The following is a 64,365-nucleotide window of genomic DNA, read 5'->3' on the forward strand; positions in this document are numbered from 1 at the left end:
TTACACTCTAATAGCTAAAGTATCATTTAATTGCCTTTTAAAAAAAAAAGTTTTTACACTCTCTAATAGCTAAAGTATCAAAGCCATACAATGTGAAAAACTTTCTTATCATGGACTATAGCGATAATAAAATTTAACACTGATACCTGCGAAATTAGAAAAAGGAATAGGGAATATTCATAAGAAATAATGCATGATAATGAGCTTATTGTTGAGTAACCAAGGTCGGCTCAACCATATAGCGAAATATGCGGTTGCTTAGGGGCCCCACTATTGCCCTAGTTTTTCCTCTCTTTGTTGTAACTGTTAGGTAACAATAATACTCTCTCGTCTTCTCCACATTTCTCTCACCTTTCTCTAACAAAAAAAAACTCCTAACCTATCCATAACTAATAAAGGTGTAGAATTCTTCTTCTCTTTATCTAGTTCTATTCTCTGCTAAATAAATCGATTTATTGAAGTTTGTTAGTTTAAGAATACTATTCAAGCAAGAAAAATGAAAATATTGTGATCAGATTTTTACTCTAATTGGTATCTTATAATTTGATATTTCGAACTTTAGTATTAACAGTAGAGAGCCTCTTATTCGAACTTTGCTTAGGGCCCCCAATTGTCTCGAGTTGTCCCTAAAAGTAACTAAGTTAGCAACTTTGCAGCTTTAAAATAACATCAGTGGTCTTAGTTTTAAAAGTGTTAGTAATTTCATAAGCATATTTCTCCAGGCCATATACAATATCTTCACCTGCATTTGATCCGAGTGACTCCCCTGCATATGCTACCACACTATTATGTATATTATATTACACTGACATAAATCATTTTCAGAACTAAGTTGCTACTTCGATTCTAATTAAGAGACATGACCTTGTTTGTTGTTTAAAGTCTTTCATAACCCATAACCTGCCCTGTGCCAATCCACCAAATTTCTTTTCATTTTTTTTTTCTTTTTGTCACACTAAATATTTCTTAGATATCAACACACCATAAGTAGTCTTCCGTTTCAAACTTGTGCATAGGGTTTTTAGTGCATATCTTCTGTTTCTGAATTTGAAACATGACATTGAAAGCCTTGAGCTCTACTTTAAGCATTGAGTTTGGATGTATAACACCTTCAGATTAAGATCATGTTGAGTTTTTTCCTGCCCAGTCGTTGTCCTCAAACCAAACTCATCCCCTACGTATATTATTACTCATTGAATTTCATAGTGAGTAGTAATTAATTCCTCGAACCATACACTCACACTCATATTATTTCTTGCTAATTTTACATATTCTTCTATTATAACATATTCGTTACTGAGTCCTGAGTGCTTCCTAATATTGCTAGATACCGTTCTCCATATGCTCCAAACTTGGTTATGTATTCTCCACTACAAACTTGTTTCGATTTACTGTGTCCTGTCCAAATCACATTCTATACACTGCCAACATTTTTTGCACATACTTGTTACGGATTTCCTTATGCTCAATCATGTAATAGGTGCAACTACACATGACCAACATAAATGTGCTTTGCAACTGGACTCAAATTAACATAAGTGTTTGTGGCTTTGTGCACTTGGCACCTACCTTTTTTTTGGTAAACACTTAGCACCTACCTGATCAAGGAGAAAAAAATTATAAATCCTTATTTGATGTTATTATTTGTATCTGGAAGTTCTAACACCTAGCTTTATCAACGTGTTCATATTCACTCATCTTTAAGGGTGGTTGTCACACCCCAAATTTCTAGAAAATTAAAAATAGGGAATTATCCACACCCTATTCCATCTTCTGAAAACCCAGGATGAAACGAAATCCTAATAACCCATTACTAAACATGACATAGAAAAAAATGAGATCAAATTAAACCAAAAGAACAACTCTTAATTCACAAATAAAAAAAAATACTAACCAACTCTATTACATCTATCTCAAACCGTACACTTCAGAAAACTTAAACCATAAGACTTCAAGAGCAAATCCAAATCACGTGTCCTCATCCACTGCACTCTACCATCTATGTTTCCAAGAACACACCCACGTTGCAAAACAAAGCAAACATGGGCCGGCTAGCAAATTGAATTGAATTTGCTGGTATGAGTAAGACTAAATATAAAAATAATATGTTCAATATTTCAAATAAAGGAATATACTATTACAATCATTTCAACTTGGAAGACAATTTAGTTTTGTATTCTCAAAACGGAATGCAGTTTCTTCCCAAGTAAGATTTCAACCCCCAATATACATTTCCAAGAAATCTTATATAACAGTATTCATCATTCTTACTTCCCAAAATAACTCACAATATAATTACCACTTATATTCCACTTATTACATACACATATGATAACTTATTTAAATATGAGTTTGATACACTTTACCTTTAAGCCAGCACGTCGTCTTAGGGTAGGACAATGTCTCTGCATAAAAAGGTAATAAGTCATACCCTCCTACAAAACAAAGTTAGATTTCCCAAACGTAATCATTTATGGTATACATCTATTTCACTCTCACTGCAACCATCATGGGTATATATAATTTGGCATAATATATCGCCAATATTAACATTCATGTCACACCACCATATCCATTATATCATAATATATCACCAATATTAACTAGCATTCATATCCCACCACCATATCCATCATATCATAATATATCACCAATATTAACTAACGTTCATATCACACCACCATATCCATCATATCATAATATATCACCAATATTAACTAACATTCATATCACACCACCATATCTATCATATCACGCTAACCATATTTACATTCTTTCATAAGAAATTATATGCATCATATCATAATATATCACCAATCATATCCAACAACTCGCTCATACTTAAAGCCAATATTTTTCTTAAAAACCACTCGTCTACTTATGAGAACGAGAAAAATATCACAACCAGGGAGTACATTCATCTTTTGTGAGTATCAACTCACACAAACCACGTATATATTTCTCATAAGAAATCATGTACATCATAATACATAAATATTCATATGCAATAACTCAGTCACACGTAAAATCAATATTTTACTTTGCTTATTAATTATATCGTTGACTCATTTATTAAAAGACACAGCCCAACCTTTAGTTCCTACTCCACGATTTACACTTCACACATTTGCCAAATCATACATATCTGTGTGCCTCACTCACACCGAGTACCACTACAAGACATATGTCCCAAGCGGGGATATCGCCTCCAGGAAACATATTTTTATCTTGTAAACTCGTAACTTGTGAGTCACAGCCATCTCTGGGCTTTCCATACACATACACAAAGTCTCTTTTGAGCATAACAAAATATCAAGTCATTCATAGCACATTCAATGAATACCTTGGGTCATTCCCGCCACATTCAAGGAATACCCATCATAACACTAACAGGTCATTCATGGCACATTCAATGAATACCTTAGGTCATTCCCGCCACATTTAAGGAATTCAGACCTACATTTCCGTACACTTAAGGAATACAGCCCACCCGCAAGGCAAATGCCTTAGTTCCTCTCTAAGACAGCTTTTCACATGACATCATTAGTCATAAACATTTCCTTTCATTTCTTTTCATCAAAGAGGCGTGGAGAGATCTAAAGATGTGGCTGACATATTAAATTTTCACCGGACACTTTTACACCAGATTTTAACACTCAAAAGTTTTTATTTATTATAATATTTTCATTACAAAACAAATATCGTCTCAAACAATAATTCATTACTAAAGATTCTAAACACAATAACTAATCAACTCACCTCATTATCAATTATATAAATCATAGATATTAAAAGGTTCAATCATAAATAACACATTAGTTAAATGTCTCGTGAATATATTTTAAACAACCACAATCACGTACACAATTAAGTACTAACATTGTTCACATATAGTTATCATAATAACTAATATATAATATATAATATAGTATAGTGTAGTGGTTGTACTTTTGCTCAAAGCTGTCTACATATCCAAATCTTTCAAGATTGGAATCAAGACTTCGTAGTTCTTATCAACCACATATTCAAAGTCAAAGTCCATCAGTGCTAATATATATTATTGCATAATATCACGCCAAATCTTTAGCTACCAATATACACTCTATACATACAATATTCATCAAACAATTATGCATGCAACTCTTATTCCAACACATGTAATAAAACTCTTTAGACAAATAAAATAATTACTCCTTCAATCAATACACATTTATTTGAAATATTAGTACGATACAAATTGTATGATCATTACATTTTTTTTCTTGTACAACTAAAGCCTACACTAATAAGTTACGTATATTGTTCTATGTATGAGAAATTGGTTAGGACAGTTTGACCTTTGTCCATTCTAAAAATTTTAGAGAATTAATATAATCAAAGTTTTAATCAATTATACCATTCTGAAAATTAGACAGAAAATCCATTTCAATACAAAAATTCCTAAACACTAATTTGTTTAGTATGTACCCTAAACTATGTGATGGAACAGACCCAACAACTTAAATTTCGCTATTAAATTTTCTGACGCACTTTCTTGTAAAATTCATATCAAATAGAATATAAATTGGAATCAGCCAAGGCCAATTGGAAATGCAAGATAATTCAAAGAACTAAAATTGTTTAGTTCTATAGAAAAACTAGTTACATCATCTAATTAGTCGAATTAAAGTCACAAGTCAGTACTTGAGAATTCTGCAAACATATCACCGTTCCAAACGACAATTAAAATTACAAAACAAATATCAAACGTTCATAATTAAAAATGAAAATTTTATAAAATGATGATGAAACAATTATGAATCAAACAAGATAAAAGTCACAGAAAAATGATTTATATATATTTTTGATAAAAATATGTCTACTCACCTAAAATTGAATTTGCAAAAGAATACTCATGCTTCCTTTTCTCCAATCCCTTTTATTCTTCTTCCCCTTCTTTTTATTTCTTTCAATCAAAAATATTCTTTTTAATGGAGGTTAGGGTTTTGTTTTTGAATAATAATATTTTTACAGAGAAAATTCCCAGGTATTGTTTATTCAATGTTTTAAGTCTGTTTAAGTTAACCTATGGGCCTCAAATGGGTCTAAAAACACCCAAGGTCCATACCTATATGAATGGGTACATTTTAACAATGTTTTCAACCTCAAAAATGATTCTAAAATACCCACACAATTTCTAACAAACAATTCAAGTAAAAACAATTTTGAAAAATCAACAACAGCCAAACAAATTCTAGAATAAGCTAGACCATAATATAATAGTTATTTTCAATTCAAATAATGTAATTTTTGTTGTTTAAAAATTGGGGTTGTTATAGTGGTCTACTTGGAATAATATAGGCCATGAGTAAGATTTCCATATTCACTCATCTTGTTTTTAATTTGAAGGAAAATTGTATCTGTCTATTATGCATCATGTCTTCCATCTGGTGCAGTGGTGCTGGCTAACTACGTACAAAATAATTGAATTTGGTATTAACGTAAGTCCAACTGCCGGATGGAACTCGGGTGTATTTTAATTTGATAAAAAAAATTTACTACTCTATAATTATTTGTTAAAACATTCCATTTAGTTTTCTCTTGTTAATAAACATTCTTGTAACTAAATTTTTTTTGGTTTTGACAACAATATCCAAGATTTTTTTTTTTTTACGCATAATTCGATTGCTCTAGACCATACTAGGCACGAACAACGTGTCAAATGGGAAAAGAATCTTATTGAGACATAGGTGCGCTATCTTGCAACTCCCTTCAGCTGTTAATTACAGGAATTTTTGCTCTACTTGTAAAACATTGGCATCATCTGTTCCTCCTGTTTTGGATCTGATTTGCTCAACAACTCGATGTCCTTGGCTCATGTACTCCAATAGAGATAGAAGCATGTGCAACTTCTTTGACCCAGTGTCTAATTTTGTTAAATTACGAATTTCTCCATAAGCTCGAACTTATGTGAAGAGTCAATTCTATTAATATATTAAAGTAGGCTCGGGGACACTCATATATGTCAACAAATCTTACTCCTTGCTTCTATATGCCAGAGTTGCTCGGTGCTAGGATTTGTTTCTCCAGCTTCGGTTGGTTGCTAATGTCCAATTCTTTGTTTTTCTTCAACCCTTTTGATATGGTCACCATCGAGCTTCCAGATTTGCCCAGGGATTTTGCATTTAGTGGTCTATCCTTTTCATGCTTGCCAACATCTTTGAACTGCATGTATTGTGTTTGATGCCAGTACATACCTTGACATGTGATTTGGTCAACATCTGTTATTTGCGTTTAGGGAGAAGAAGCTTGGACTTGGAGTCAGTATAGGAATTGCGTCAAGATCATCCTTTGTAATAACAATCCAGTTTTATTTGATGGAGCATTCTATTGTTTAATTTATGAAAGACACCTGGGAGTCTTTCATTCATCTAGAGGGAGGCAGTTGTGATTAAAGGCATAATGATATTTGGTCACTTCGTGGCTCAAAATATTGTTCAAGCCATTATTTTTAGTAATTAGATTATGAGATTAAATCTTGAATGCTTAACCTAAATCTACAATTAATTGAGTTTCAATGTCATGTAGAGAGAAAAAGAGGATTTCTTTCTTGCCACGTTTTTTTTTTGTTATGTTGTCTCTTTTGATACATGTAGAAAATTTGGTGCAAAAAAGTTCAATTTTTTTGTACCTTTCCTGCTGAAAAAATATCACCCATTCGGAACCCTTTGTTTAGAGTCTCTAGCACTACACTCTCAATTATCCTTGCAGCATTTTCTTCATGCAGTCCATATCTCAGACGTATCGCAGCATTGAGCCCTGTCACTAATGAAGTTGTTTTATCCTGCATATGCAACCCAGATGATTATAAATCTTTACTTGAGTGAAAAAAACAATGTTTAATGACTAATTTTCAAGGAACAAAATCTCTCCAGTGAAGTTAAAAGAACAATGATTTTGTTAAGAACCTACCTGTCCAGCAATATCAAGAATAGAGCCATGGATAGGTTCAAACAGTCCAGGTCCCTACAAAAGAACATAGAAGCAATTGTTATAGGGTTACTAAATTTGGCCTTATAAATATGTTTGAGCCTCAAAATGTATTCAAATAACTTCAATATCATTAAGAGCTTATGATTTGACATTACCGATTCACCAAGAAAAACGGAATACTTCCAGTAAGCATTGAAGCCTCATCAGACAAAATGACCCCAAAGATGTTGTTGGTAACAATTGTATCAAACTACATTATTAACAAATAAATAATAAAAATCAAACATATCTTTAGGTGCTGGGTCTGTTAATTATTGAGTTATTCGAGGTGGGCATGTTTTAAATTTGATTATTTGAAGTAAAGTTGAAGTATTTGGAGTTTTGAGAGATTGGATCATCAGTTGTTGACTTTTGAGAAAATATAAGGGAAAAAAGAAGTTATGTGTAAACTAAAACTCTGAATTTTCATTAAGAGATCAACATGTAGTCAAACTCTCTAAAGAAAGCATAGTACAAGGCCACCTAGGCGAGAGTAAAGGATATCTCTCATATTAGAGTCCCACGTAGGATAGAGAAAAATCTCTTTTAGAGGCCTCTACTTTAGTGTATAGATAGTAGATTTAAAGCCTTCATGTTTGGGACAATTTTAAATTTAAATATTGGGCTAAATAAAAAGAACAGTAGGCTTATTGTTTGTTAAAGGCTACATATTTGGGCCGAAAAAACACTAGTGCCAGAACTGGTTTAAGACTTGGGGGCTCTTGTTTTGGGCCAAATTTTGGGGGCCCAGCCAGCCAGCCATCTATGTGGACTGTCCTCAGGGCTGACCCTGGATGTAGAGAATGACAACTATTATTAATATTTACTAACATAATATCACGAATTTTTTACTTCCGAATTTTTGAAGAATAAATTCTTGAATCTGGACGTTGACTTAAAGAGTAGGACAGAGTAGCCCGTTGAATGTGTCAGAGACGATTTATTCCACTTCCGAACATGGCCCCCACTTTATGATAGTATAAAATACCCCTAATACCCTTCCACAATATTTATATATGAAGACATTGTATCTCATATGTACGACATCATATAGTGTTGTAACATTCGTATTTGGATAACCTAAAAATACACGTTTAACTGAACTAAATATGATCATAGTAAGACATTGTAGCTCACTGTACTTGTACGACATGATATGTGTGGTGCTATTAAATTTGTATTTGGATAACCTGAAAATACACGCTTAATATGGTTTTCATCCCTATTGCCACTACTGTTTCAGGTCTTTTTCCAATAATCCAGTACTCATTAAATATTCTCATCTCTACATGACTTTTCCACCAAAAGTTGGTTTTCATTCTCGAATAATTCGTATTTGGATAACCTGAAAATACACGTTTAACTGAACTAAATATGATCATAGTAAGACATTGTATCTCACATGTACGACATTATGTGATGATGTTAAATAATAAGTTTAACTGAACTAAATATGATCATAGTAAGACATTGTATCTCACTTATACGACATTATGTGGTGCTATTAAATTCGTCTCATTCTAGCTATTTGAGAGCTCTTTTTTCTTAGCTTTTTTAATCTCCATTACTGTTGTAGAAATTTATTTTGAAAACGAATATAGAAACAACATAACAAAGAATTAATAAGATATTATATTGGATAATAGTGTATAGGTGGAGGAATAACTCACCAAGCACGTAAGTACTTGTCATCACGCCAAACACAAACATTAAATGACAAATAATCTACAAATCAAGTTCATAGTAACCAATCTCATCCAAACGACATCTTTTTGATGAACTCCATGACCTCATCAAAATGAAGATTTGCAAAAGAGAAGTGTTAGAGAGAGAGGATTAAAACTAAATTGTTGTTTTTAGTTCTTTTTTTTTATTCAAAGATTAGAGAGGTGGGAGAGAGTATTGATGAGAAAGAGAAAGAGAAAGGTGGGAGGGAGTAAAAAAAATGAAAAAGTATAAACATAACAAATGTATGCTTTTTGTGGGGCTACGTTCCCAATTGGAATAAAATTTATCTGCCACTTTCAACTGTCTACTATGTCCTAATCTTAAAATCAAGATTATGGCATTTACTGAAATTTTATTTGGGCTAAATTACCCTATTTAATAAATAATTTACATGAGATTCCGTGGATAAAATTGTAAAAAAAGAAACTATTTAGGAATCTGGAATAAGATTCGATTATTAATTAATCAACATTAATTTTTGGTGTTGGAATCATTTGACCAAAAGACCAAACCACCGAAACCAGTGTCCTTATTGTAGATATATATATATAGATGACTGGTATATACTCCACCTCTATACAATAAGAAGGAATCAATATTCACACATATTGTAGCTTTCTTGGACAGAGTCCTCTCTTTATTTTCTTCATGGCTAATCTCACTTGCTCAGCTTCTGATCTAGGCCCCCTTCTCGTTGGTGCAGCAAATGCTACCGCTGCTGCTGCCTACATATGTGGCCGTTTCGACACCGTATCGACGAGACTCAGCGATGCAACCTTTGCCATCGATACTACTTACCTTCTCTTTTCGGCCTACCTCGTTTTCGCCATGCAACTTGGCTTTGCTATGCTATGTGCTGGTTCTGTACGTGCAAAGAATACAATGAATATTATGCTTACTAATGTTCTTGATGCTGCTGCTGGTGGGTTGTTTTATTATCTTTTCGGTTTTGCTTTTGCCTTTGGTGCTCCATCAAATGGATTTATTGGTCGTCACTTTTTCGGTTTGAGAGACATTCCTGCACCAAATTTTGATTATAGTAATTTTCTATATCAGTGGGCTTTTGCTATTGCAGCTGCTGGAATTACTAGCGGCTCAATAGCTGAACGAACCCAGTTTGTGGCGTATCTTATTTATTCAGCTTTCTTAACTGGGTTCGTTTACCCAGTGGTGTCCCACTGGTTCTGGTCCGTCGATGGCTGGGCCAGTCCTACCCGAGCCACTGATCTTTTGTTTGGCTCGGGTGTAATTGATTTTGCCGGATCAGGTGTTGTTCATTTGGTTGGAGGTATAGCTGGCCTATGGGGGGCTTTAATTGAAGGTCCCCGTATAGGCCGATTTGACCACACCGGCCGTTCTGTGACTTTACGCGGCCATAGTGCATCTTTGGTTGTCCTTGGTACGTTCTTGTTATGGTTTGGATGGTATGGATTCAACCCAGGTTCTTTCACCCAAATCTTGAAATCTTATGGAGAAGGTGGGACTTATTATGGACAATGGAGTGCTATTGGGCGTACTGCTGTTACTACAACATTGTCTGGTTGCACTGCTGCTCTTACCACTTTGTTTGGGAAAAGGTTGCTGGCTGGTCATTGGAATGTTACTGATGTGTGTAATGGACTATTGGGTGGATTCGCCGCGATTACCGCTGGTTGTTCTGTGGTAGAACCATGGGCTGCAATTATATGTGGTTTTGTTGCATCAGCTGTGTTGATTGGGTGCAATAGGCTTGCTGAGAAGTTTAAGTATGATGACCCATTAGAGGCAGCACAATTGCACGGTGGGTGTGGTGCTTGGGGAATTATATTTACAGCCTTGTTTGCTAAAGAAGCTTATGTGAATCAAGTGTACCCTGGAAGACCTGGCAGGCCTTACGGATTGTTTATGGGTGGTGGTGGTAAGCTTCTAGCTGCACACATTATCCAGATACTGGTTATAATTGGATGGGTGAGTGCTACTATGGGGCCACTATTTTACGCCTTGTATAAACTAAAGCTTCTAAGGATATCGGCTGAGGATGAGATGGCCGGAATGGATATGACACGACATGGGGGATTTGCTTATGTATACCACGACGACGATGATTCACACAAGCACGGATTCATGTTGAGAAAGGTCGAGCCCGCATCTGGAACACCCAACACCTATCAGAATTCACCAAGGTCAACAGTTTAATCCCATACATACATGTGGGATAATGAATCATGTTCCTCCGTTCAATTAAAAAATTAGTAGCAGAGAAGTCCCCGCTAATTATCTTCTATGACATAATATACAACTATTTGGGTGGCTGCGGTGAAAGATGATGAAAACATGGATTCGATTTGGTCTCTTAACTACTTTTGTTCTTTAGTATATTGTCTGGAAAGGAAGGATAAAGTTTGGTTCGACTTTTAGAAGTTTTGTTTTTTTTTTTTTTTGGTGGGAGACTTTTAGGTGTTGCTCTTGTGAATTCTCTTTTATGAGGGAGGGTAAACTTTTTGTATTCTTTTTCATGCTTCAGTCATTATTATGTGAATATATATGTGATCTTCTGCACTTATCCGTATATGTCTCTTTAATTGTTGGTTCATGAATCATGCACATAATAGACTGATTAGAACAGCCCAACAGGTGCGTGTCTGTGTTTGTCACTTTGTCAGTGTATGTTGATATCAGTATTTTTTAGCTGGCATTGTCAAGGAATAGAATCTTGAAGTTTCTAAAGCATATTATATATATATATAGGAGCCCCATATATCTTCTAACTCCTATATAAAAAACGAGAGCTTCAACAGTAAATTCATCGCGCCATTAATTTTTTTTTCAATTTTACCCCTTGCCAAACATGAATATTACAATTCATGCTATTTTTTGTTTTATTTTTTGTTTTATTTTGTCTTTTTACAAGAATAAAATAGTAGTTTCACGTCCATAAATTAATGAAAAATAAAATAAAATCAGGGATTGTTAACGTGGCAGAGACACGTACAAAGAAGCTAGTATATATAAAATATGTAGTCAGTAAACTTTGAAGGTAATGAAGTTCTTAGCGCTCTGTTCCTCAAATCCAACTGTGTATCTCTTGATTTGGCTATAGCTATTCCAAACCTTACCTAATTTGTCAGCATTCTTATGTTTCTTATTCGAAAATCGATTAAAAATGGTATTGAACTTTACAATTTTTGATAATATAGAGATTAAAATTTTTTTTTAGTTAAATTGGGACCAAACTTTTTAATTTTTGCAATATGGAGACATGTGTAACATGAAATCTAAATTTTTCACACAGTATTTCATAATTCAAATTAATTTTTATGATCATGAGGTTGTAGCATAGATATACTTTGATAAGAAAGTGTATAACAATGTATGTAACTTGTGAATTATGAAACACCGTGTTCGATACCTTTTTAATCATTTTTCGTTTCTTATTTGAAACTGAGAGTCTTTTTTTTTTATAATGAAACTGAGATTTGCAGTTACATCTTGTGTGGCTTGACCATTTAACCATATCCAACATGTATGAATTTTTTTTGGCGAAGTAACCATTGTTTTGTGAAAAAAAAGGCAACCAACATGAAGCGTTACACTGTTACCCTTGCAGACAATTGCAAGATACATTACAAAAACGAGAATACAAAAATAAATTACTCCATAAAATAATTTATCTTTTGACACAACAACTTGCCCAATCATTGAATAATAATTCTGAGTCTCTCTATATACTTGTCCGTTAGCATTCTTCTCGGTATTTGTTATTGACACTCTACTTGGTATTTGTTATTGACAGACTCCATATTGTGTTGGATAGACCCAAAAAAAAAACAATTATTACAAGTGTTCCATTGGTCTCAAAAAATTGAATTCGAAAACCCCAAATTTAAACGGCCCGAATTTAAGTGGATTCGTTATCAAACAAAACGATATGGCCACACCGTTTGGGTTAAGTCTCAAACGGTGCCAAGTCAATTTAATTGGACTAAATCTCCAACAATAAATGCACCGTTTGGAATTTAAAGTCAAAGCTTGATTAATGGCCAAGTCGTTTGAATTAAGTCTCCAACAATATGGCGCGCCATTTTGAATTTAAGTAAAACGACTTGCTTGGCCGCGTCGTTCGGGACTTAGTCAAACGATAATGTTAACAACCGGTCCAGTAGAAAGCGAACTTTATATTTTTTAAAGTTCAAATCTCAAACGGTGTGGCCACACCATTTGGACTAAGTCCCCAACGATATGGCCATACCGTTTGGGATTTGAACTTTGAAAAAATATAAAGTTCTGTTTTTTGGCCTCTTGACCGATGTGGGTACATCGTTTGGACTAAGTCCCAAATTGTGTGGCCAAGTCGTTTGGGACTTAGTCCAAACAACCTAATCGGGTCGTTTAAACTTGGGATTTTCAAATTCAATTTTTTGAGACCAGTAACACACTTATAATAATTGTTTTTTTTAGATTTTTTGGAACCAATAACACACTTGTAATAATTGTTTTTTTTTTAGTCTGCCCATGGGTATGTGAGTAATAGGACTCTTCTTCTTTTGCAGTGATGCCTACCTCCGAAAACTTCTCACACCACACAGGATGCATTTAACCCCAAGTAAATCAATTGCGCTGTACTTTGTTAATTAAAAAACGTCTCAGGTATCATTTAAACTATGTTTAGCTAAACAGACATTTAAATAGAGTAATTCAACTTGATTCAGAAGCGATGCTCTCTTTAAGATAATGCGAAACCGCATGTGTTAAAAGTCGTAGTTGATACAGTAATTGGGTTGCTTCATGATCAAAAAGTTGATAGAACCATTCCCCGTCCATCCATACTCCTTTGAGATGCAACCCCTACGACAGTACGACCATTTTATATCAATCTTTTGATAAACTAACCTCTCACAAATGTGGAGTTAGACAGAAAAAAATGTATACGCCAAGTAGCCAACACTGAGAAACCTACTCACTATTCCGACTACTTATCATTGATTTGTATTATAAAATACACAATATTGCTTATTTTTGTGCTCGGCTCCAGGATGATTGATTAAAGGAATAGGAGTGGTACGGACTTATCAATAATCAAAGAGACAAAGACTTCTCATTACTCAAAGAAGATTGGTAGTTGATAAATAAAAAAAGAGTTTGCCCCTTTAGTGGAATCATGGTAGACTCTCAATTCTCAGGACCACCAATGAGAAAGAAAGAAGAAAGCAGTTGACATGTTTGAACAGTCAAAAGTAGAATTCTAGAAATAAAAGAAGTTGGTATCATTATTATTTCACCATTAACTTGCTTCATTGACTGACTCAAAGAAAGTTCCTTCTACTTTCACAAACTCCTGCAGCATTGCCCCAACCAACTACCGCTGGTTCTCTGTGGTTTACATCAGAATCCCAAATTATTTCTTCAGAAGGACTTACAGTGTGAATGAGAATTTTCAAGCATGAACGGTCAGAAGTCAGCACACTCAATAAAAGGGACAAAAATCTTCATTTGAGAAAAATCTACATTTAACTACTTCACTCCAACTGGCGGCCTTTGGCCCAGTTTCTCTTGAATGTCTAATTGCCTACCTTGCTGAACATATTCTGCACGTGAAGTCATCAACAAATCTGTTTAACATTAATGCAACACTAATGTGTTGATGTATATAGTGAGGGTACCACATGTACTGGTCTATGATTGATGATCGTCCCCAGAACTAGTTCAATATTTGGCACCTCACAGACAAGTCAACATTGTTCTACATGTCTTCAAAATTACCTGATCTCTTATTGGCGTTGTAAGAGATCGATGTATATGTATATAAGGTATGAGAAAAGGTCAATATAATTCAGTAATTCTAGTCTAAGAATTCCTCAAACGACTACGGCTTATTGAGCCTTTAAGAAACAGTTGTGTTTAATCAAACTTCTACTGAAGTAACTAACGATCAGGCTAAAAAGTAACATAACATTATTACGTCCAGAAATCTTCTGTCGAACCACATGTAGCTTGTTCATAAAGAGAAGATATTGCTCGATAATAGTCGGTAGTGCAGTCACACAACAAAAGCAAAGTAGATAGGGGGGAAAAAACAGAAAACAGAAGCCTGCCTCTTCCGTGCAAACCTGATTAAATTTTGAACAAAAGACAGTAAATAGATCACATCAAGTGTGCGTAGCAAGCACGCAGCGGAGGCAACCTCTTTCATGCATTAGATCAAATGCCTTGTTGATCTCTCCAAGAGTCAAATTGTGGGTTATGTACTCATCAACCTTTATTTCCTGCCATAAGCAGCCAAAAGAAAGATTACAAAACAGTGAACCATTAGGCAATAATCATATTTACAACTAGGTCATGATCATGGAGATTCATAGTACCTTCTTCATATACTTCTCAACAAGCCAAGGTACTTGAGAACGGCTTTTGAAACCACCAAAGGCTGTTCCCTTCCAAACACGTCCTGTCACAAGCTGAAAAGGGCGCGTTGATATCTCCTCGCCTGACGCCGCAACCCCCACAATAACTGATGTTCCCCAGCCCTGAAGAATTTTTTATGTTCATCAGGTAGGATTTGCTAGTGATGAAACACGTACAGGCTTAATGCAACACTGAATAACTTAGGGGGGCGGGGGAAGAAGAGAAAGCATCACCTTATGACAGCACTCGAGAGCTGCCCTCATGACAGAGACATTCCCTATGCATTCGAAACTGTAATCAACTCCACCATCGGTAAGGTCAACAAGGACCTGTTGTATCGGTTTGTCATGGTCTTTTGGATTCACGAATTCAGTGACTCCAAAATTCTTTGCTGCAAAGTACAGTCAAAATGAGATGAAAACAGAAAAAGTGCATGCACATCTAAATATCTAATTAATAATTTCCTTAAGGAGATGAGGTAACACTTCCACTCTTCAAACTTAAACAGATGTTCTGTAAATTCTAAAAAGAAATGGAATAGAAAGCTGGACAGCTAATTGACACCTCACCACTGGATGGAATTCAAGTACACAGATAAAAAGTTTCTTCTTAACTTGAAGAAGCTGAGAAGTAGTAGTATATGTAGTTGGATATAGATTATTGATTTACATCTTCTTGTGTGGAGACAAACTCTGAGAGTTGGAAGGATGCAAATGTCAAACAGAGAGACTGAAAGAAGTTCCATTTCTTTCAAAACCGTGAACACCTTTTCCCTCTACAGATGCCAAACGTATTCTCTTCATGTCAAAAGTCGAATGGTTTTTTTACCAAACTAAGTGGCCTTTTCGTTTGAGAACAATCCCTAACCACCTCAACGCTTACTAGTTGGTGCTTGTCATCTCACGTTTGATGTTTTGACACCTCAAGAGCAGTTTAGATTTCTAAAATTTGTTAGTGGAGATGATTGTGCTTCCAGCCTTCCAGGTTATGTGTAAAGCAACTCCAGGTAGATCGAGCAATTATAACCGAGTTGAATATTGTTAGTGACTTCAAGAACAAGTAATCAACACTTGGAATTTCCGAAGCCAAAAGTCATTTTTGGGATCCTTGACTAAGAACATATTTCTATGACCAATTCAAGTTCTGGTTTGAAATTCCTAAGCATACGTTAGGGAATCAAACATAATTTAGTATCCCAAGTGGCTAGGATGAATTCTACTTAACACTTCTTTATTTGCTCGGTACATCAATAATTGATTTAAAAGAATGAAAAAAAAGGGAAAAAGCATTACACTCCTCTCAGGAAGGAGATGACTGATCAAGCAAATCTAAGGAAGGAACCACAAGGCATCTCCCATTTACATATTTATGGGAGTCTGCCACTACAATAAAACTTTCCTCTCTAAGTTCATTCTAGAGGCTCTCGAAGCCAGCTTGGTCAGCTACTAGGTTGCCTTCTCTCCAAATATGTGACAGGTGAATAGCTTGCAACTTGCTGATACAAACTTCCCACCTCCCTTTTCTATTCTATTTAACACTTTGTTTCTAGAATATTATTAACCATCTAGCACAAACCTAACACAATGTTGAGGAAACCCATCTAGTACAATGTAGAGGACTGTTAAGATGGTTTCATAAGGGTATTCTACAAGGGAATCCTCATGTTCATTCGGGTTTACCAGACCATACACATTTGTCACCATTACCCATTCCTCCTTACCCCTCATACGACATCTAAGAGAAATAGAATGTGTCCCTACTCTCACATCCTCCAATTCCACCAACTCTTTATCCCACAAGGAGATAATACCCCCACCTCTCCCCAATGAGGCTATGACATAAAAGCCAACATCTCACTTCCCCACAATTGCCTTGCTTTTCTGTCATTCATGTCCTCCCATTTAGATTCTTGCACCCCACACCAAATTAGCCCTCCACTTACTCCTCATTCTCCTAATCCACCTTCTTTTTTACTCCCAAACCCCCTCAAGTTCCAAGACAAGATTCTTGGCTCCACTAACAAACATTATCATCCCCTATTGCCTCTTTGTCTTCTGCATCCCCAAAGTCAACGTACTCATCTTCACCTTCCGACTCTCACAACAATACATTGACTCCTTCTAGTCCTTGTAGTGTCTCATCTGCCCTAAGTAGCGTGGACACATAGACATACAACTAGCAGTACACATAACCAAATACAAAAAATGATCTTCAAATGTGGTTTGGAGGACTGACGACACTTGTGCATATCATAAGGACATGTCGGCACTACAGTGCCCTTATCATGGCAGTTTCGGAAGCCGGTGTCCTGACAATACACAAAGAAACGAGGACATGCACGTGACCTGCATGTGACCACATATTCTGCTATTTGGTGTATGACGCATGCACGCATTGTGTGGTGGGTCACAAGGCTGCTTACAACTTAGAAGGGTCCTAGCCTCCACAATAAATAAGAGTCCCAAAGTATATATGAGACAAACTTTTCATCAGTCACAAAAGTCTCTTCCTTGGTTCCTGTCTTAAGGTGTGTCTTCCCTTTTCTCTCAACAGCCTTCTTGATTCTTTGCTGTATTCACTATCCTTACAAAGTTTTACCAAATAAAATATCTTTAGGGCATGAATTTTTTTGCAAAAGGCTATTGATGGGGGCATTGGAGCCATCAACCACATTTCCCAACACCAAAAATCGACAAGGTCAATGGGTAGTGATGAAATGGAATAATCTAAAGGCAGGTTTCCTTGTGGGTGATGGGTGCTATACTATTACAATATGTCGTGACTCTAAGGGACCTATTGGTAAATGTTTATAGGCCACAAAAAGGTCAAAATCTTTCAGTATGTCAAACACACGTTATGATAAAGAGCTTAGAAGGAGATGCAAGGAAGGTCTTTCCAGTGAGGATGTAAAAATGCACCAAAGATAATTAGAAGAAAACGAAAAATGTCAACATTACTAAATGCAGAGTGTTAGAGGTGGAAATGGATATGGTTTATATTTAGATAAATTTGGTGAGGAAGGAAATGAAGAGCACGCCTAAGTTAGTAGTAACCTGGTGAGGAAGATAAGTGTCATTGAAATAGTCTAATTAGCTCCCTACATATAATAAATGCTTGTAGACATGCTGATGTAAGCTCGTTGTTTGTTTTAAATTATGCAAATGTATTCACGGTTACTCCTTCATCATATTGGGTGTGTTGTGCTTCGAGACAGGAGTCGTTAAGTAACAAACACCTATCCTATTCATTATAGCTGTTACAGAGGTAGGCACCTGATATTCAATTTTCCTACTTTTGTTGTTCTCATAGGTTTTCCCGAATCTCGACCTATTATTGTTGTAACAACCACCTATCCTATTCATTTTAAAATCATATAAGGTTTTTACTGGAATTATTCACTTTGCAGATTGAACAAAACAAACAAACAAAAGGTTCAACCCAGGGCGAGTCATCCACCATAGCCGTCTTATGGAAACTTATTTGTTTCCAAATAGGAGCCAGAAGTTTTTGTTAGGGGAAGGGCGTCAATCCCTTCCAATAACAAAAAGTATGCAATGATCTCTGTACCAAACAGACCATGTTGAACAACTCAGCCATTGTACTCAATTATCAGCTCCAGTTCACTTTCTATAATGTGTCTAAAATTACCCTGAAAGTAGCGAGTGAACGAGGTAATCCCTTGACAGAATCCAGAGTGAACCTAAAAATGAAGTACCTCATTTTTAACACTAACCTAGTTTTACACCTTTATGGCTTTATGACACAAGTACAAGACGTTCAAACTTCAAACAGAGTATGAAATGAGTGCTTCCTCAATAGAAGCACGAGGGAATAGACTGTAAACTCATGCAGTCAAAGAGTAAAGTAACAACGAAAAAATGAAGAGAAAATAAGCTAAAATAAGCAAAACAAGCAAAACAAGTAGAGGCAATAATAATGCTAGATTGATTAAAAAGGCAAGGCAACACAACTGATGGAAAGAGGACTGATGAGATGCACTAAGTTGCTTTTTTCCTTTACCGGTACTAAGCTGCTTGAAAGCTAAAATTATACAATGGAAAGGAGAAAAATAGGAAATAATTGTTGAGGTTAGGAGATATTTAACAGTTCAAGAAGCAAGATATTTGTGGATTGTGAACAAGGAAGGTAATACGCAGCATTCCCTCCTAGTTTCTGGTCTTGTGAATGAAATATGTTCAGGTTGAGGTAGCTGAAAATTGAAAAGCATGTATTCAGTTCTGTTATATGAGCATTCCAGGAGTGGCCAGATTCATTGCAGCACTGATCATAGTCGGGGATTTTTTTATTCAGATCAAGCTCCTGATGAATATTATTTCAAGCAGTAATAAATGTGATAAAATAGTCATAGATGTAGTGATGTACCAATATCATACTTCTTGCTGTCAATGTCAACACCAATGATACGTGAAGCACCGGCTGCTTTTGCACCTTCTGCAACCTATTGGATTACAAACAAACAAAGAAACAAAGAATAAATAACACTAACTGTAGCCTGTGTAGTATTAGAAGGCAATATGAAACAGTGTTTTGACTTACTGCAAGACCAACAGTGCCAAGACCAAATACAGCCACAATGGAACCTGCTTCAACCTTTGCTGTGTTCCATACTGCCCCAAGACCTAAAAATAAAAACGCCAAATTTGAATATTGATTTCGATTCCATGAATAGGAAGAGAAAGACCTGTGATACAGAGCAATCAGAGTTTGACACATTAACATTGAAATACAGGGGCATAAAACAAAATAAAGCAAAATAAAATTTATTACTCGGTATGGTCCTCATTTTCACAGACAATATGGATGAACTCCACTCCGTTAGAGTTGCGTTCTTTTGCTGGCTTGCCATGTGTTAGAGTGGCGTTTAAAATGAGTATGGCCCATATTCTCAGAAAACACTGAAGTTTCACACTTGGCAACATTTTAAGAAAGTGTCAGGGTAGAAATTCTCGTCAATGGGAACACCATAACCAAGTTCGGCTAGCACTCCAAGTGCTCACGCATAGCTATTCGGAAAATGCATTTCGACATTCATCTATCATTTCTTCTCTTCTTTTAGCTTTAAACTATGAAATAACTTAAAAGTTACCCTACCCAAATACTTTCAGTTTACCACCTAATGCCTTCAGATAGAAATTTTCATATTTTCCAATAACATGTGTAGCATTAACGTGTTTACCAACATATACATATGTAATTGTTTGTTTTGGCTATGCTTAATACTGAAGTATGGTCCCAACAGACTAGTTTTTCTGTATGCCAAACGACAATATACAAGAATTTTGAAATAGAATGTGAAACAACGGTATTAATTTTAATAGAATGTTGAAAAATGGCATTGTACCTGTTCAAAGTACAAGCCATTTAAAAAAATAATTAAAAGAAATTTATACTCCTTTAAGCTTTAAAACATATTGGAGGTAAAAAAGAAAACTATTTATATATCCAAAGTAAACAAATTAGAACTGGACAGAAGGCTCACCAGTAGGAACACCACATCCAAGTAAGCATACTTTATCTAGCGGTGCTTCTGGGGAAATTTTTGCAACACTTACATCATGTACAACTGTGTATTGACTAAATGTCGATGTTCCCATGAAATGATAGATAGGGGTTCCCTTTACTGAGAAACGACTCTTGCGATCAGTCATCATAACACCAACACCGGTGGCTGCACGAACTTTTCCACAAAGATTTGTCTTTCCGGACTTGCAAAACTTACACTCCCTGCACTCAGCTTGATAACAAGGTATAACATGGTCACCAGCTTTAACTTCAGTTACTCCTTCACCAACACTCTCAACAATCCTGTGCAAGCAAATATACCACAAATCATCCTCGGCATTCAAATAGCAAAATGAACTGTTAGTCAACATAGCAAATAATACTTGCCCTGCAGCCTCATGACCAAGAATACGGGAAGAGACCCTCAGGATCCTGCAAAACAAATGAAACTAAATCAATATGTGAAGTACAAAATATATAAATTAAGAGCTATATGATTGAAAACTGGTGATACTGTATCGAGTGAATCAGATTTTGTTCTCTGAAGTATATGCTTGTCAATTCCTCCTGTCATGAAAGTTTCCACATAGATCTATGCTTCTTAGGTATTCTATTCTATTTATGTTTTGCCTATTAGGTTCTCCTTTAGGAATAAGAGTGCATTTGAAAAATGGGGAGTAGTCGCGACTCCCACAATGTCATACTATAAGAAAAAATCAATTGACATAACTTGGCCATGTGCAACGTAAACCAATAATTGCCCTATTTAGAAGTGTACAGAATGATTATGTATGCAATGACCTCTTGACAGCATAGACAATGTTGAACAATTCACCCATTGCACCCACTTATTAACACCAGTTCGCATTCTATAGTTAAACTACTCTGAAAGTAGTCAAAGAGGAATTCAACACAGCCCCTCACTCTCCTACAGTAAAGTTGTTTCTTACTCGAGTTGTTCCCTCGATGGGGTCCAATGTGAATCGAAAATCATCTCCGGATGACTTAATAATCCCTCTTAACTCGTTTATTCATTACAATCGTTTCTTCAGTTTCTTACAAAGTATTTCACTTTTCTAAAGAATAAAGAATGTTATCAACAGACAACAAATTAAATCTCCAAAATCATCCACTTCCTCACTATTCTATCAATCTCCCTACTATGGCATCCATATTCCATCTAATTAAAAGCTAAAACTTGTAAGTTAAAATATCATAATGTTACCATGCCATTAACAAACAGATACCCAAATCTCTAAAAGCCCATCAAATAAAATAGTCCTACTTTTACAAGTTTGAGGAACAAGGAAAAATAATTATACCTTGCCACTCCAGGTATAAGCATCAGTATGACAAAGAGCAGTAAAGAGTATCTTGATTCGTACTTCTCCAGCTTGTGGTGGTGCCACCTGTACATCTTCTATCACTAACGGCTTGTTTGCTTCCCAAGCCACCGCAGCTTTTCAAATAAACACGAAATCAAAACCATAAATTAAAAAAATAAAGATACTCAGAGTAAGATTATGATGAAAAAGGAGATGGGCATGTTTTACCTTTGCAAGTAATGACTTGACCTTCGAAAGCCATGAATGGAGAATGATCAGAGGCAGTGGAAGATAATACAGTGTCGGAAATGAGGATGGGGCTGAAATATGTTGGGCTTTATTATTCATGAGTGAATGTTGAGTTTGGGTCCACAGTTTTGTATTGTTTTGGGTCATCCACGATTATGTGATGTGGAATTATATGATAACTTTTTGGTGGGGGTCCAAAAAATTATTGTACTTCATTTGACTAACAAATGTTTTTTCTGTTTTTCTTTATTTTTTTTAATTAATAAGACATTTTACTGTCCATAAATTGTTGTTACTTAACGAAGTTAAAAGAGAAAAAAGTCAAAAAACAATGGCGGAAAGACAAAGTGGTTTAAGCCTTGCTGCCCCAAACCCCACTTTGTTGGTTCGGGATATAACAAATAAATAACTAATTAAAGTCGTGCAATACCCCTATGTGGTGTTTTGTAAGAATATTATTTTTTTTTTTTGGTAAGCAACAGATATATATATATATATATGTCTATATATTTAAGGTACTGAAAGTTCAGGGGTTACTGACAGTGTATCGTCATCAAGATATTGAGTTAACCAACTAGGTGGCCTTGACAACCATTCAGTACTAGAAAGTAAAACATGTCCAGCAGAAGCTAATTTCTGGGCTACACGGTTGGCAGATCTATTGATCCACTTAATATTTACATTATCAAAAGTAACAAGCTCTTCTAAAACATCCTCAAGTATAGGCTTTGAGTACCAGGAAATGCTTGTTGGTTTATTTTGCAAAAAGTTGCAGACTTCTTTCGCATCCAGCTCTACTTCCACTGATGAGCTGAACTTCCGACACCATTGTAATCCTTTAAGTGCCCCTCTACATTCGCCTCTCTTGCAGCTGAGTTACGCCCGCCTCTTTGTGTTCCTGCTTGCAATGAAACATCCATTAGCATCTCTAATTACATAACCAATGCCAATTGGATAGTATTTGTTACTCTTAAAACTTGTAACAATGTTCAGTTTTACCCAACCTAATCTTGGTGGTTTCCATGTCTCAAAAGCTACAGGCTGTGAAATAACAAGATTATGTTCTAAACCACCTACCAAAGTATTTACAAAGCCCTGTACTAGACTATAAACATGTGTCCAGTTAGGTTTAGTATTATCATGCAGAACTCTACATCTTTCTAGCCATATAATCCAGTTTATATATAAACAAAATCTTGTCCAATCATGATCCTCAATCGGCCAATCCATTGGTGGTTTGTACCACATGTCTATCCATTCTTTCACCTGCAAATTCTCAAAATCTATTAGTCTGAAATTCCAAGGAGTTGAAAACCAAAGAGGTCTTGTGAAAGGACAAACCAAGAGTAAGTGATGTACAGATTCTATAGAAGAGTTACATAACAAACAAGTTTTGTCATCTATATAGAAAAGGGTACTAAGATGGTCTCTTGTTGGGATAATAGAGTGGTAACACTTCCAAGCAAACAAAGTTTCTCTAGGTCTGAGATCCTTTCTCCAGAAGGCTAAACTAGTTTTGTGATTCACATTGGTTACATATCTTAAGCTTAACTGCTGGTAAGCTGACTTTACAGAGTGTTTTCCATTTTTGGTTAAAGTCCAATGAAGCTTATCCACAGGGTTATTCCTAGGAATGTATATATTCTGGATACTGAGAGAAGTATTAATATCAAAAATGGAATTTAAGATACCTATATTCCAAGAACTAGTATTAACATCAATAAGATCAGCAACTTTACTGTACAAAGGATTATAAATAGTGGTGATTGGTACTCTACCATGTAAGACATCTGGAATCCATGAATCTTTCCAGATATCTATATCCTTACCTGAGCCAACCTGCCACATAGCATTTTCCTTTACTATAGTCTTGTGGACTACTTTCATTCCCTGCCAAAACCAAGATGCACCAGAATTGTGTACAGTAGGCAAGTTATTAAGACTATGATGGTATTTACCATTCAGCTGTGTGGAAAGCAAGGATTCAGGTTTTGTGATGATATTCCACAGGATTTTACTAAGATGAGCCATGTTATTAGTTTCCATATCTCTAATACCTAGCCCTCCACATTTTTTGATTGGCAAATAAAGCTCCAACTCTTGGATATAGAGGATGCTTTTTCCCATTGTTTTTCCCCACAAAAGTCTCTCTGAATAGCATTCAAAGAGGATGTTATAGATTTTGGTAACAAAAAGGTACTCATATGAAAAACAGGGATAGAAGAGGATATAGATTTAATAAGAACAGTTCTAGCCAGCCAGACAGTGACTTGCTTTTCCACCCAGCAATTCTAATGTTGACCTTATCTATAATATGGTTAAAAATCAATTTTTTTGTTTGACCAAGAAAAAGAGTTGAACCAAGATACTTTTCACCAATAGTTATTTTCCTCATATGAAGCAAATTCATGATATTAGCAGTATCAGGAGAATTCATGTTAGGACTGAAGTGTATACCTGATTTTTCAAAATTTATTTCTTGACCTGTGATCTCACAAAACAGGTTAAGTGCATCCAAAAGTTCTGTTGCCTCAACCAAATTTGCTCGACAAAAAATGAATGCATCATCTGCAAACAACAAATGAGAAATAGGACTACTATTTCTAGATATTTTAATACCATGAAGCTTGTTGTTCTCAGTTTTATCATTAAGGATTATGGTTAACACTTCCATACATAAGATAAAGAGAATAGGTGATAGAGGATCACCTTGTCTGAGCCCTCTGCAGGACTTAAAGAAACCATGAGGTGTACCATTGAGAATAACAGAAAACTGTGGAGTTGAGATGCACTGGTTAACCAGGTTGACCGAGTTATGGTTAAGCCCAAGAGAAGTGAGGATAGCTGTGAGGGTGTTCCAATTGACCTTGTCAAATGCTTTAGACATGTCAAGCTTAATAGCCATCAGGCCTGACTTTCCTTTTTTATGTTTGATGGTGTGCATAATCTCATGAGCAAAGATGATGTTATCAGTAATCTGCCTATTAGGAACAAAGGCAGACTGATAAGGAGATATACAAGGCCCTATAATAGTCTTAAGTCTGTTAGCCAACAGTTTGGATATCACCTTGTAAGTGATGTTACACAAACTGATTGGTCTAAAATCAGAACAAGAAGCTGGATTAGGACATTTAGGAATGAGGACAATATTAGTATGATTAAGATGTTTGAGAGAGTGGCCTTGAGAGAAGAATAACTCAACCATATTAGTCACATCCTGGCCAAGCAAGTCCCAAGAAGATTGATAAAAAACAAAGGAGGGAAACCCATCAGTCCACGGGGATTTGAGACCCCAATCTTTGAACATAACCTTTTTTTACTTCTTCAGGATTGACAGGCCTAAGTAAGTCCAAATTATGCTCCATAGAAAGAGAAGCAGGGAAGAGGGAAGTAATATGATTAGTATTAACAGGATAATTAACATTAAGCAGATTAGAAAAGTGATTTACAAGAGTTTTTCCTATATCATTTGGATTAGAAATCCAAGAATCATTTGAAGTTTTCAACCATTCAATTTTATTGTATCTTCTATGCCTCATAGTTTTAATGTGAAAGTACTTGGTATTCCTATCACCTTCAGGGATCTCCTTATCCCTAGATTTCTGTTTCCACAAAAGCTCTTCACAAGTTAACAGGTGATCCAGCTGATTTAGAGCTTTATTAAGAAGATCAGAGTTGTAATTATCAGGTAACAAACTATTAAGATAATCAATCCTTTGATGCATATTGTTCATCTCAACATGAATGTTACCAAAGGTAGTCTTATTCCAACACCTCAAAGCTTTTTTTTACAGATGTGAGATGAGAAATTAAAACATGGGATTTTGCCAAATTAGGTGTGCACATAACTCTTGACCAAGCATTGTCTATAATATGAAAATAGGTAGGGTGTTCTAACCACATGGAAAGGAATTTGAAGGGTTTTGGTTGTGAATGAGTAACAGGATTGGTATTCAAAAGGAGAGGACAATGGTCAGATTGAATGGGTTGTAGATGATAGAGGATAGAATCAGGAAAGATCATGTTCCAATCAAAATTTGTTAGAGCTCTATCTAGTCTCTTTTGGATGTTGTCTGGGGCTAATCTTTTGTTATTCCAAGTGAAGGGGTACCCTTTGAAACCTAAGTCAATGAGAGCCTGATCTCTTATAATATCATGGGCAGGTTGTCCATCATTGAAAGAGTAATCTACTCCTCCAATAGCTTCATCATGCGACAAAGTAATATTGAGATCACCAATAATAAGAAGAGGAAGAGGATTATTAACAAGAGCTCTAATAGGATTCCAGCTAATGTTTCTAGTCTGAGGGTAAGGACTCCCATAAAAGAAACAACCTGTCCAAGGTTTAGAATTAGGACCCATGAAGATAGAAGTAGTGATATGGTTTTGTGAATGAGAACTTACATGGATAGTTATACCAGTTTTCCACATAATACACAGACCACCAGCAGATTGGATGGCTGGAACATCAAAAAAATTAGGGTAGAGAAGGGTTTGAACAAGAGAAAGCATTTTTTTTTTGTAGCTTTTGACTCCGAGAGAAAGACGATGTCAGGATTATCTTTATTAATCAGGTGTTTCAAGTGCCGAATGGTTGCTATGTTACCACAACCCCTACAGTTCTAGCTCAGAATCTTCATTTATCTACTACTGGTGACTGTTCTGGTTCAGTCACTAACCCAAGAGAGAGCAAACTCAAATCCATATTAACATCAATAAGCAGAGCTATACTACAGACTTCAACTCTTCTTCCCAAATTTATATACTTTTTTATAGTGAACATCAAGCAGATAGCCGTAATGAAAGTTGCAGAAAGGGGTGACCATAAGTGAAAAAAAAGGTGATAAGAAAGAAGACGAGAAACTGTGAAAGAATGGTAAGAATGTAAAGCGATAAGAGAGAATAACAACAGCAAGAGAAAAGCATTTTAGTTTTATAAACACAAGAATGGATGGATATATGCCAGACGATATAGATGGGTTTAGCTTTTTGTACCTGGGTTACTTTAAGTGAACCAGCTGTATCCATCTGAGAGGTCCAAGGAAGATTTATAGCAGATGCAGATATATTCTCAGGAGATTGATTAGGATGAATTTTAAGTGCTTCCACTGAAGATCCTTCATCCAGTCCCACAATTTGATCAAGATGATCATAGAAGTTTATTGGTGGCTGCATCTGGAGATTTAGCTCAGTCATATCAACCCTAGCTTCAGTTTGGAAAGTCTCAGTGTATCCGATGGCGGTTTTGGTGCTTCGGACCCACTCCGGTTTCCCCAGTTGAATGGAGAACAATTCCTTGAGAGAGTAAAATCTGATTTACTCTTGGGTTAGAGATCAAATCCCAAACTGATTCGACAGTTATTTCACCACCACTATGCTCAGCAATAGAGTTTTGGATGCTTATGTCTTCCATGATTGTATTATCATTCACTGACTAGCCTTTCTTCATTTGAGGGGATGGATAGTATGGTGTAATAGTTGCACTGATCCGAGGTAGCGGTTTCTATTTGGAAGGATTTTTCGTTTTCTTTAGAGGTCGATCATCTTGGTTAATTTTTTTTCCCTTTCCCTTTCCCTCACTTTTTACGAGGAATGTTTTGGGTAATGGAGTATTTTCTTTGGATGATTAGTGGTTTGGAAGAGTTTGGGTGGGTGTTGGTGCCGTTTTATGAGATCTGGAATTGAGATCCGGGATGGTGTCGGCGGGTTGGTAAAAGAAAAGATTAGGTCGAGGGATTGTTGGTTGATGAGTTGCCAATTAACATAGGGTTTTGCGAGAGAAAGGTTTGGGCTTGCAACCAACTTTGGGCTTGCAACCGGACTTTGGGTTGGAGGCTATTTCAAGAGCCCTTGGATGGACGGATCCATATTCAAAGCACGATTTGCATTTGACTCTAGTAAATCAATAAGCGGGCTCTGTTGTCTTGTTTCCATCACTCCCTCCATGAATAATGCTAACAATACCTCCAAATAAAATTTGAATGGTGGTTATGTTCTTCTTGAGTTCTTCTGCGATAGCCCGATGGCGGGATAAAAGCCGCTTCTTGCTTTCGTTTGTGGGGTTGTTAATAGCGTCATTTAGGACCGGTTGCTCTTCCCCTCTTGAGTGTTGCACTTATCATTATCATGGCCGATCATGAAGCAATTTGGCAATTGTGGTAAAGGTAAACCCACATATTGAAACCAATCCATACAGGTCCTTGACTCATTTGTTTGAGCGGGAGTTCCTTAAGTGAGTGGGTGGTTAAGTGCCACCACTCTTTAACGCTCCGTATTTTTTTTTATCACGTATTTTTCTATTTATTAATTAATTAAATTATTTATTTTAAAATTTCGTCGGATTGGACTTCGAGATACGTGGGCACGGTTTTGGGCCCGAAGTCGGTGTTGGGCTTGGGTTTGGACCCAAGTATATAAACACATTTTTTCTAGAAAATAGGGTTTGAGAATAATAAAATATTAAAAATGGAGGAGAGATGAAATTTGGATTTCTTTGGAGGGTGGGTAGCGACGAATCGGACTTCGGAGAAATTCGTAGGGTTTTGTTCATCTTGGTGAGTAGCTATTTTGCTATTTCACGAAAGTTATAGTTTTTCGTATATATCGATGTATAGGTTTCTGTTTTATATTTTGGTTAAACTGTTAAGTTGTTGAAGCTGTTGATTAAAAGCTGTTGGAGCAGTTCAAGCTTGAACTCTGTTAATGGGGCCGAGCTCCATGAACTATCTTGCTTTTATTATAGTTGTGGTTTTTGACTGTGGTAGCTCACATTTCACGCTCTGAATAGGCGCTAATGGCGTCATGAGGAAGCATGAGTTTCCATTTTAAAACCGTCTTGATGATGGTGGTGGTGAAACCGTCTTGGGGGCGGGTTGAACTCATTTTGTGATGTGATTTGGTTGTATCGTGTCTTTGTTGGGTGATGAGGGTCGAGTGGGGCGATGAAGCCTTGAGGGAGGCGTTAATGGCGTTCTTGCCATTCTTGGGACTTAGGGTTTTGCATTTTAAAATCGTTTGAACCATTTTGTTTGGATTTTCGTTGGTTGGTTATTAATGGTTTGAAGTGGGGTAGTGTAGGGTGTGTTGGGGGCTGTCGATTGGAGCTTGGAGCAAGCTTTAATGGCGATCGAAAATTAATAGATCTAGATTGGTGAAGTTTGGGTTTTATCTTTTGAGATTGTTGCCTTTGTTAATGTTAGTGGGTTTTTCATTTGGAGTAAAACCGCCTAGTTTAATGGGGTGGTTGTGTGGAGGGTAGTGGTGGCCGGCGTTTTGGTGGTGGTGGAGGAGAAGTGAGGGAAGAAGAAGCATTGACGGCTTGGGCTTGGGCTTTGGGTGGGTTTCAGGTTTTGGGCGGTCTAATTTCATTTGTTGCTTGGGCGAAATGTTTAAGTTTTGGGCCCGGTTTGTTTTAGTTGTTTGGGCCAAATTCTATTAGCTATTTGGGCCCGGTTTTGTTTTAAATTTGTGGACCAGTTCAGTTAAATTGATGGGCCGAACCATTTGTGTGTTGGACCAGTTTAATTAGTTTCCTTTGGGCCCGATCACTTAACTGTTTTGGGCCAGTTTCTAATATTGTTCGGAGCCAGTCCATTGGACTTAAAATGGATCTATATGGGTTTTCCAATGTTCAGACTTCCGGGTTCTAAGGTTTGGGCTTGGCCAGTTGGGTCCGAACCATTACCTTAGTCACGAGCCCGTGAGCCATGCACTTTGACCTGAGCCATGAACCATGGCTATGACCATGAACCTGTCGAACATGGAAACGACAGTTTGACTTTGACCAGGACAGTTTGACTTTGACCATCGACCGTTGACTAGGACAGGTTGACTTTGACCTTTGACCTTTGACCATGGACGGTTGACTTTAACCTTTGACTTTGACGATGACAGTTTGACTTTGACCATGACATGTTGAGTTTGACCTTGACCATGAGGTGTTGACCTTTGACCGTTGACTTTGACTGTTGACCGTTTACTGTAAATGTTGACTTTTCTAGTTTTTCATATGTTTGTTTATATGGACAAATATAGTAATAAAATATTGTCGATATTATATAACTTGGATGGTCATTATCTAATTTAGATTTGACGTGAGTAGTGTGTAAAGCATATATATATATATGGGCTTTGATGATTGTGGATGAATTTGTTTATTTGTGCTACGTTTTATGTGTATATTATATGGACACATATAGTAATAAAATCTTTGTGGAAGCTTGTATAATTTGGTGGTCATTATCTAAGAAAGATTTGACCTTGATGTTGTGTATTTTTGACACGTGACGATATTGAGATATTAGGAGATATTATATTCCTAATCACGTTATAATAAAATGTATGTGATACGTTGAAGCATTGTGACATGAGATAATATCTTTGGGATATTTATATTAATGCAATATCTTGGAGAAATGTATATACCCTCCATTATTTTATATGTGAGATGCTAATATAGTATTGGTGAATATTTGCCACGGGAGTGTGGTGTAGTGCAATAATATATTGGCGTGAAAGAATGAAATTGACTATGAGATATAATTGAGATATTTCTAGATATTATGGCTTAGTGCAATAAGGTAATTGACTGCGTGATATAGTAGAAATGTTTATGAGTCATTAGCATTATGACACCTGAATAAATTACATAACGAAAATCCTAGAACGACTACCACAACTCATGTGATTGGCCTTACGGCGTTTTCGTTAATCTGAATGGCCTTCGGTGACCCTTCCGGCGTTTCGGTTAATCTGAATGGCTTCGGGCGGCCCTCCCGGGTAAATGAATAGTGGCTTGATTATTCCGTTAAGCAAAATAGAGCGATGATGCATAATATTTTATGCCGAATAGTGGCATTACTTACATAATTGCTTCCGTGTGAGGATTTACGGTGTCGCGGCATCCCATTTCGGGGTGGTTACGCACGGAGTGGTTCATTATGTAAGGGGAGGCATGTGGATGTACATGTTCGGCGTTGGGTAGCGATTGTGGTAGCAGGAAACTAGGTAAGACATAGATCTGACGTGATTTTAAGGACACAAAGAAAGCCTTAAATAATCTAATTATGGTAACATGCTTGGTTGGTTATTTGATTAGTTAGAATCTAAGGAGCCTCGATGGAGGAGCTACATGCCTTATTTATTATTGTGTATAGTTTGTTGTGTGGTTAGTGAGAAGTTAAGGCGCCTCAGTGGAGGAACTACCTGCCTTAATTATGGTGCTTAAGGATGTTGTATTAGTCGTTGAAAGTTAAATACCGATTGGAGAAACTAAGCGCACGGTGGATTGGGTATATATATGTATAAATATATTTGTATTTTAGGGCTACTCACACCGGCATTGTTTATAATCTTGACCCGATTTGCATGTTTGCTTATGGTGTGTTCGATAAATGAACATAGTTGATAAGTCTTGCGGGTTTAGTGTTGAAGAAGATCGGTTCTTTGCTTGTGGTTTTGCGTTAGCATTGCATCTCAGGATAAGTCTTGTTTTCCTTTAAGGTGCTATAGATTTTCAGTTGAGATAATGTTATTTGCATTTTCATTTGTAAATTGTTTTTGGTAATGAAGATGACTGTTGTTTAAGTTAAAATTTTTATTGGTTTTAATTATCCGCATATTTAAAAACTGTTTATGGGTTTTTGGAAGTGGAGAGTGCGTCACACCTCGGAGATCGAAGAGTCGGGGACAAATAATGTTTTTTCCGAATTCTGTCGAAATTCGGGGTGTGACAACTACCCTGGCTTTGAAACCATCCGGATCTCGTGGAGTGTTATCCGTTGGAAAGACTTCCAATTACTCACACTGCCGCCATTTGCTATACTCTCAATGACCACCGAGAGTTGATGTTCAAGTTGAAGCCCGTGAAAGTTATCCAGTTGGAGAAGTCTTTGAAGTCTATGTTTCTCGGGTACCATGGATTTGGACCATAAGACTTGAACCAATAGATACCCTAGAATTTGCCATGGTTGATTTAAGTAAAATCTTACGCTTGTCTTGTTCTTTTTCAAACCGAAGGATGAAGTAGTTTCCTTCAAAACACAACAATATCAAGTCTTTTTCTCAAATTCCATTTTTGTCGAATACCTCGAGAATATCATTTGGATTCTCCCTCTCGTGGTAGTATCGACTTACCAATGAGAGATGCGTTCGGTGTGATTGGGTTGTACAAGTAGGTTTTACGGGTAGTTCCATGACTTTGGGTGGAGATTTGCTTTCTCTATCGGTGTTTCCAAGATATAGAGATTGTGAGAGGTTATGAATGATACTATCCATGATATATAGATATTTTCTTGATGGTGAGTCGGTTGATATAAATAAGGAAATTCGGGGTTCTCATCCACGAGATTTGTATGAATTCTTGGTGGGATTGTCCTACGTTTGTTAAATTTGGTGGTGCAATTAGATATGTGGGATAGCATGGTGTGATTGAGTTTCCTAGGAGAAATTTCATGGCGGTTTAGAGTATAAATTCTCACGAATCGAGGGATTTTTGGGTGTTCTTCCCCGACCACAATCTGGCCGAGAATATATATGATGCTCGAAAGTACTCCTTGTAGCTATGAGATAGATACACACGGTACAAAAAGTAGGTTGTTGTTTTTGTGCAAACACAGGATTAGAAGAGGTGTACATATGATAACTGAAAACTGAATCTATGCACAAGATACTATGATATATATTAGTTATGCTAAAGTGATTAGAAGTCATAAAAGAAATCGAAAAGTTGGATATAGGCACGAAGATGATTTTTTCGACCACGAGAAAGGATGTTTGAATGAAAAGACAAGAATTTTCATGAGTATTACGGTATGTGGACATGAGAGGGGGATAAGTAGATCTTCTTCGATTGATCTTTGTCGGTGGAACTAGCATCGGTTGAAGTCTTTGTATTCCGACTTTTTGTTTTGATGTTCACATTCTAATAACTCTATATAAACTTGGATTTCTTCATTACTCATCTTCCTGATGAAGAAAGCAACAATCTTGATGCTCAATCTCAATTCTGGTTTCCGATTAACTCCGATCACTGACACGTCTTATATCATAAATTAGAATAATGGAGGGGATGGTTTTGTTTGGTGTTAATGGATGCTTTTCGTGATTAAGAAAATGTCTAGGTATCCAACATTGTGTACGTAAAACTGGAATCAAACCACATGTAGTTATTAAGGGTGGTTTTTATAGGCATTGAGATTGTACATCGGATGCGACACGTATACTGACGAGTATAGATGTGCGGTCGAGATGAATGACAATTGTCTGTGGGAGGCACGTGGGTAGCAGTTGTAGGTGTTTAGGTTTATTTGAGTTGGCATAAGGTATAATAATGATGTTTTTCATAATGATGGTGGATGGTTGTAATGGTGCATGCATTACAGCGAAAAAAAAGCTTAAGGATAAAGTTAGTAATAATGACAGTGCCATATGATGACGTCACGAGATGGGGGTGACGAGTCATTGGGCTCTTGAAAGCATATCTGAAATCTTCGATATAGTGAGTGTTTAGAGTTGTTTGCAAGTGTGATGGGCCCAAATTGTATGGGGGGTCGCATTATGTTAGAATAGTCGTTGCATGTGAGTCTCGTACACATCACGTGACTGGTGGGATGTCCCTTACAATTATTATGAAAGTAAATTGGCCATATGTTTTAACAAAGACAACACATTTACTTTACTTAAAGCGGAAGCTAATTTATGTTTGTACTATAAATTAACCCGTGGCTACGCCACTCAAGTCATAACGTTATTCATTTTTTTATTAATTAAATTAAAAGCTGCAAAAGAAGCACAAAAATCTAATAAATATTATTTACAAAATTAATATTGAGTGCTTATGGAGGGTGTATGCTACTTAGATTGTTTTGGATTAGGATGACCTTTGTTATATAAACATATGCATCAAATTCATTCATTTATCAGAAAATTTAAGAAATCATTATCCTATCAAATATTGTATTTTTTTTATCTAAAAATATCCAAAAAGCAAATTCCTCTATCTAGCAAAATGCTACGACATAACAACCAGTCAATATTTCGCATTCGTTGTTAGCTGATCTAGATTCAAATCCTCACATACAATGAAGGGTTGTTCCTTATTCCCTAACCATATGTTTAAAAAGAAATTGAGAAATAAACATCAAAGCTCAAAAGTTACGAAATACACCTTCTCTCAAACTAAAGCAGGACTTCAGGATACACGATATTAGTTGTGTGGTTTGAAGAATCAGGAGAGAGGATGACACTTATTCGTTTTGAAGAAGTGCATCTTGATATTTCTTAACCACATTGGAGCCATGGCTAAACACCTGGTTTCGCAAATCAATACCAACGTACTTAACAGACTGCCTTTGTGATTTGTTTATCGTCATTGCAAACAACGATCGAATCGGAAACTGTCGTTTGGTCATTTGAAATGGTATTTCATTGGTCGAAGGCGTTAATGATATTCTCGGGATAAAGCATACATTTCCTACTTTTTCTCCAGTTAAGATTAGAACTTGCACCACGTGTGGCTTTGTGCGCACAATCATCAGGCACGTGCCGTCACAAAGTCCATATGTTGGCTCTATATTTCTCACCAACATTATTGGGCATCCCTTCTTGAGAGTAAGCTTGAATGGAGGCAACCTAGAAGGATCGAGTAAGTTCAAGTACTATGTCGAATAGCTATTTGTGTTACCACTACAACATCAACATGTGGCGCTAACTTGTTAACACCTAAACAAACAATTTCTTCCCCAGGAAACATATCTAGTGCAGTATCATTTATAGTGTTAACATCATCGTTGCGTGCTGAAAGGATAGTCCGCTCGGTCAAATAATTTGGGTCAACTTCATACTGCGCACTTAGATCGGGATATACATTATTTAGCAAGTCATGAAGATTGCTACAATTTTGAATCTCTGGCGGCAATTAAACACTTTCTTCTGGTTTCATTCCAACCTGAAAATTTCAAATGAGAGCATATAAGATGAGTGATTGTGTATAATTTAAAATAGTCAGCAAAAAACATTATTTTTTTCAAGAAATTAAGTAATACCTCCATCAAAAAATTGGAGAACAACACGTTCTTTGGCAAGTCACTATCTAATCTCATATTTTGCACCAAAGATAAAACATTGACGTATTTCCAAAACAAAGACCTTCTCAGTTATGCACCTACAATATCCTCACGTTCACCTTGTGGTACAACTGGCAGAATTTGTTAGAAGTCACCGCCTAGAACGACAGAGATTCCACCAAATGGTCTTTCATTGTTACAAACATCCCGAGTGAGCGGTCAATTCGCTTCAATACAAAACCTATCTTTGCATCGAGACTTCATCCCAAATTATCGGTTTGTTTCTTTAAAGCGGACACGCTTGGAGTGAATCCTTTTGAAGCCGCACATAGAGAGTTCTCCAACACATCAAAAGGAATAGAAAAAGTTGAATGAGTTGTTCTACCACCATCTAATAAAAGCGACGCAATACCAGATGAGGTAACTGCAATCACAATATGTCCTAGATAACGACATTTAGCTGCAATCGTATTATACACAAATATATTTCCTGTACCTGCAGCTCCATTTAAGAAGAAAATTCCCCCTGTATTTTGCATGATTGAATCAACCACGGTATCAAACGCATGGCGTTGCTCATTGTTAAGACGATTAATGTTACGGTTGATTTGTTCATCTTGTAAATCAAAATGGAGTTGGCGTTGCTCCCAAATTAGTCTATTTCCAATCCCTTTGTTCCATGTTTTGAGTGGTCGGGGCATCGGGGGAAAGTCTTCTAGAGTTTTGTTTTTAGATTCCATGAGGAACTGCTCCAATAGATGCAACCCGTAATCTGTCACCTGCAGGAAAATTGTGTATTAATAATATAATAGAGGCTACATGAAGGAGGCATTAATATAATATCTGTCACCTGCTCTTTTGATGGATTAGGAATGTTGAAGATAGTTCGTAATTTGTGCGCTTGGTCGTCGCATATACTTGTTGAAAATCTATCCCACAACAAATGTGGTTGCACTGGATTGCATTTCAACAGAATAATGCCAAATAATCTCCTTAGCTGATATCTAGTATTCATTATCGCCGCTTCTTCTAAACAATGTATCTACTCTCCATCATCTTCAAGTAGTCCACGTGCAACACATGCAGCCTTGAATGTTGGATGAGGAATACCTTCAAATTTGCATAGATCCTCAAATGATATTGGGCCCTTTACGATGGTCAATAGTAGACGCAAGTAAAACCTCTCTCCCTCGTTAGGCTTGGCAAAATACCTCATGCCAATAGCATAACCATTGCTTCTTTTAGTCCATACCTTTTCTGTTTTGTGCCAAACAAAGTGCTCAGGGAATTCTTGGTAAGTATAGGCCCGAGCATCTGGATTTGAAGCACAACAGTCGAAGAATGAAGTGAGACTCGACTTTTGTCATTTCGCCCTCTCAAGAATATTCTCCATCGGTTCCTTAGGGTTGAACATAACATGATGCATACCTGGCACCAAATCATAACTTAACAGTATGGCATTCCAGTATAACTTAATAGTATATTGATGAAATTTATTTAATCAAGTGTTAAATACCTGGCAAGTGAAGAGATAACCTTACAACAGTTGGAAACTCTTCTTGTAAGGAAAACCCAAATAGCCGCCAAGCTGCTTCTGGTGGTCCAATATATCTGGCATCAATGTGCTGTTTAATCTCATTTCCGCTGTCCAACACCATTGTTGTTCTGTCATTGCCCTTGTAAATGTACTTGTGGATGTACTTAACACATTGCAATCCCGCATACACTTCGACATTAATGTGACAATTAAACATCCTCACCAACTGTGGATTATATGGGACAACATTCCTATTGTCAACCTCTTTGTCTTTCACCATATAGACATGTCCTGTGTTACGACACATATAAAGTAGATAACCGTTTTTTTGTATGGTTGTCGCGTCTATAAACTCATGTGGAAAATGCTTTGTGCACTTGCCATTTTCCATACACGGTGAGTTCATATTTTTAACACCACACGGTCCATCGATCATACAATTCTTTATTGTATCAAAGAGCAAGGGATCCTTATTTGGGTCGGAAAATTCTGCAGATATAATTCGATCAATTTGGGCTACGATACGAATTTTATATTCATGCTTGAGGAAAAATAGTGCACGCATGTGCGGGAGGCCACGCTTCTGAAATTCAATGGTGTACACATTAGCTACTTCACGGCCAAACACATTTTTCTTCTTGATAAATTTTATTAAAGCTCTTCTCTTCAGTTCGAAAACACGGGCAAGAACATCAGGTCGATCAAACGCATTTTGGTTATCCAAAAGGGTTTCTTGCACTTCTGGCCAGTGAGGATTAGCCGTCATCGTAAGGAATATATCTGGATGTTTATTGTAACGTGTTATAGCCATCAAGTTTTGAAAGATCTCATACATGTACCTTGGACTTCCAATGAACGATGATGGCAAAATAAACCGCTGACCAACCTGTTCAGGATCCGTACCCTCAGCTAAATCTGTCAAACTCATATATGTACACTTCAGCACGAAGATCTTTTTGGTGGGTATAATGATAGTATATCCGATTTTGCTCAGTAGAAGCCCAAGCATCACACAAAAACTCCTGAAATAATTTTCCACCACGGAGTATTGTTGAATATTCAGTATGACGTTCAAACAAACGATATGCATAAAACACCATCTGAGTTAATCGCCTTGAATCGTCGTCATTGACATCATAACGTTTTATTTCGGTTGACCATCCAAGCTCACCCCGAGGGAAAAACAAAGGATAATGTAAGGGTAGATAAGCGAGATTACATTTATCAATCCGCTTCAGTGCATTGCCTTATCTATAATGAAGAATGATATCTCTTGTGCTTCTGATTTCAGTTCCATCCCCAGGTATAACAACTGCAATTTCATTTGCTGAAGGAAGATTGTATCATCGTCGGTCAGTCGATGTATTATAATGGAGATAAGTTGCCACGTCATTTTCCTCAGTTGCGCGAGCACTAAGTATATCATATGCTTGATGAAATTTTTCAGCAAATCTATTACAATCCGACAGTGTGCTCTGAATGACATCTAAAACATCACGTCTCAATTCTGGATTTCGGCGATGACGTACATCAAGGGCACTGGCTAGGTCATAAACATAGAGCTGAGCATAAGTCGGATCTTTCTCAGGTTCTGGTAATAACGATCCAATTTGATGGTGTAATTCACCATGAACGGTGAATAGAATAGGATCGCTACCGCTGAATATTCGGTCATCCGGTTGACAACCGAGACTGGTAAATGCATTAGCCAAGTTATACTGATGAAGATGTTGTCTAAATGACCTGGCTTTGGCGTCACTACCATCATATAGATCTTGAATCACAGGAGGCAATGGACTAAAGGAAGACTGACTTTTCCTTTTTTGCAACACATCCCGAAAAAGGGTCTTTTGACTGATGTATTTGCTAGCCTTTCATCTTTCCAATGCAGAGCTTTACAAAAGGAGCATTCCACATCCATCTTTCCAAGATAATAGCAAACATTGTTGTGCATATTAGTAGGTTCTGCCATATTGACACCAGCTGTAAGAGGCTGAAAATAATCATCCACATCCATTTTGCTTTGGGTGTCACTAACATGTAGGAAAAAAAATCCTAATGAATTAGGAATGATTTTTTTTTTTTTACTGAAAACAATGCTATAGAAAACACAATGAAATTCAACTTACATATATGAAGACATTGATACTGGAATATTATGAAGGTCTGCTTCTAAGTTCCTTCTAGTTCGCTTGTTCATTCTACCACTTATGCGCTCTTTTTCTCTTCTATTGCGTTGGGCCAACTTGCGTCGAGAAGTCTGAGAAGGTGTATAAGCATTGGTCGGACTAACACTAAGATCATCCACTTCCATTTCGTTTTGGGTGTCACTAACATGTAGAAAAAAAAATTCATAATGGGCTAGGAATGGAAATATTTTTAACTGAAAACAATGCTATAGAAAACACACAAAGAAATGAAACTTACATATGGGAAGACATGGACACAGGTATATTTTGAAGGCCTGCTTCTAAGTTCCTTCTTGTTTGCTTGCTGCTTCTACCACTTATGAGCTCTCTTTCTCTTCTATTGTGTTGGGCCAACTGCGTATAGAAGGCTGAGAGGTGTAAAAGCATTGGTCGGACTAACATTAAGAGTGGATTGTGGACCAGTAACTACAACCTCATTTTGCGCGAGGAGGTGATTGGACTTGATGGCCTTCATTTCATTGTTTTTCCAAAACCTGCATTTTATATTTGATAAAACATAACCATCATAAAGGCGTTGAACAACCACCCGTGATATAATGAACGTATATATGTTACATACCTTTTAGCAAGGGTAGCAAGCACATGGTCAATGATCCGTTGTTTATGCTCATGTACTTGATTTATATAATCCAATTATCTTTGTTGCATGATGTAAGTACATGAAAAATCCGCGATAAAAAATTAAATGAGAACATTGTCAAATTAACAAAAGAGTTTTTCTTTGTTACAAAATTTAAAAGTTTGAAATCATGTAAGAATCAAACATAACCAAACTGTGAAAAAGGAACTTCAAATACGAACGGATGTAGTAGGTTCATTGGTAGATTTAGGTGAATGCGTCAACAACAACAAAACATCAAATGCACTTGCGGTGGTGCATTATCCATGGTTGATAATCAAACATTGATAAGGAAATTGCAGCAAATAAATGAAAGGGGTATACAACTATGATCAGGAACAACTATTAAGGGAGGTTCGGAGTCGTGCAAAATGCAACCATGTCACCAGTACCTCCAATTAGAGTTATCGACTTTTGTATAATTAAAATATAAAGAGTTACGATCCACTGGAACTTCTACCAAAACTACACGCATGTATTATATTTTAGTGTGCATAGCAAAAGGGTCTAAAAGCATAAAAGAGACAAAGAAAGAAAGTGTAAGAATTGAATAATGGCAATGTTCATCTCACAAAAGAAATAAAAACAGCATATATAGTCTAAAAAGATTGCTTCCTTTCTTCGCGGGAAATCGAGTTTTCTAGTATTAGATCGGTACAATTGTCTCCAACAGTGGCTTTCTAATCTGACGGATCATAATTTTTTGGTTCATGTAGTTATTATTATGCTGGGACAACAGAGTATGATAAAATGTACAATGCAGTATGAACTAAATTCGTCCCTGACTAATAAGACGCCCATTAGCCTTTAGGCACACAAATTAAGATTTTACGCTGGGACAAATGAACCTTCTCAGCTGACGTTCAAAGTTTATTACAGTATGAGCGATTCGATAAGTTAATACTACTTGCAGCTTATAGGTGTGAGAATGGATAGTGTATACAGAGCATGTCAAAATTTTAAATTAGAGAGAAAGGACATACATCTGTAATGAAAAAGTCAGGTATGTTTCTATTCCAGTTCGTAAACTCAATGATACACCAACTTTCAAATGATGTGGTCCTCAGCCTAAATTACAAGAATATCTAGTTGAATAATTCATACGTTAAAAATTATGGCTTGTGCCTAAATTACTTGTTGAAAAAGTGCCTGTTATGTGGTTTCAATCTTGTCCCTTCCACTACAGATCATATCAAATCTACCCTGTCATAAAACACAAATTAAAACATGCATATGCTAATATGCTAGTACAAAGTTGAATGCTTGAATAGGTAATTGCTAATTTACAAACTCTATCACATGCACTACCATTCCGTTGCAATAACCAGAGACACATACTATCATTCTGTGTTGCAATAGTCAGTCAGTCTGGATTAGATTTATATATCATTGGATCAATCAGTATCTTTGAGTAGTAGTTTCCTAATTTGAATCAACTTATTTTAGATTTATATAGATATCAGATATAATTTAATATATATATCTATGAGGATTAATATCAATAGAATCAAGATGTACTAAAAGTAAATTGTTTTTATTCTTTATAATAACTTATTCCTCTTTAGTTTAGTTTAGAGTAAGTAGGACTCTTAAAATAAATTGATTTATGACCGTAGGATCATCCCAAAACTGCTTTCTCTCTCGATATAACAACATAAAAAACCAAACTAAAAAATCTTTGCTAGCTTGGGGGTTAGTGGTGGGAGATAAAATTGTGGAGATGGAGAAGGAGGAGTGGAGATTTTATTTGTCCGGAAAGGGAGAGGAAAAGGGAGAGTGAGAGACGAAGAGAAAAAAATAAAGAGATGATTTATGACTGTAGGATCAACCCAAAGTTGGTTTTTGCATCCCTCGATATAAAAACATAAAACCAAACTCACGGATTATATAGATATATGTATATATTTGGGAACTAGTGTTAGTCATTTGAGCCTAGCCAACTGAGTACTAGCATCAAACACAAGACCCAAGAGCCCAACCATACTTGAGCAACTTGGTCCATGTACTTACTTAAGAATGGCAAGGTCCCATTTCAACTTTAGTCAAAGACAAAAAAAAAAAGGCCCAGTACTAAGCTTCAAGCTTTTATAGAATAACTAACTATCGGGGGCAGAAAAATATTTGTGAATGAGGAGTATGGATAGAGTTGTATCTATCATCGTCTCTTCAACTGTCAATTACACAAGTCCCACTCGAACCCGAGTTACACCTCCTCATCAGGTATATCATCTTCTTTTCTTCGTTTTATTGTTAGTTTACATTATTAGTTTATGAGTTGCATGAATGGTGTATATGCAAGTCTTGGTTATTTGAAAATGAACTAAAAACTCGAGTTGGTTTACAACAATGTAGCCCCTTTGTTCATCTTTAAAAAACTCCTCCTAACATACAATTACTAAATAGATTAATATAAACTGCAAGTTTAAACTCTCATATATTAGCCACATGCACCTCATTCTTAGCAGTGGTAGTAGTTCCTGTTGTTGTCAGTTTCATTCTTTGACTTTTATTTATTGTTTAGTATTATTACATTGTTTTCAACAGATTTTCTGGTTGAAATCGCCGGCCTCGAACATTATAGAAGCGCAGGTGGACAGACCTTTAGTATGCTTTAGAGTGGATGGCAGACTAAGAAGTTGCTCACCTATTTGCAGTTCTAAGGGAACCTTTGGAGTGCATTCGTTGTTTCAACCTTCATGGAAGAAGCTTTGTAAAATTTTCCTGTATCAATGTGATACATTCTTGATTAAATTTTTCCATCCTAAGAAGGTGGTTGGATGTGGTTTCAGTCGACAGAAAGTAATTAATTGAAAGAGAGGCGTAAACATGTTCTCCATGTTCTTTTTGTTCAATTGGTAGTCGGAGTACTGGTTGCTTCGATTTCTCTAGCTGTTAATAAAAATCCTTCCGTGTAAGTACACTCTTTTCTGAACCTAGAAAGTTTTAAGGTTTTCATATATTTTATCAGGATTTTTTTGTTACAAGCACATTGTAAATAATGTGCAGTGGCACTCACTGAAGAGAATATCCTTTTCTTGGGAGGCATGGAAGACCATTGATCGTGCATATGTTGATAAATCCTTTAACGGGCAAAGCTGGTTTCGTATGTGAGACTGCACTGCTTAATGAACCAATGCACACGCGAGAAGAAACATGTACAAGCTTAATATCTTGTTCTTATAGCATATTTACAACTTCCTTTATTGTACGTGTTACATCCTAGTATGTGTTTCATATGTTGGTTATGTAATCATCTTATTATGGTGTTCTGCTCAGATACAGCAATAAGGAAGATGCTTGCCACACTAGATGATCCTTTCACTCACTTTCTTGAGCCAGAAAAGTTTAAAAGTTTGCGGGTACATTTCCTTTTCTTATCTTTCCAGTATTCTGCTAGGCAGGTGCTTGGATTATCTATGATTTTGGTTATGAAATCCCCCATCAATTGTTTACAGCTTATTTCTAAAGTATGCTGTTTTTTTCTTTGAAGGCAGTCTGGTACTCAAGGTGCTCTTACTGGTGTAGGGTTGTCCATTGGTTATTCCACAGTAATTGATGAATCATCAACAGGGCTTGTTGTTATATCTTCTACTCCTGGAGCCCCTGCAAGTAGGGCGGGCATTGTGTCTGGAGATATTATTTTGGCAATTGATGGTATAAATACTGGAACTATGGGGATATATGATGCAGCAGAGCGATTACAGTAAGCTTTTACTACGTTATCAAAATCAGTCTCTCACATTTTCTCTTTTAAGGGTAGAGAAACATAGTACAACTCGAGCATCGTATTACTAATTTACTGCACACTTTAATAATGAAAGCTGATATATGAATGGAAATCTTAGTTATTACCTCTGTGACATGGACACTTCATTTTCTGAAGGTTTGCTGCTTGGACTTTGTTTTTAAACCAGTAAGACAGAGTTTATACTTTAAAGCAGTCCAGGTTCTGTCAGTGATAGTATTGTCTTCTTTGGTTGCCTTCTCTTAGCAGTACAGAGTTTTGAAATATCATCTTCTTTGTTGAGCCCCATCCCCCCTTTTCGTGAAGGGGTGTTTGGATGCGCAGAAATTGATCTTGACCTTTAAAATCTATGTTGCATACCATTATTCAGTAGGGTATATTTATTGTCTCCCAAACCTGTACTTTTGGCGAACTTTTCAGTTCCTTTTCTCTTCAGTTCCATTCTTACCATAATAGAGCTACTTTCTTGGCCATTAAGATCTATAATTGGATACCCTTATTCAGTTGGGTATCTTTCTTGTCTCAAGATCCTGTGTCTTTGCCGATTTCAGTGGTTCTTTTCATTTCCTTTTCTCTTCCACTTCTTTCTGATATAGGTTATGTCGATTACTCAGTTTACATGGTATACATGTTTCTTTCTTACCCTAATAGAATTACCTTATTTTTCTAGTGAGAGAACTTTCCACTACTAATATATACCTATAATAGACGTTCCTTGTCATACATTTGTTTGTTTCATCACTGACTCGTAGTTGTTCATTTATTTTGTTGAACTGTATTGCAGGGGTCCTGATGGAAGTTTAGTGGAACTGACCATTCAAAGTGGACCTGATGTAAAACTTATGTCTTTGAAGTAAGTCTATTTTCTGTTTAAGTTTCTTCTTTTGTGATGGGTTGCTGAGTTAAATATTCAATGGAGACTAAAAAAATTGTTAACATAACCTGACAAGATATGTTTAAACTTCACTAAGTTATCTAAGTTATACTTATATCAAATCAACCGATCGTTGCTTTTAAAATTGGCTCTTTTTGCTTACAGGAGAGAGAAGGTTTCTCTTAACCCAGTGAAGTCTAGACTATCTTGAGGTTGCTGCTGGTGGAAAGGGCACCTCCAGGATTGGTTACATCAAACTGACTACATTCAACCAGAATGCTTCTAGTGAGTATATCAATAAAGGATGCTTTCTTTTGGAGTTATGGTTCTGGATTCGAACAGGCCTTCAATTTTTGCAATCATTGTATATGTTGTACTTCATTCTGAAAGAAGTCTCCTGCAGATGCTGTCAAAGATGCAATCGAAACTCTCAGGAGAAACAATGTTAATGCTTTTGTGCTGGACCTTCGTGATAACAGGTTGATATCATTTTATATAGACATGCAACATATTTGCTTTTTGCCTCTTAAGAAAATTTATAAAATTTGAAACTTGATGCAGTGGAGGCTTTTTCCAGAAGGAATTGAGATCGCGAAGATCTGGTAAGCTTAACGATATATTCCTTAGAAACAGATCTTAGCTTTCATGCATATGTTGTGTATGTATACATGAACTTTAACAGACAGTGTCTTAGAACCATAGTTCCTTTTTTCATTTTCATTTTCATTTTCTTGTACTTTTCCATTTTGTTTTCCAAATTCAGGTTAAAGAAAGGAGTCATTGTGTATATCTGTGATAGTCGTGGTGTTGAGATATATATGAAGCAGATGGCAGTGATGCAATTGCAACATCTGAACCTCTAGCAGTTCTGGTATGTTTTCTTATAGGGATCTGGCTATTGCATTCTCCAAAATTAGGAAGTTCATCTTTAGCTTGCTTGTTGATTCCGAGTGATGTATAGTATGGTGTTGTTACATTGGCTTGCATACTGTGAAAACTGTTTTATGCGTGTTCTTTTTTGAAGTCGGGAGCGATCTCATAATCTAATTCTACGAGTTGTGGATGGAATAATTATAGTGTGAATTGTGTTACACTTCAAAATGTGACAGAGGTTAATAAAAAGACTTAAAGACCCCGCATCTAAATCCTAAACCATCCTTTACAACTTGGTTATTGCTAAACCACTAAAAACAAGTTTTTCCCCTTTTCACTACTACAGTACCTACCACTGTCTTCCCCCTCTCCAATACCACCACAACCACGGAGCCACCGACCATGCCAACTAAAGTGGGGCCTCTCTCTCTCTCTCCTCCTTTCTTTTTTTCCTCTTCTCCTTTTCCTCTCCCTTTTCTTCTTCTTTCATAATCATCTTCTCTCAAACCCACCAGTTCATACCACCACCACCAAAAGTTTTATTTTTGGATCATAAAGGAAGAATTTAAAATCCATTGGGTGCTTAAATATTGGAATAAAAGATAACACAAGAGAACACTTTTAATCTTTTGATTTTCCTCTTGTATTTTTTGTCAACTTTGGGTCTAAATGTATGATTTTGAGTGTTCTTTGGATTGAGTTGGAGAGAAGTAGAAGAAAGAGAGAGACATGAATGGCGGTCTTGTCACGGCAGTGGTGCTACAACACGGAGAACAAGATGGTGGTAGTGGTGTCTCTCCACATCCTCTCATTTTTTTCCTTTTTGCCTTTTGAATTGGAATTTGGTTGATGTGGTATCGAGGTCCATCATCTACGTGGTGCAATATGTTACATGCTAGTATACCAGATCGTGTTACCCTAGAATGAGTCTTGTTGATCTCAAACTGCATCAACTCTTGTAACTTCAAGATCCGAAGTCCGAACCAGCTCATGTTGTTGCAAGTTGGAATATTGACTTAATTTTTATTTGTGTAATATTCAATCATTATCAGAAGCAAAATGTTGTAGAATGTTAATTATTTATTTGACTTCTAAACTTGCTTTAGGTAAACAAGGGAACTGCCAGTGCAAGTGAGATACTAGCTGGTGCTTTGAAAGACAATAAGCGTGCTGTGGTATTTGGCGAACCAACATTTGGGAAAGGGTGAGTAGTCGAATCTAAGAGTACTGGGCCCATTATTACAACACTTTTAAAGCGCATCGAACTTAACTGTACAAATCAACCAACTCTTTTTATTTAGCAGGCCTTCTACCTGTAAACCACCTTTATATTTAGCAGTTTTGACCCAATGATGTAATATAACATCCACATTTACAGGAAGATTCAATCAGTTTTTGAACTATCTGATGGCTCTGGACTGGCAGTCACAGTGGCTCGTTACGAGACTCCAGCTCACACTGATATTGACAAGGTTTGCATACTACTTTCTTTCTCTCTCTAACACTAACAGTTCTATTTTATGTTGGCAGTATTTGACTAATTTGTTCCTATTGGTTGAATGAAGGTGGAAGTGATTCCAGACCATCCACTTCCTGCATCTTTTCCAAGGGACGCAGATGGATTTTGTAGATGCCTCAAAGACCCTGCATCTGCTTGTCAACTCAATAATGTTGCGTTATTTGCAAGATGAAGATACCTATACTGTACATTAATATTCTTTGAGGCCAGTCCTTGTTGTTCACATTCAGCATTCAGTCTACAGTATGATTACCCATTTGTAGATTTAACATTCATAGTTTCTTCTTCAATGTACAATGTAGTCCTTTGTTAGATTTATATGAATTCTTGATATTTGCTCACTTCGCATGTGTGCTAATTCTTATTCATATTTCCTGAACAGTTACAGCATAAACTTGATCAAAGCAATCTAATTATATCAACAGAAGATCACATAACATGCTTATATAGCTGAGTCTAGGCCAGGAAGAAATTGGATCCACTTTACGTCCAGCTACTTAATCACAAATAGAGTGTGAAATGAGATCATAATCCGACAACACTTTAACTTTGAGTTGGTAACTGACTCCGTATATGAACTTCAAAGCATATCACCTTTTCCAATACGAGCAAAATATAAACATTCGCTTCAAGTCTTGTTGGACAACACGGCATCATTCACCTTCAAGTCTTGTTGGACAACATGGCAAGTTGGCAACTCAATATCCTATAATGGAACTTCAAATTTGATCTGGAATTTGACAAAACTTGCGCCGTCAAATACATTTGTATAATTGAGTTTATACAGAAAGAAATGACTTTTCCCATTCGAGCAACATAAAGGGATCTTCTATTCCTAAGAAAGATAGGAAGACGAGGAATCTCCCTCCATGAAGAGACTGTAAACACATTACGTAGGATTCCCATATAATATATCTTAAACACCATCAGCTCTAAGCAAGCCATTAGGAGAATCAGAACACCCTCATCTCTGAGCAGGGCACTATATGTAAGTTCACCTGTCCACGTTTACTTGGATTCACACTCTGAAAGAAGAATTGCTTTTAAGATAACAAAGTTTCGGAGAATGGCTATAATAATCTAGCCCATGAACCCAGAAATGGGAAAACAGCGACCAGCAACCTTAGCAGTAACGGTGCCTCTCTGTGTCTCCCTTTCCGACTCATCTTGCCCTTATCTACACCTGACCTGGGTGGTCCTCCAACCTTTTGACTGTGCCTCTTGGTGAACCCCTTAGCAACCCTTTTCCGCATATCCAACTCATCCCATCCACCAAAACTGGGCTTACGTTGATCACCTCTCTGCTTTACTGAGCCATTATCAGTTGTCACCCATGACTGATATCCCTGCCTTCCCTCACTTATCCCACTGCTTTCATCAAGTTCTTCCTCATTTATTTCCACACTACTAGCGGCCCTGGAAAATGGATTTCTCTTGGTCCTAGGCCTTGGTTTAGGTCTACCCCGTGTCCTTCCAAACACCTTGTCAATTGCAAAAGAAACTGCTGCTTGTCCAAGTGGAAGGGCTAAAGCCATGAGGAATGTTTTCGGTCCTGTTGCTATCAGCATTGATATCATAATAGCTGGAAGCAACCAACCAAAGGACCGGAGAACCTACATCGACCAAGAAATGATAGAAAATATTAAACTACAATAATAAACGTAGCAGGAATAATGAAAATCAACTGATAAAAAAATTAAGGGCTTTTAATATTTTTTAGCAATAAGCGAAAAAGAATGAGACTGAAATCATCAAGTAAGTTGTCAGCTCGTTGTTGCAATAAGCATATAATAGTATCTTATGCAAACCACGACTTATAATGGAGTCTTCTTTACTATTAATACAAGAGGCCTGCTATTGACAACAAACAATCCCTATCAAATTCATCTTGAGCATACAACTTTCAGAAGACATGCCAGAGTGCCTCTTGCAAGCATTGCACTGCAAATGGTTTCCAACAAAAATCGTTCTTGAAGCAATTACATGGAAAGCAAATGGAAGCAAAGCTGAGCTATAGCAAGGGGATAGAAGCAAGTATCTTGAGAAGGGAGCCTGAGATCCAGGTGCTGGGAAGTCACACCGACTCTCAGTGCTCAGGACGTGGTGCAACACTCTACTATCAGCTTAAAAAACAGACAACGATCCAAAACGAGCATTTGGAGCACCTCAACAGCAAAGAGAAATGGACAGGCATCTCCTACTTGCTAGGGAAATAAGGTATCACCATTTCAAACACTGTAGCACATTTTTCTTCTTCTTCCCTGAAAATGTGCTTACCTGAAGCTGAATGAAGCTACTCTTAGTTAAGTAAATATTGAACCTTTAACTTTAACAAACTAACCCTAGCATAAGCGGCAAGTAATAAACTTCCACAATTAGGCTACATTACCATTAATAAGAAGTTAAAACTATTGTCTACTACTCATAGAATAAAGTTACTATTGGCAGCCCCAGTCTCTGCCAAAGTCATTACGGCGCATAATTTTTTTTAGCATATACCAGTCTGCCTCTAGCATATGTTGCACCATAAATCCATAATTGCCTTCAGTTTTTGGTTTTACAGAGAGAGGGAAACAATAAAAATGTCTTTGTGAAGCAACTACTTTGAAAGCAAATGTAAGCATAAGTTTGAAGGAAATAAGTTGACTTGGAGCAAGAGACTGGAAACTACTCAAGCTGGTACCTAGAGATGGGAGCATGAGGGGCAGGGGTTGTCAAACTAGCACTGATGCTCACATCTCAACATTGTTATTAGCGGTTACTGTTGTGCAACACTACTGTCTGCTTAAATAACAGACTAGTGTCCTAAATGACCGTTGAATCACCTCAGGCGACTAAGTGAAATGGGCAAGCTATCCCTGTAGCTGTATGTCCTACAATAACGAATAAAAGAATATGCCCAAAGGAAATTCTGCAGCCTTCCTTCCTTTTTCTCCCCTTCAAATTCCGCTTACATCAAACTCTTGAAGTTTAATGAACTTTCCATACTTTTTTCATTTGACTGTAGTGTTATTCTTAAACTCAAAACATAAGATATCCCTATAAAATTTTCCTACCTCATCACAAAATCTATCAAAACACTACTGAAACTTTGTTCAATTACATTTTTGTCACCAACAGATAATTACATCACAATATATCAAGAAAGAGACTAAAAAACAAGCTGGTTAACGAAGTATACCTTGAAGAACCAAACATTATCAATAACATCTTCTATAACACTATTTCGTCCTTGGGTATCATCATCATCAGACCACCATTTCCTTTTTCTATTCTCTCTCCACGTAAACCTCGTCGTATCAGAATCATAATCATAATCATAACCATCATCTTCATCTTCAAATTTGAACTTGAATCTATCAGAACGAAATGTTTCAGCATTTGAGTCCCAGTAAGAAGTTTTAGAAGTAGTAGTAGTGTTTCGAGGTGGGGGCTTGGTGGTATAGCAACAACAGTTAGAAGAATAGGAGTTTGGGTTTCTAGTAAGAGAAAAAAAGAGGAGAAAGGGTTTATCAGAAGAAGGTTTTAAGGAAGCAGCAGTTGGACATGGAGAAGATAATGAGAGGAGACGTGGAGCCTCCATGGATACAAGTGTGACTGAAGTGAAACTCACTTAACGAACTTACCTGTAAACCGATATTTTCAAGGATATCGACCCACAAAGGATCTTAATAACGACATATCGTGGCATATCATAATTCATTTGAGAATACATATATAGGACGCCAACTGATTAATTTAGTGGTAAGAGGAAATTATTTTTAAAAATTAGTAATAATTTTATGGTCCTTACTATTTTACGGAATTTACATACAAAGGAGTTATGTTGTTGACCTTATACACTTAATTTTATTTTCCACTTTGTTATGCATAGTCTTCATCTTTATGTTTGTGATTTTTATTTCACTTTGACTTAACGGACATTAAAGTATATATACAGTAGTATAAGTATATAGTAATATCATTATATATACAAAATATTTCTAAATATACGAGATGCAACAAACAATATCACATTTTCATTATCATATCTAACTAACTCAATTTTGGAGTACTATATAGAATTCAAACACAACAAATATGTTAAAGAATAAAATGAAAAATGGGTAGAGAGGACATATATACATTGGATAACGAGTACATTTAGCCTTCAATAAAGAGGTAAAATATTATAATATTTAAAAGATGAAAAGAGGATATGTTAGAGATTAAAAGATGATAGAGGATAGAGAAAGAGAAGAAAAATAGAGAACATATATTGGATAACTAGTACAAGAATGACTAAATTTAACCTTCGATCACTAGAGAGGGAAAAAAAATAAAATATATAATAGTATAACTATACAAAAATATTCAATTTCGAAATAGTTATACGAGATGCAACAAATAATGTCAAATTTTCATGATTACATCCAACTAAATCGAAGTAATATGGAGAATTCAAATACAAACAAATATGTTAAAAATTACAAATATGATGTAGAGAATCCATCTATTTATGAAGCGAAGAAGTTACGCACATTGATAGGAAAAGCGTCCAAGTCGGTACCTTCTACATTATACCAGTTGACATGTCTTAGGACCTTAGACTTGAGTCGTGCATACTATATAGATATAGATAGTCCTGCCCTTGAAGTACTTCCAAGTGAAGTGAATAGATTATTACATCTTCGGTACCTTGATTTGTCGAATACAAGACTGAAGGAATTGCGTGAGACAGTGAGAAGTCTAGTTAATTTGCAAACATTGAAGCTTAACTATTGTTATAATCTTTGCAAACTGCCAGAAGGAATTGGGGAACTTTCTAACCTAAGACATCTGGAAGTTGAAGGCACTCATTTTCTAAATTATTATCCGCAAGGAGGCATTGAGATATTGAGACATCTTCGAACATTAAGTAAGTTTGTTGTGAGTGATGGAAGCAGCAAAGGGTTCGTGATTGGGGAACTAGAAAATCTCAATTTTCTAAAAGGTAGGCTAGATATTAGGGGGTTAAGGCATGTAAAAAGTGGGAATGAGGCTAAGCTGGTAGAATTGCAAAAAAAGAAAAACATTCGAGACTTGGAGTTGAATTTCGGATATGATAATGGGGGAGAAAATGAAGACGTCAGCAGCGAAGAGGAGATGATAATGGAAGATGTTCTTGAAAATCTGGAACAACATAAAGAAAGCTTGGAAGAATTGGTAATCTTGAACTATGTTGGCTTCATGCTCCCTCCTACTTGGATGTTGTCAGTTGAAGATTCTGTATTGTCCAATATTATCCACTTAGACCTTTACTAGTGCCCAAATTTGAAGGTGTTGCCAGCTCTATGCAAATTACAATTTCTTGAAGAGCTCCGACTACAAGGTCTAAGGGTAGTGAAACATTTGGGTTAGTTACCAAAAAACATTATAATATTATTTAATAGTAAAATTTCCAGATAGTTATACAAGATGCAACAAACAATATCAAATTTTCATGATTATCACATCTAGCCAACTCAATCTTTGAGTACTATATGGAGAATTCAAACACAACACATATGTTAGAGATTAAAAGATGATAGAGGAGAGAAAAGAGAAGAAAATAGAGAACATATATTGGATAACTAGTACAAGAATCACTAAATTTAACCTTCGATCACTAGAGAGGGAAAAAAATTAAAATATATAATAGTATAACTATACAAAAATATTCAATTTCTAAATAGTTATATGAGATGCAACAAATAATGTCAAATTTTCATGATTACATCCAACTAAATCGAAGTAATATGGAGAATTCAAATACAAACAAATATGTAAAAAATTTAAAAAAAAAATAGAAGTGTTTTAGTTACTTATATGTGTTGTAAATTAGCTGTATACTAGACCAACCCTTTCATATGAAGCGACATGTGGCCTCATCTAGGTTTTTGGAATTTTAGATATTCCCGAGCTCGTACTTTTTTTTTTTTTTTTTTAGCAATGGACGAAAATCAACAAGTTTATGGTATGTGTTAATAATGAACAAAGTCTTAACTCTTGCTCTACGAACCTCCTCTTTCGGCCGTTTATATTAGAATACCCAATTGAGTACTTAGACCTGCGTTTGGAGAATGGAATAATAGGCCGGACATCAAGAGTCTGCGTCTCCCTCAATCAACGTGTAAGTTTATATATACTAGCAAAAGTGCACGTGCATGCACGTCATCGCTTGCCAAGATGTGCTAAAATATATAATTGATAAATAAAATTGGTTAAACTTAGACAAAATTGAGTGACAAATTGGGATTTGGTATTAGAAAACAATCAATAAAACAAAATATAGCAGTGATATTTCAATTTGAATATATTAATTTCAATAACATCTATGTTTTCGTGAAGTATGAACGCGTTGGCAAAAAAGAATTAAAAGTCACATATCGATTAATTAGAAAGTAAAATAAAAGGTATGTCAACGTAGAAGACAATAATTTGTATTTTCATATCCCTGAGAACAAAAGAGAAAAAGAACAGACATTGAGCTCCATCTTGCCATCCATTTGTGTCCAAATAAGAATTAGAAGTTTCAGCAATTGATGTGTTCAAAACCATCTTTGATCTTTCATTCACCCAAGCTATGCAGATTAACCCCTTTAGTCAAGTTCTCCACACTTTAGCATGGACCAACAGCGAGGCTAAAATATTCAATAGTGTAATTTTAAAATTAGTTCTTCATTCATTTCGAGCATTCCTATAATATATCTCTTCATCCTGTAAACAATTATGCATTATAAATGAAGTGTTGACACCATTTCTATAGTAGTACTAATGAAGCGTTTACACAAATCACATCCCATCATTTCTATGTAGCCTTAACTCGATGAGAGAACAGTACATGTTCCAAAGTTGGTGAGGAATGTTCCATTGGGCTTACTGAAAGAAAAATATAAACGAGAGAAATTAGTATCATAAGCAAGTGATTGTAATAGATGGAAAAAGACAAAGCTAAACAACAACAATAACATGGCAGCAGATGGAACAACTATGTATGGAGCTAGTGCACCAACTATAGCAGTTGATTCAGTTGAAGGAAGACCTTTAGAAAGTGGGAATTACTTGATAGTAACTACTTTAGTTTTATTGACTAAGATCATTGTTGTAGTGTCTATTAGTTTGGCAATGTTTTGAGGTTTTGAACACTCAAAAGTGCTTTGGTATAAAGCACGCCAATTCCCTAGACTTTAGTAATCTCCCTTTTATTTATAAAATTAAAATTGTTGACTTAAAAAAAAAAAAAAAAAAAAGAGTAATAGACAGACCAAATATAGGATATGGAATTTGATGCACTTTAGGATAAATTAATTAATAGAATATACACATACGCTTATATTAATTATTGGTTATTGGTTATTACCCAAGAAGAAAACGAACCTTGCAAAAGTAAGAATCTGAATAATGTTGATTATTAATTTTAAACCTAACACTATAGAAATTAGAAAAAAAGACAATTCATTTGTTATCAAGATCAAAGATCTAAGATCATACAAGTATATGAAATATGGAAATGAAGACCGGTAACAAATAAGAAGTCAAAAACTTTTCATAAGCATTTCTAAGAAGCACATTTTGGATACATTTTGTAGGATCAATGATAACAACATCATCGATATTGATTTTTGAATAAATAGAAAAGAGGGACATCATCGCATTATAGGCTTGACATAGTGATCTGCATGAAATATTATAAAACATGAGCAGCTACAAATGTAATGTAATTAAGTGATTGTGAGAAAGGAGATTAACCATTGAATGGCGTCAACGATATCTTTCCAAATATTTGGAAATGGTTCAACCAATGGGGGCAAGTCATTGTGTACAAAGACACATGGTTAGGTACAATGGGCACACGTTATGCTTCGTGTGGCTGCAAAACAAAAATGCATGAATAAAAACATGATTGAAAGAGAAGAAAAGTTAAAGAAATATTTACCAAAGCGACACATGAAATATATACCTAAACAACATAGATAGCAAGAAAGAACATATCTTTGCACTCCGCCACTGATTTTATTCCTTTATTAGGTTTCAAATCTTAAAATTTGAAGTTCTTGATATGTTGTTCAAACCTTAACAAATTTCCAAATTACAATGATAACTAATATAATGAACATACTACTCGTGGAGCAAAATTATTGAAGCTACTAAGTACACCAACAATGGCCAAACCAGGGAGTTCTTTTAGCATGTTAAGAACTCGTAAAGTTGGATCTTTTGTGTTTAGGACATTCCCCATCTCATATTCAATAATAATAGTCTTGCAAAAACCGAAATAGAATCTTAATAACGGAAATAGCATTCAATAATAGCCTTGCTACTCTTGATGGTTTGCGAAATACTATCCTTCTCACTGGGCCAGGCATGCAAAACCGGTGTGCTATGTCAAACATTGACACCTATGGATAAAACTATTCCACCAACTTGGATATCAACGTAAATAATAAGTTGTAACTATAGTTGGTAAAAAATTATATGATTTATATATAGAGCTTGATTTGGGAAGATATATAGTCATACTCTATCTAATTTTCTATCATAGCCACAACTTGAGCAACAAATCAAGGAGTGAAGGAAACCAATGATAATATATCCTTCACCACCACTTCTCTTTTTAACCGTCAGTAGGGTATATACATATATCCTTGAAAAGTTGAAAGTGTTCATGTAATTTCAAGGAGAACTTGTGATCCATCCATTAAAGATATTTATACAAAGTAATTGAATACTGATTTTGTCTACAGTGACAAATTTCACATAAGAGTACGTGCATTCAAAAAGAAGCAAAATGAAAAATCAACCAATATTGTCATGAACCCAAGATAAGTATGTTATTCTTTAAACAGTTGGACGTGACTCACGGAACCTAGAAAATATATATGAAATTAAGCCTCTAACTATTTCGGCAACTGCAGACTGAAGAGCATCACACAATGCCTACTAATTGAGTAATTAATACAAATATTTGAATTTGCATATACCGTGTATGTAGGGCTGCTGAGAGATGCTTGACCACCTCCTGAATTAGTGGTGTAAACCAAATAGGCAGCTTGCTCAACCAGACCGTGATTGCAGAGTTCATCTAATTTCTTAGGTGATGATGCAAATGTCTCAATTATTCGAGTCAAACAAACAGAAGCATGCTCCAGCCTGCAAAATGTTACACATATCATAAGACAAAGAATAAAAAAATGATGACTTGAACTTTGAAGCTTGGATATATGCAACATTGCTTTTGAGTCATGATACTGGAGAAAGTTTGTAAGTAAAGGCGCAAATTCCATAACAAAATCAGCTGCATCTGAAGGGAGTTTCTATCACAAATTTGCAGTAGTAGATAATGCTAGCTACTTGTTGAAATACGAGAATGAAAACAGTGAGATATTAATAAAGAACAAACAAAAGAGAGGCAAATTGGCCTTACCACATAATACAATTAATTAACCAAGCAATGTACTATAATCTTTACAATTACCTAAACACCAGTAGAGAAGAAGTCAAGATAAGATAGCACAGTCACAAGTGCCTACTGCTTGTAAACATGCAATCAAGTGTTCTTGGGATGTCTTCTTCAGAGTTTGTATCGAATGCATAGTTGTAATAATAAGAAAACACTAAATTTAGAAACAAAGCCATATTCATAAGGTAGGTTTGGCTATGAGTACAAAAAGCGGGGAAATTCCAAAGAAAACCCACATAAAAAAGTTAAATTAAGGATCTTCAATTAAACACCACTGTATCAATCAGTGATTAAGCCCTGCGATAGCCCAGTAATTGAGTGTTTATTCACTCAATAGCTTGCAAAGTATTCTACTAATAGCTTACTAAATAAGTTGTGGAGGGGTATACCTTATGAATTTATAATATATATTTGTACCATAGTAGTTCAAGCTCAAATACTATGGACGTCCATTCCCCTCACATCATGACCAACACACACTTAATTAATTATTATTTTTTTGCTTAAATATAAGAAGTAAGTTCATTAGGTGTCATCATGCCCATATCATTATATCAACGTTGTAAAAGCAACATCATTCCAACTTCAGAAGCATATATACGGACTAAGCTTTCTAAAAGCAACATAAAACCTTCTCAAGAGTCAAAACAAACTTATATGTGAATTGGAAGATTGATCTTAAAGTGATACTTAGCAAACATATTCATTCAAACCGAATTCTACTTCAGTCCATTGACTTGAATCCCCGTAAAATGGGTGCCAAGGCGTTACAGATAAACTCTCATTGTTGCAAATGTTTGGGCAATCATATCAAAGCCTAATACCATTCAATATATAACACATATAACATATATAAATTACACACAACTATAACAATAATAAGCTTATGATAGCCTTCAGACAGTCATATGGGAATATTTATCGCAGCGGGGGAGGGGGGACATATGCATGATATAGTCTTAACAATATAAACATTACAATGTTGAAGGACCCCCTTAATTATCCTCTAAACTCCCTAAATAGATTGAGTAGCAAAAGTTGAAATATAATTCCAACTTTTATGAAATATGAGTGAGTGAATATATATATATATATATATATATATATATATATATATATCTTAATATTAAAGCTCCCATAATGGGTATTTTTCGAGCTCTATTAAAATTCCACGTCATCTCCTATTAAAACATAAATTTCTCTCATATTTGAAAACGGAAATCCTTTTTTACTATGGGAATTCATCTCCTATTATAACGGGAATTATTCTCCTATTAAAACAGATTCTAGCAATTTTAATTAAAGCGGGAATCCTTCTCCTATTAAAACAGATTCTAGCAATTTTAATTAAAGTGGGAATCCTTCTCCTATTAAAACAGAATGTCTCTCCCAATTGAAAAAACGGGTTTATAAAACTTAATTAAAAATAATTTGTTAGAAAATTAAAACGGGTTAGTGACTAGTTCCAATTTTCTAAAAAAAATTTACATGTTTTCAAAAGAGCCGGTGCATATGCACAGGCCTATAAGCTAGACACTTATTAAAACGGGAATTCCTTTCCTATTTATTAGACACTTCTAATTAAAACGGGAATCAATTTCCTATTAAAACAGAAATTCCTCATCTATTAGAAAAAAGAAATTCTAACACTTCTAATTAAAATGAGAATCTTTTTCCTATTAAAATGGGAATTCCTTCCCTATTGAAAAGGAAAAATATAGCATATCTAATTAAAACGAAAATCATTCTCCTATTAAAATGGAAATCATATTTCTAAATTAAGTCAACTATTAAAACGGGGTTAAAAAATTGGTTTATAAAACTTAATTAAAACAATTTGTTAGAAAATTAAAATGGGTTTTTAAAACTTAATTAAAACGATTTGTTATGAAATTACAATAGCTTAGCGACTAAAACAGGAATCACAATTTGTTAGAAAATTTCTATATGTATATAGTTATGATTGTTGAACATGTTTTCAAAAGAGCTAATGCGTATGCACGGGCCTACTTTCTAGTATATATATTAAAGCTCCCACAAGGTATTTTTTGAGCTCTATTAAAATTCCATATCATCTCCTATTAAAACATAAATTTCTCTCCTATTTGAAGCGAACATCTTTTTTTACAACGGGAATTCCTCTCCTATTATAACGGAAATTATTCTCCTATTAGAACAAATTCTAGCACTTTTAATTAAAGCGAGAATCCTTCTCCTATTAAAATAGAATCTCTCTCTCAATTGAAAAAAATGGGTTTTTAAAACTTAATTAAAAACAATTTGTTATAAAATTAAAACGGGTTAGCGACTAAAACAATGGTCCCATTTTTCTAAAAAAAAATCTAAATGTTTTCAAAAGTGCTGGTGCGTATGCACGGGCCTACAAGCTAGTGTGTGTATATATATAGACCTTAAATAAAATAAAAAAAAATACATTTGAACAGTGTCACCTCACTCCAGGAATGCAAACACCTTTTTGAGCTGATTTAAATGACATCATGGCAGCTCCTTTAGATAACATCATTGCACATTAGTTCAACTAAAAAACTTTAAAGTGAAATTTGACAACATGAAATAATCTGTAACATTGATATTGAAGAAACCAAATAATTCAATGTATGTATTACTAATCCAGGAATTATTACTCTGCACTTAGAAAAATCAGATAGATATAAACAAAATTCAAAATTGAAAACAAAAGATTGTACGTAATATCTCATATCTCAAATAAAATTCTAGAAGTATGTAATATATACACGGAATTCTCGCATTGATCACAAACCAAAGCGACTCACCTACTCAAGGACATCACCTATTAGAAATCATCGAAAATGAAAAAGAGTACACATTCCAGCAAGCAACAGAAAGTGGCACACATTCTCTAGGTTAAAGATTCCATTGAAAGAAAAATAAATAGGAAACACAAAAAGAAGACACCCAATTGAAAAATTCAATATCCTAATTGAGAATTGAATCCCGAAACGTTATGTAATTTTTTCATTAATTTCTGATCTAAGTACCCTACATACACTCGGAGAACATGCATCCAAATATAGTGTTATTAGTTTCAAATTTCCATGCAATCATATTCCAATCTCTTTATATCCAAGGGTACAAAAGCCAAATACAAATTCTAATTACACAAATCTAACAGTCTGACATCTTTAGATTGGATTTATACTTCCATATTGACGAAGACATTACTTAGGAGCATTTAACCAGTTAAAACACAAAGGCCTTAACCATGCCATCCTTAACGTTCAATGTGTGTGATAGTATATGACCATACAACTTATCCACATCCATACTATCAGAATGCATGTGAAGGGCAATGTACCATAAGAGTTGTAATAATGAAACCCAATAAATGGTAGTATATAAAAAAGAGAAATTGAGTCTATGAACGTAGTTAATGGAGCGATATTGCACACTTGTTAATGGAGTAAACTTTTGAGTATCAATTTAACTTAGTAGGGAACTTCGAATCACATATGAACTTTGCAGGGCCAATAAAGCCTTAAGAAAAATAAATAAAAAAATAAGACAATCAAACAGAGATGTAAGCATATATGCAAGTGAGTCAAACCGTGAGCCCTTTATAACTCAAACAATAAGAAACAAACAAATAAATAATAAAAAGAAGATAAAAGGGAAAAAAAATATACCATGAAGAGAGAAGGAATGGTGAAAAAGATAGTAGTATACTGCTTTCCTCTTTTATCTCTCCATCTCTTACGCGATCCAACCGATGAATTGGTAAATTTTGCATAAATAAACACCAGAAAAGCACAAATAACATGTGGTTATAATAAATTTTATATCATATAAAGAATACGTAGTTACTATACATCCTAATGTTACCATCCCTTGAAAATATATGTGGACATATGTGCCTAATTTGCCTTCCCAACAAACACATCACTTCTTTTGAGCAAACTACTCATTTTGGCATTAAATTTTTTGTATTCAACTGCACATAATCCATCATCAATCACCACAACAATTGAGATATGTCATACTTTAAGAACTCCCAAAGAAGCAATCAGTTAATTAATGAAAATCCAGAGTCAAAAGTGAATAATGAATGAGTGAATGGGAGGGCGAGAGAATAGAATCTTCTTTCTCTCAGAGGCTAATTAGCTAGTGGTAGGGGTTTAGGTCGTAGAAGTAGAAGGCTTTGCCATTGTGAGTGTAAGCCTATGTTTCCTTTTGTTCATCAATAAGACGTTCGAACCGCTCTTGCACCATTATCCCTTGCCTCCGGAGATCGTTTCCGAATCTACAGAAAAGTATACTGACATCTTGTAAAGCTCCTTTGTGCAGAGAATTCAGAGATAGAGAAAGAGAATTGGACTGCGACTGCGCTGGTAGTGAAGTGAAATGTGAAGGTGTGTGAACCAATTAGTGTATTCTATCTTTCTTTGTAGCTAGATGTGTGGCAACGGGTTGGTTTGGTAATCAAATACTTGAAGCAATGGGAATACCCCGAAGTCAATTAGCTAAAGCGAATAGGGCAGTTAGCGAGAAGTGGAGTAGCTCTTAAACCAATGAGCTTACAGCCCTGAGAAGGCATTCCTTCATTCACAACAAGTAGCTTCCAAGCTTTTCCTAAAGTTCTAGTAGATAAGGAAGGAAAAGAGAGTCTTAGATTGGATTAATTTACAAAGAAGGCGGACATGTCGAACCGACAAAACTTGTTAGTTGGTGGCTGGCTGTGTGTGTGTGTGTGTGGTGGGGCATGGAAAGATAAATTGCACATGCAATTGGCTTTACCATGAAAGATTGAGCAATAAGAAGGCCATCTTGTTCTTAAGTTGTCGTGTCGGGAATGTGAAACTCAACAGTTATGGGTTCTTCCTTTGGCAACTTGCGTTTGGTGGTGGCAGTACGAAAAATGAAACCAAGAAAAGTAGAAAACCAATATTGAAACCAAAAATAGAATCATAAGAAGAAGAATTAGAGGTTTCATTCCTTGCCTCCCCAACAAAAGCTAAGAAAACTATCATTGTGTTTGATTAAGCAAATTAGAAATACGTAATATATATATAAGCACACACTCCGTAGTTTTGCTATTGCACCAGTTGCTACACCCTCCTCCAAATCCACCCTCAACAGTTACTACCATCATCTCTAGTACTATTGTTGAGACCCCTGCAACATAGAGAAAGCAACATCAACAACCCCTAAAACAATACCACTCCTCAAGCAAACATATGTGAGCATATATGCTATGCCTAATTTTCCATCCTAGCAAGCACATCAGTTCTTTTGAGCGAACTAAGAACTGATAACCTATGGTATTCATCTTTTGATTTACAAATACAAATAATCTAAACTACACTACTGTAAATAATCAAAGGAACCTCGCAGTTCGTCAAACACTTGCTATATGTACAAATGTGCACAACCTCCACGACATTCTTCATTATCCATGTATCTAGAACAAACAACTAACAGTAAAAACAATAAGAACATTCTCAAGGCTGTGTATGTTTGAAAGCTGAAACTATAAGCTGCTTTCAACAAAAGTTTGAAAGTAAAAGATGAGACCCTCCAACACTATTTTAGGGTTGTTATTTAGCTTGAGGAGAGCTTTTAGATCTTCTTCTTCTTCTCATCCTTTAATTGGGAAAGGGTGTTTGTGGGAGGCTTGCTAAAAATTTAGCCGGGGAGATTACTAAACTTTTCATGCAATATGTTGGAATCTATCGCTGGACTGATATTATCTTTGAAGCCAAATTCTCTCCGTTGAGTAAATATGTTCACATTATAGCCTATAATATTATGGCAACTATTTTTCAAGAGTGTTTCACCAATCTATTGCAAAGGTTTTATGTTAGATGACCTCATGGTCAGATGGGCAAGTTGTTTTTCCTTGGATTGAATCAAATGTCGTTGGATATATAACTACCTTTACTAATGAAGTTATTTCTAACAGAGCAAAGAGAATTAGAGAAACACTCTTTTTATAAGTAAAACTCAAGAGCAAAGGGAAACAAAGAAATTAACAAAACTGAAATAAATAAAACGAAAACCTTTGAATATATCCTCCCATCCTGGCCCAATGGGTGGTTCAGTTCCAAACTTAGAAGAAAAAACAACAGATAACCTTTAAGTGTGCTTGCATATTAATATTAATTACCCTTTAGCCAAAAAAAAAAAAAGGTCTAAACATTGTACAATATTCTTTATTGCGTCTAAGTGCTTATTTTTTTTCCTAATGCCTTTTGGACTATTTTTCTTACAGTTCCAAAGAATTCATTTTTTTTTTCATTTGTGGAATTTTAAAATGGTTTCCATAAGCATATATATATATTTGTAAGAAGCATATATTTCTAGGCACTTTCTTCTTAAGTTCTTAATTTTCCAAAGCTAAATGTCCGTGTATTTATTTTTTTCTCCTAAATCAATCTATTAAGCAATGGGTCTTTTGTAATTCCAAAATTTACATGTCGTGATGGGATTCAATTGTGTGTTTTTTATACTTTTAAAAAATATGAAAGGAAAACAAAAATTGAAAAAATTAGGTGTTATCTTATTTAGTCTTTTTATAGTGACTAGTTGTGGCTCACTCTCACCCAATTTCTGGCTCATAATCGTTGACACCATTTAAAGAGCATAATAGTGCAACTGTTGTTATCCAGTCCAAATTGTTTGAATAGTTGTATGAACACGGCAACTAAAGTAGAAGAGCGGAGAAGAACGAGTAGCAATGAAGAAACAAGGACGCGTGATGGCGGAAATAACCAAGGCGGATTAGAGTCGTCCTTAAGGAAAGATTTAGCCCCTTCAATGGTGGTGAGAAAGGCAACGATGGCGTCTTCCTCCACAGGATTCAATGGTTACTTGATGGCGACTTTGCACTAGAAACGGACTACCCTCTAGAACAGCAATATAACTCTTCTCGGGCGGCCGACGGGGAAGAAGAGAAGAAGAAAGAAAAATTTGGTTTGAGTTTTTGTTTTCTCGAGTTGAGTTTCGATCAAGTCTTCTCTCTCTATGGACTCGCAGTCCTATTTATAGAAGGTTAGGAGGAAGAGAGACCAACTCCTAATAGAACCTTTGAAACTTCTTTGCTCAAGAAAAAGGCAAAACAAGTTTAGTCCATTGGTCAAAACCACTACCCACAACAGTAAGCCCAAGCCCAAGCCCGAACCCAACCGATGTGGTGGATAACCAATGTGGGACTATCTACTATGCACTAAAGTGGAGAACACATATAGTTCATCTCCTCCACTTTGCACACACACTCACAAGTATTTGAAATACACTTAGAGATTCCAACAATCCCCACTATTTCAAAATACTAATAGTCCCCACTATTTTGGAATAGGATATTACAAAAAAAAGGGTTAACAAAAATGCCGGAGAGAATCGAAAAACAATGCATAAGATCTTGGTGCTTTTTCGGCTTGAACCGGTCATAGGGTAACATGTCTTATAATATGCATTGAAAGTGGTGGATTAAAAATCTTTGAACCAACATTCCCTTGTAGTAAAATAGAGGACATGCACCCACATTTGCTCTTTCATTATATGCTGATTACTGCGGTGTTTTTAGCTTTTTGGCCCGGCGCTACGTGTTATGTGAATGCTCTAGAGTATTTGCACGAATACTCATAAGAACCGACCCAGTTCTACATTCCGTAGGTGGATATCCATCAAGTGTACATAGCGGCTAAAATACACTATCTCATAAAAATAATGGACTATGGATTCCATTAAGAGTAAAATAACTCATCCTTTTCTCATTGCTATTCAAGTTATACAAAGTATACAATAATGCTATCTAGTCATAGGGTGGGGCGTCTCAAAGAAAGACAATAGCATACCGGGCGGCGAGGTGACTTTTTTTTCCCTTTGAACCTACTTCATGGGATCTCCAATCACATAGGTGGGGTTGCCGTCGATTAATAAGCCCTCTATCTAAGGCAAAAGTCCCATCCCCTCGACGTTATAACCACTTGCCTCCAAAGAAGTGGTGCAGTTAGACATGTGGCCAAACTAAGTCCAACCTAACATAATCTCTGCTTGTTGCTTGATTAAGTTATATCTCAACTTACATGTATTCTTTTCCCATTGCACATAAGATAACATGTCTTAGCTATTGCAATGAGACGGTTACAAAGCATATACACATCAGGAGGTTATTTTAGAGCCAATGGGAAGATTTGCCAAGAGGTTGCTAACCCACTCGGCATCATCACATGCCTTTTCTAAAGGCGATTAGCTTGGATGATATCCAAGACA

General features: G+C 35.9%; 7 protein-coding genes across 7 annotated transcripts; 3 read left to right on the top strand and 4 right to left on the bottom strand.

The window, feature by feature from the left end:
• Positions 1–9,171: 9,171 nt before the first annotated feature.
• LOC147506443 (ammonium transporter 1 member 1-like) lies at positions 9,172–11,281 on the top strand. Its single transcript, XM_086558600.1, has one exon. The coding sequence runs from the start codon at positions 9,388–9,390 to the stop codon at positions 10,912–10,914; it is 1,527 nt and encodes a 508-aa protein (XP_086414726.1). The 5' UTR covers positions 9,172–9,387; the 3' UTR covers positions 10,915–11,281.
• Positions 11,282–14,650: 3,369 nt separating this feature from the next.
• LOC147506444 (alcohol dehydrogenase class-3-like) lies at positions 14,651–22,336 on the bottom strand. Its single transcript, XM_086558601.1, is given in 10 exon segments — positions 14,651–14,981; positions 15,078–15,239; positions 15,351–15,508; positions 19,501–19,576; positions 19,675–19,757; positions 20,618–20,943; positions 21,028–21,051; positions 21,053–21,072; positions 21,963–22,099; positions 22,194–22,336. Coding segments are annotated over 10 exon segments (1,137 nt in total). The 5' UTR covers positions 22,228–22,336; the 3' UTR covers positions 14,651–14,864.
• Positions 22,337–35,538: 13,202 nt separating this feature from the next.
• On the bottom strand, positions 35,539–36,293 carry LOC147506445 (uncharacterized). Its single transcript, XM_086605771.1, has 2 exons — positions 36,129–36,293; positions 35,539–36,057 (listed from the first exon to the last, which is right to left on the bottom strand). Exons 1-2 carry the CDS (start codon positions 36,291–36,293, stop codon positions 35,539–35,541), a joined length of 684 nt encoding a protein of 227 aa, XP_086461897.1.
• A 27-nt stretch (positions 36,294–36,320) lies between these two features.
• LOC147506446 (uncharacterized) lies at positions 36,321–37,743 on the bottom strand. Its single transcript, XM_086605772.1, has 2 exons — positions 36,795–37,743; positions 36,321–36,592 (listed from the first exon to the last, which is right to left on the bottom strand). Exons 1-2 carry the CDS (start codon positions 37,741–37,743, stop codon positions 36,321–36,323), a joined length of 1,221 nt encoding a protein of 406 aa, XP_086461898.1.
• A 4,990-nt stretch (positions 37,744–42,733) lies between these two features.
• On the top strand, positions 42,734–46,996 carry LOC147506447 (carboxyl-terminal-processing peptidase 2, chloroplastic-like). Its single transcript, XM_086558604.1, is given in 14 exon segments — positions 42,734–42,799; positions 42,921–43,003; positions 43,139–43,347; positions 44,174–44,242; positions 44,429–44,468; positions 44,470–44,548; positions 44,667–44,742; positions 44,825–44,829; positions 44,832–44,865; positions 45,027–45,070; positions 45,073–45,134; positions 46,243–46,340; positions 46,515–46,608; positions 46,702–46,996. Coding segments are annotated over 14 exon segments (1,041 nt in total). The 5' UTR covers positions 42,734–42,777; the 3' UTR covers positions 46,828–46,996.
• A 363-nt stretch (positions 46,997–47,359) lies between these two features.
• LOC147506448 (uncharacterized) lies at positions 47,360–50,287 on the bottom strand. Its single transcript, XM_086558602.1, has 2 exons — positions 49,837–50,287; positions 47,360–48,268 (listed from the first exon to the last, which is right to left on the bottom strand). The coding sequence occupies exons 1-2, from the start codon at positions 50,236–50,238 to the stop codon at positions 47,726–47,728; spliced, it is 945 nt and encodes a 314-aa protein (XP_086414728.1). The 5' UTR covers positions 50,239–50,287; the 3' UTR covers positions 47,360–47,725.
• A 799-nt stretch (positions 50,288–51,086) lies between these two features.
• LOC147506449 (putative disease resistance protein RGA4) lies at positions 51,087–51,938 on the top strand. The gene has a single exon (XM_086605773.1). The coding sequence runs from the start codon at positions 51,087–51,089 to the stop codon at positions 51,936–51,938; it is 852 nt and encodes a 283-aa protein (XP_086461899.1).
• Positions 51,939–64,365: the final 12,427 nt, after the last annotated feature.

The sequence above is a fragment of the Coptis chinensis genome, chromosome 4 (assembly GCF_015680905.1).
Source record: "Coptis chinensis isolate HL-2020 chromosome 4, ASM1568090v1, whole genome shotgun sequence".
Lineage (NCBI taxonomy): Eukaryota > Viridiplantae > Streptophyta > Magnoliopsida > Ranunculales > Ranunculaceae > Coptis > Coptis chinensis.

What these genes read in the sequence shown, in the direction of transcription:
- LOC147506449 (XM_086605773.1), top strand. Translation starts at nt 51,087, where the DNA reads ATGGAGAATTCAAATACAAACAAATATGTTAAAAATTACAAATATGAT.
- LOC147506445 (XM_086605771.1), bottom strand. Translation starts at nt 36,293, where the DNA reads ATGAATACTAGATATCAGCTAAGGAGATTATTTGGCATTATTCTGTTG. An exon ending in CTAATCCATCAAAAGAGCAG is followed by an intron (nt 36,058 to 36,128) that starts GTGACAGATATT and finishes ATTTTCCTGCAG; the next exon opens with GTGACAGATTACGGGTTGCA.
- LOC147506443 (XM_086558600.1), top strand. Translation starts at nt 9,388, where the DNA reads ATGGCTAATCTCACTTGCTCAGCTTCTGATCTAGGCCCCCTTCTCGTT.
- LOC147506448 (XM_086558602.1), bottom strand. Translation starts at nt 50,238, where the DNA reads ATGGAGGCTCCACGTCTCCTCTCATTATCTTCTCCATGTCCAACTGCT. An exon ending in ATAATGTTTGGTTCTTCAAG is followed by an intron (nt 48,269 to 49,836) that starts GTATACTTCGTT and finishes TGGTCGATGTAG; the next exon opens with GTTCTCCGGTCCTTTGGTTG.
- LOC147506446 (XM_086605772.1), bottom strand. Translation starts at nt 37,743, where the DNA reads ATGAGTTTGACAGATTTAGCTGAGGGTACGGATCCTGAACAGGTTGGT. An exon ending in GTTATCTCTTCACTTGCCAG is followed by an intron (nt 36,593 to 36,794) that starts GTATTTAACACT and finishes CTTCAAATCCAG; the next exon opens with ATGCTCGGGCCTATACTTAC.